This window comes from Hibiscus syriacus, unplaced genomic scaffold (genome assembly GCF_006381635.1).
Source record: "Hibiscus syriacus cultivar Baekdansim isolate YM2019G1 unplaced genomic scaffold, ASM638163v2 tig00111848_pilon, whole genome shotgun sequence".
In the NCBI taxonomy this organism is placed as follows: Eukaryota; Viridiplantae; Streptophyta; class Magnoliopsida; order Malvales; family Malvaceae; genus Hibiscus; species Hibiscus syriacus.
This window is the reverse complement of record NW_024063201.1, coordinates 4088776-4149723: the sequence shown is the minus strand read 5'-3', so window position 1 is coordinate 4149723 and position 60948 is coordinate 4088776. Positions and strand designations below refer to the sequence as shown.

The window sequence follows — 60948 nt, the reverse complement described above, 5'->3', positions numbered from 1 at the left end:
AATAAAAAAAGATAAAAAATTGATATTAATTTCGGTTACCATCGAAAATATTATATGAGTTTCTTGACAATAATTGTTTATAATACAACCATAATAATTATGAAAATTACATGATTTGTTAATGAGAACGTAATATTCTCAATTTCAACTTTAAATGTTATATAATTTACTAAAAAAGCTACACGAATAATAAGTTTTTTAGTTACAATCAATTATGATTTTTTTAATAATGACAATTATATTTCATTAATAATGAAAAGAATCAAAATTACAATGTATCAAAGTATATAAAAACATTTGAAGCCAATAATCACCAAATTAGTCATATAAAAATAAAATATTAAATCAATTACGACCTTTCTTTTAATTTTATTTTAGTTTATTGTATTTTAGACTCCCAAGATAGGCCAAGCATTTTCTACTACTACTCGTTCATGAGATTAAGGTCAATGGTCTTTTGGTTAGCGTTACCCTAGAGATGGATCAAGGCTTTTGCAATCACCATTGGTGAATCATAATTTTATTGATCACTAAATCGAATTTCCTTCCAGGTGATGCTACCGAGTATAGAAGAGTAGTCTAAACCCTACTACTAGCAGATGAAAAAGTAGCAAATAGAAGTTCCAATACTGTTCAGGCAAAAAACAAGCAATCATAATGGGGCTATAGCTTTTAGTCCTATAGAAGCGTTTTTAAGCGTAGTAAGAAACACCCTTAAAACTAACGCCGCAAATATTACCGGCATTTGTAAATAAAAACTGGCGCAATAGGATCGGACATTTAGCGACGTTTTTTACAAACGTCACAATAGGTTCAGACGTTTAGCGGCATTTTTTACAAACGCCACAATAGGTTCGGACATTAGCGGCATTTTAAAGTAAAAATGCTGCTAATCGAGAATGATTTACAAATGTTAACTTCTAATCTTTATTGCCCAAATTTAACGTATCATGTAGTAACAATTTCCAATAACAATTTTGATACGACTTAAATTAAGTAAAAAATACTTAACAACATAAATAAATCGAAGTTTACAAACATTCAAGTACACAGTTCAACATTAAGTGAAATGTAATGTAGTTCAACATTCAAGTAAAAAGAAATATAGTTTAACAACTACAATAAACAGAGCATGAACATAAGAAATCACCTAGGGTGGTGATTTTTGCGGTTGATATTGTTGTATCATATGCTTCATAGCTTCTAGTTGTTTTTGAAGTTCATCATATTTAGATTGATATGATGCTTCTCTCTCTATTTCTCTCACTTCTCGTTCTACTTCTCTCGCTTCAACTTGGGCTTTCATTTGAGCAAATTTTTCATCTACTTTAGTCAATTGCTTTTTTAATCGAATAACTTCTGATTGAGAAGATTGACTCTGTGATAGCATGTACTGAGGTGAACTGGATCCAAAATATTTGGATGGTGTAACGAATAATCCCTGATAGCGAACTCGACCATATATTTCAGGACCAAAAACTTCAGCAATAAATTGATTTTCAATCTCGCCCACATTAATGGACCCATGAGATGAAGCCATCGCTTCATACTCCGTCCTTTTATCACCCAATTTTCTATGAATCAATTAAGAATTTAGAATAAATTCAAATGTTATTTAAAATAAATATGTTATATAGTTATATAAGTATAACATAATTCAAATTTTATGTCCAATAAATATACCATGATTTCTGCAGCTTCAGGAGCCAAAAGAGAGCCATCTTTTTTTGTATGTTTCAGTTTGAAGAGCTTTATTCGTCCAACTCGGTTGTCGGACATAGTTTCCTACAATATAGAACATAAATTAGTACTTACAAAAAAATAATAAATAAAAAAAATGTTCATTACTATGTGAATAATCATAATTAAAAAAAAAAGAATAGCTCTTCGATCCAGTGTGTGAGTAAACTTTTTGTTGTTGTTTGCTAGCAATACCAATGTGCTCTTCGATCCTCATGAGCTACACGAGCAAAGCTCTTCGATCCAGCTGTGTGAGTAAACTTTTGTTTGTTGGAAAAGTAGTCAAGGGAAACTTTCGGTGTGAAAGTGGTGCATTTAATTGCACGAATTCAAGCTATTTTTTGTCGATAATTGCACCGAATTCAAACTATTTTTTGTTGAAAATGGCAAAGGGAAAAATACATTTAATCATTTTATTTTAGGGTATTTACAAGATTAGTCCTTAAGCTTCAACTATAAATACTCTAGCTCATTTAGCTTCAAAAGCATCCCAAATCATTTCTTTCTCCTAATACTAGAGAGCTTTCTTGTGAGAAGTGAGTGTTTTGTAAACACCTGTAAATTTTCTCTCTTAGTAAAAGATATGCAGCAGTCTGGAGACGTAGGCATAATTGACTGAACTCCGTTATCAATTTCGGGTATTATTTTTCCGCTTTTATTTCGCATTCGCACTAATCTGATTATAGGGAAATTACTTGTTTTCATTTTATTTCCCAACATTGTTGCTGTTTGCTAATAATAACAATGTGCTCTTGTTCCTACAATTTGAAATTTCCATGACTTATAAAATATAAATTATAGTGACACAATATTATTTTTTAAAGTTCACATCATACCTCTCCTTTCTTTGAACTCCAAAACTTGATTGCATATTCTCATTGATACTTGAGCATTCCAAGTACGACATTTTGCAGTTTTGTTCTAGGCTTATATCATTCTTAAAATATTTATTTTTCAAGGAACATTTGTGACCTCTCTATTTATCGGTAGAAGATTAGCATTGCGCGCAATCACGCCTAAGTAACTAACCAGAACACCTGCTTCTATCCCAATAGGTGTGTCGACATCATTACTTGTAACTTTGACACGATCTCCAGCATGAAGGTCGTATAATTCCATCATTATCGTACTATCTCTAGTATTGCTTCTTTGACCATTTTCAACTACATAAAAAATAATTTAGTGTAAGTTTTCAAAATCAAGTCAATAAAAAAAATCAACCACTAGTTAAATATAGTATCAAACATTACCTTCAATTTCTACAGTTTCTTCAATTGTATTCAAAATTTTTGAAGATTCACCACCAATCGGTTCTTCATTATTTGTTTCTCCTTCACTTGAGGAGCTCGAACAATCCGCAGATCACTCAATTTCCTCTTAGGCATAATATCTAAGATTTATTGTTTCTTCAAAATGTTAGAAACTATTAAAAACTTAAGAACAAAAAAAAAAAAAAAAATTCAATTATTCAATATAACAATCGTTCGATAAAATCAAAATAAAACTGATATAAAATTTAAAATCTAGGTTTTACTATATTAAATCATCAAAAATCATAAGAGAAGTGATATATTCATTCTATTGATTTATTTTTATTTATTTGTTAAAATCAAAACTTATATTTTTATTTGTACTTGCAAGACTTGTGGATCATAATTCTTTGAACGTCACTCTTTTCGACGGTGCTCCGCCGGACTTTCTTACCGTCCACCGAATTTTCTTATTTTGATAGATCGAGATGCAAATGACCCCTCATATTTAAGAGCTTGATGTAACTCTCTTTCTCAATTTAGAAAAGGTAGTTTTACTAAATAATTTTAAAAAATACAGCCAAGAAAAGATCAAATGGCCTTCAACGAATAATTAATGGGCATGGTCTGGCCTCTAGCTTTTAGCTTACCCAAGTTTGGTACAACCTAAGAAAAGTAATGGGGTTAGGCGGAAATAAGCTTTGTAGAGCTTTAAGAGTGGAAGCTGAAGCCCAAGCTAAATATTAAATCCCAAGTTCACCATCAAATATGAAGATTACTGCTCATGCTGTAACTTTCTAACCTATCCAGTGTCCAATTCAGATAGGATGAGTATGGGGCAGGAATAAAAAATATTAATTTATTACAACGTAGGTATATAAAAGGGATGATTTTTTTCCCAATAATGCAGTCAAAAAAAAGTTTATTTGAATAGGGCATTCTCGAAATTATTTCTTTAAAGTGATTGTTACAGTACACCCCAAAGATACATTACAGTCATGCGACTCTAGTATAAATTTGGGAGAGACGCATTGAGTGAAATGCGTCTCCCATATTTTTTTCATATTTCATTTTTTATTTAAATTTTAATCATTAGATAAAAAAATTGGGGGTGGGGGGAGAGCGACGCATTGTGATCCGGGGGAGGGGGAGTCGCATGGTGTTCCATGCGACCTTGGGGAGACGCAGGGAGCCCAGTGCGACTTCGATGTGTACTGTAGCATTCACTCATTCGAGCAAATAATCTCTCGGTGTCCTATTCGAACAATTTTTTCAACTGCATTATTACAAAAAATCACCCTATATAAAAGTGTAACTTAAAATTAACTTTAAGTATAGATTAAACACTTACTTTTATATTAAGCTAAAATTACAAAAATTAATACAGTTAATTTGAAATTTAAAACTTGCAAAAAGTTTAATTAGAAAAACTAAATTATTAATCTAAATATTACTATTTTTTATGAGAGACAGATCTTTGTGAATTCTAAGTAATGGGGAACAATACATGATCCATTTTCCGTGAGTTGTGGCCATAATTTTGGCTGCCGATTAAATATTAAAAATGAAAAATAATTGAGTAACATGAAAAAGATAAATAATAACATAATTTCAATATTTTTGGTAAATATTTTATATAATATAAATACACATAAATGCATATGTATAGAAAGCGATGCTTTACTCCTTAATGATCCGCGTTGCTTAGATCTAATCAACAACCCTATTTAAGAACTCGCCTAGCATCTGTCGGTATCTCTCTCTCTCCTTTCTTTTCCGTCTCTGTTCTCTATTTCCTTCCATTTCCGTCGCCATAAACTAGCTAGCATCAAACATGAACAACCCTAGTGTAAGATTTAAGACATTGCTTGTTCTTGTTCCCATTTCAGCTCTTGTCTTAGCCTTACTTTTGTCTGTAATAATTCTAAAAACTATCCCTAAAACCACACAAATCCGTCATTTTCACGTCCAAAATCATCTCCAAGCAGCTTACTCAGCATGCGAGGGCACTTTGTATCCCGAGCTTTGCGTCTCCACCATTGCGGTTGTCCCAGATCTCCCATCCAAGTCCCTCCCGGAGCTCATCACTGCAATCTTGCACCAAACAATGTACGAGGTCAGACTCTCCTCTGCAAACATAACCAACATCGGGAAGAATCTCAAAAGTTACAACGCATTGGAAGAGACGGCCATTAATGATTGCCTCGAGCTTTTCGATTACACCGTCGCGGAGCTTAAACTGGTCCTCTTCGATCTTGCACCGAAGAGATTACCGGTGTTCAAGACCAACAAACATGACTTGCAGACGTTTTTAAGCGCGGCAATGACGAACCAGTACACTTGTTTCGACGGGTTCGCCCGTAGCGACGGCCATGTTCGGAGCATCATCAAGAACGGCCTCCACAACATCTCTCATCACGTCAGCAACTCCCTTGCGATTCTCAACAAGGTCCACGGAGTCAACAAATCGAAATCCGAGGCTTTCACTGAACATAAACGCGTGAAAAACGGGTTCCCGACATGGTTATCCTGGAAAGATCGGAAACTGTTGCAAGCTTCGGTTAACGAAACCAAGTTTGATCTCGTCGTTGCCAAGGACGGCACTGGGAACTTCACCAACATCACCGCCGCTGTTGCCACCGCTCCGAACAACAGTGACACGAGATTTGTGATCTATATAAAAGCCGGGGCTTATTTTGAAAATGTGGAAGTAGAAAGGAAGAAGACAATGCTGATGTTCGTGGGAGATGGGATCGGGAAGACAGTGGTGAAGGCCAGCAGAAACGTGGTTGATGGATTCACGACTTTCCGATCTGCCACAGTCGGTGAGTTTTTAAATATATTTTTTAATTAAGTTAATGATTAGTATAGTATTATTATTTTCTTTTACTATAATACTTTGCTCACCAGTGGGATTTAATCTATATTAGATTTGGATGTATTATTATCTATTACAAATCGGACGAGAATTTATTCTAATGTGTCCAATCAGAGGAGGATTCACGTTATTCTAGGGTTTATATAAGATGTCTAATAGTAACTAATGAATTTCTCTATAAATCATATTATGATACATTAATATATAATTTTAGAGTAATATAAATCAATCATAACATATCACTTCATATATTTTCAGGGCCCAAGGACTAAAATTTTAAGTAAGGTCAACGTTTGTTTTAAGATTTTAGGATATGGAGTTGTTTCTCATAATAATATTATTTTTAAAATTTATATTTCTTTTCTTTTCAGTACTATAATGCATATTACTGTAACACTCAACACTTATTAATATATCATGAGTAATATAAAATATTTATAAAACCAAATTAACTCTCATTCATGGCGGAACCAAAAGGACATGCTCAACTAAGGTCTCATTAGTTTAAATAGTAGTTAAACCAAGTCTGGTTGCTCACATTTTCTAGTTTAAGTACTTATTAAGTCCTGTTTGATTTTGAAATTAATTAAATTAGGTTTTAGTTTAATTTTAAATTTAAATACTTTTTATTTTTTATTAATTTCAAAGTTAAATAATTTCCCCCCTAAAATGTTGCCCTATTCTCACTACTCTCGTTATAACTTTAATTAATAAATATACAAATTCTTATACTCCAAACTCTAAATATTAAATTTTAAATCTGCACAACATTCCTTTAATATTAAACCCTGTAATTTTAATGTATAACCCTAGATCCTATAATTATAAACTTTAAAATTTTAAAATTTAAATCTTAAACCTTAAGTTTTAAACACTAATCTTAACTATAAGTCTTTAACACCTAATCTTACTTTAATAAAATGTTATGATTAATTTTATTTAAGAGTTAATCGTAACATACATTCTCAAGTCACAACTCTCATTTTAAATTGACTATTGAATTTTTTTAAACATTTTAATTTCATCACTGAACTATAATTTTTATTTTAAATTAATTCTTAAATTTTTAAATATTTCAATTTTATTTTCAAACTATCACTCTCATCAAACATTTAATCATTTATAATTTATGAGATTAAAATTTATTTTTTCATTCATACTGATATTTCATGAAAATAAAATATATTTTATAATCAATTGTTTATTAATACTTATAGTGAGATAATTAGTCATTGAACTGTGGATACCTTGATTTCGAAAAATAATTACTAAACACATGCTTCTTATCTTCTAGTACATTAATAGGGGCTCGTCAACATATGGTCGTGCTCCAATTTTGATAAATATGTTTGCCTACGATTAGGACACACATCTCGGATAAAACGAAGTGCCTTAACTACTGCCTACTTGATTTGTCATGGACAGTTTTGTCTTCACATCACCATCCTCTTCTTTAAACTCATGTAATAACATAATTCCATGCCAGAATATGAATTTATTAAATTTTAAATATAAAAATATATTATTAACAAAATATATAAAAATATCTAAATTATATGAAATTTAACAGAGAAAATCATCAGTCAACCCCTCCCAATTCATCCTTATTTACATATTAAAGTAAATAACTTGTAACTCCAACAGAACAGTTGCTCACATGCTAAAGTGGGCTGCACATTGCTTCCTTTGCCTCCCTTTTTTTGAATTTGCTTTAATAATCATTGAAAAGCCTGTGTAATTAAAAGTACACCCTCTTTTTCACATGGTGTTTTTTGTTGCCCCAGCTGTGGTGGGAGACGGTTTCATAGCCAAAGGGATTACCATTGAGAACTCAGCAGGCCCTAGCAAACATCAAGCGGTGGCGTTAAGGACTGGCTCCGACCTTTCTGCATTTTATAAGTGCAGCTTCGTCGGCTACCAAGACACTCTCTACGTCCATTCCTTAAGGCAATTCTATCGCGAATGCGACGTATACGGCACCATCGACTTCGTCTTCGGAAACGCGGCTGCGGTTTTCCAAGGTTGCAATCTTTATGCTCGTAAACCGAATCCAAACCAAAAGAACATTTTCACAGCACAAGGAAGAGAAGACCCTAACCAAAACACCGGCATTTCGATTTTGGACAGTAAGATTGCAGCCGCGGCGGATTTGATACCGGTGAAGTCGTCGTTCAAGACGTATTTGGGACGACCTTGGAAAGAGTATTCAAGAACCGTTATTATGCGTTCGTACATCGATGACTCGGTCGATCCTGCGGGATGGTTAGAATGGAATGGGACGTTTGGTTTGAGTACACTCTACTATAGGGAGTATATGAATAGAGGGCCAGGGTCGAATACGAGTGCAAGGGTAACTTGGCCTGGTTATAGGGTCATCAACAATTCAACTGAGGCAAACCTGTTCACTGCCGGGGCGTTTATACAGGGAAATGAATGGCTAAATTTTACTGATATTCCATTCTCTCTCGGTTTGTAGATCATTGGCGGTTCATTTAAAGACCTGCTCTTGTTGTTATAAGCAATATTTTAAATCTAAATTCATTCTAATAGGTCTGATTCTAGTTTTAGTGGTGCATTTAAAGTTCAAACTACTGCTAACAATCATACGACCTTTAGTTAAAAGAACTATTATTAAAACATTACATCTATAAGAGTATAATAAAATATTTATAATTTTACTTTTACATATCCAATTTTAAGATATTAGTTTCAGCCGTCCAAAAATATCAAAAAGAAAGAAAAAGAGAGGTTTATCTACTCTATTAAAAAAAAGAGTGAGGAATACTTATTTGCTTGAAACAATTATTAAGTAATTGTTTTACGCCTTTCGACACACAAATAACCTTTTCATTAAGTTGTTGTAAAAAGTCGATTATTGCGAATAGCGTATCAAAACTATTTCATTTTTCTAGTATGATCATTAGCATCCTTGGTAATACGTACGTGGGAATATATAAGTGTTTATTATTAAATTGTTAAGAGTTTTTTAAATAAATATTACCTTATATTCACTTAAAATTAAGGAACAGAATTCAAACTATCGAAGATAAAGTTTACGGTGGAACCCTGAAAAATTCCGAACACTTCGATTCCGCCGCAGACAAGGACAGCGTAAAATAGGGGTGTTCAAAATCGGTTACTCGAAGTACCGGGTACCCGAGTTGTTCGGGTACTAAAAAATCGGCCTATGATCCAGTCCTTAAAATCAGGGTACCCGCTGGTTCGAATAACAAGGTACCCGGTTTTCTTCTTCTTTCTTTTTTATTTTTATTTTAATTCTGCACTAATTTTTCTTCATTCTACACTAAAAATTCTGCAATAACATATTCTATATTAAAAAAAATAAAATTCGAACAAACTTTGGACACTTAAAATTCTGAATTACATAATTCAAACATAAAAGTTAAAAATTTAAATTATATAATCTAAATATAAAACTTAAATATTAAAAGCCTAAAGATAATGCAACCAAAAAATATATATTTCATTCCTCCGAAATTTAATTCGTCTCCTATTATCGACATGATCTGAAAAAGAAAATTATTATATTAGCACACAAACCAAATAAATAGGATGCTGCCATGACCATTGGGGTCACGATTCATGCATAATTTTGAAGTTAAATTTAGGTGTCAAGCCCATATAACTTTTCTATCTGTAGTAATCGGACTTTTTGTTTCAATTTCATTTTTTTTACTGTTGTAGAGGATGCTATGGAATCCATAACAATTAAAATTCTTCACACTTTGGCAGTCGGATCTATTGGTCAATTTATTGCCTGCCTCTTAGTGTTTTAATTTTCTAATAACTTATACTAAAAGATAAAAAAACTAAGTTAAAAAGATACCGGATACCGGGTCAGCGGGTATCCGGTTAAATCATATGTATCCGGGTCAGCGGGTATCCGGTTAAATCATATTTTGTGACTCAGGTCTAATTTGAAAATTCGAGAAAATTAACAGACCATGTACTTGATTCGAAAATTCGGATATTTCCAATATAATTACATGATAATTTTCGATCGAGTCGATGAGTCGGGTATTTTTGAACACTCCGGCCGCAAAACAAGTTACCACACGCGACCTTGACTTGCAATTACCTTAAGGTTGATGTACTACTTCTATTGGGACTTAATATCAGCTTGTCCTTTAATATTTGTTATATGGTTATCAAATCAATAATTTTTTAAAAATTTTAAAATCAAAACGTAATATTAATGGTAATTTTTAAAACAATATAGTTGAATGATAAAAACGGAAAATGATGGGCAATTAAATACATAGGTTATTAATATAAAATAATTTTATGAGTATATTACATTGGTGGCCTCTTCATTTTAATTTTCTTTTATTTAAAACACTCAACATCCAATAATTATATTATGGTAACTCACGTTATCAGTTTTTGATTTGAAGTGTTCTTAATGATTAATACGTGTGTTCTAATTTTTGATACTATTTCTCATGTTATTTCATAACCAAACAAGCCAAATAAGCCAAGCAAGTAGAGAATACACTTTTGTAAAGATAAATGAATGCAAGGATAGGTAAGTTTCATGTTTATTTCATATGAATGGACTAGTTTCCCTCCAAATAGTATAAACTCAGCTTAGTGGTTGGTGTCGAATTTATTAAAAAGTTGATAAAAAATACTTGGGTTAAATGAAATGTACAAAACTTAGATTATTTAATTGATAGAGTAATTTTGCTGGCACCTGTGTGTGTCAGTTCAGATTCTTATTTCATGGGAAAAACAAAAGAAAGATTGTTAGAGAGATAATTAGAATGAAGTAAGCAATTGGCAAGCAAAGCAAGTACCAGTACCGCCAAACCTAACCAAAACCATGTCTGCCGGTTTGCTGCATGTTGTTTTGGAACATCCATCACTCCAAGCTCCCCAGTTTCTCTGTCGTTGTTTCTTCCATTATTGTTGTTCCTTCCATGGAACCTGTCTCTAGCAGAATCATGATGTGGTTCTCCCTTGTTCGGTTTGACATCCTCAATGGCTTTCATTTCGGATTCTAGATGGCTGAGATTGATTTCTTTCGGTGCAGATGAGATGAAAGTCATTATCTCTGCTGGCCAAATCACCTCCATGTTAGGTTCTGGGGAAGAGCTCCGTGTTCCTTCTGAGCTCTCTTCATCTAACTCAGCTTCATTCTCACCATTTCCATCCTCTTCTACCTCTGTTGAAAATGATGATTGCAAGGTTGAGTCTTCTTCTTCTTCTCCTCCTGCTCCTCCTTCTTCTGTTGAAAATGATGATTCCTCTGATAAATCGTCTTCGTCTTCATCTTCATCTTTTCCATCTTCACCAAGTCGGTCTTCTCCAAAAGAAAAAGTCGGTCTCATTTGTGAATATTCTTCTTCTTCTTCAACTGCTGGTGGTGGTGGAAATGATAATTGCATGCTTGAGTATTCTTCTTCTTCTTCAGCTGCTACTAGTGGTTGAAATGATGATTGCATGATTGAGTATTGTTGTTGTTGTTCTCCTTCTGAAATTGATGATTTCTCTTCTTTGGACGGCGAAGACAGTTGCGGTGTCGGCTGCTCCGCATCCACCTGAGGTGCTTCATCGACTACCATTATTTCGATGAACTCCATCTCTAAAGAGGCGAGTCTCTTCACCGGATTGTTTTCAGTCTCACTCACCGGCGCGGAAAGCTCTTGAATATCTCCATGATTACCAGTAATCTCATTGCTTTCTTCCTCAGGGTCGTGGACGAGCGTCTCTTGCTGAATAATTTCAGAATCCTCCATACATTCGGATTCAATAGTATTTTCCTCCTGAATAAAACATGTTAAGTGATGATACAATGTTTCATAGACATGGTTTGATGGATAAAGAAAAAACATAGAATTAACACAAGCTGCAATATCTTTTTACCAATGTGATCGAACTTTCGGTCGAGACCAATTCGGAAGTTCCGATTTCGGTGACAACAGCATTTGATGTTCCATTATTTGTGCAGCTGCAAACAAATTGCCCTCCAAATAACATTATTCACAGCATCAAACAAGCCCATAGTAATGTTAAGAAATATATACTAACCATGAATCTTGATGCATAGTTGAAGATGGCTTATTTGGGATATACCACATCCCTTCACTTGTATAGTCTTCTTCGGCACAAGACTCGGTAGCTGGCTCCGGCGCCGGCGCAGGTGCTGCTACATTCGTCGTGTCATTGTCCGTGTCCTTATTATTGCTATCTTTCGTGCCACCTTTCTTCATTGAAAATGCAGCTACGATGCTTGCAACAGCCAAGGCACCACCCAACGCAACCACCCTTTCGATACCACCTCCGGCGGCGTTCATGATTATTGGCCTAGCTTTATTTCTACATTGATTACAACTCTCATTACATTTCTCCATAAGTTTATGTTTTGTGTTGTGTTATGACTCAGGGGGTTGAAGGCAGGGAAAGGGAATGATTGTAATAATGAAGAGGAATGTGGGGATTGACCATGGAAAGAGTGAACTATCGAAATCGGAGGTTGAAGCGGACATTCCCTCCTGATTTGGCAACTCGGCATCTTAATTTTGCTTCACATCCGTTCATAATAATAACTATAAGAAGAAAAAAAACACTGCCCATTCATTATTTTCTTTTATCACCTATATTAATTAATTTAACTATTTTTTTTGTGTTTAATCAATCAACTAAATTCTAAACATAAGTTAATTTCATACATATTCGAACAGATATTTGTCATTATAAAATAACATTTTTAATATTAAAATTTAGATTTTAAGGGTCTAAGTAAACTTTCAAATAAAAAAGTTGTTAGTATATTATGTAGGGGGACAGAACCATCTATCACTTTCAAATACTTCTCTAATTATTTAGGGTAAAGTACACTCTAGGTCACCCAATTATGAGTTTAGTAGCAAATAAGGTTTTTTTTCCCTATAATTGAGTGATATATTTATAATTTATTTAAGAAAATAACATTTATTATCAAATACACCAACAGAGGTTGATTCAAGTGGTAACCACCTTGATATCGTTTAAGTAATGTTTTAAGTTCGAGTTCTTGTGTATGCAGAAAATCCTTACTGGAAGACTCACCCACCAAAGTCAGGTGTGCAACGCGGATCGGTCCGGATTAATCAAGACGAAACCTTGGAAAAAAAGTGAAACAATCTTATTGTTTATAGCCATTTGAGTCTGATGTGTAGTAGAAAGGAGCGACCCAGTAAAGCCTAATTTTCTTGTGGTTCAGGACACGGTAAGAATCAAGGACAGCACCTCCAATCCCTCGGTTGACATCCGTTGGAACTTGACAATCCTTTAGTGGAGATTTTTTCAGGAAAGCTTTGCACTGCCTAAGCTGTAACTTATCAGAACGAGTCAAAGTTGCAAAGAAATACCCATTTTTATCAGTTTCACCGCTCAAGAAGGAGAAGGGTGCTGTCTCGTAACCGGACTCATCAACAGCTAAACATGTTATCCTTGCAACAGCTCCTATAAAACCAGTATTATCAGCTACAACAAGTAAAGCAAAAGTAATGTTGATGGAGATATTATTACCTTGAACTGGTAGTGCAGGTGATGAAGTGCCTGATTTACATAGAATGTGGCCTTCAACTCCGATGGGAAGTGGCTTCTCTTTTGCCTTTGGCGTTGGTTTGTTAATGTCTGGGTGTGAGCCTTGACTGTAATCAATGGCGGATACGATGACAAGAGATGAAACCAGCAGCAGAGTGGCTGCATTGAAGAAATGAGTGGAAACCATGTTTTCAATGATGTGAAATTGGCAATTGAGACGTACTTAATTAGCTTGCCCTGACTTTATATTAAAGAAGAAGAATGGAGATCCACTCGGTTGGTAGCACGACTGCAAGCAAGGGAAATGTAGGCCACCTGCTCTGCTGGGCGTAAACTGAACGTGAATGCATGTTTGTTCTTGTACTTATCCACAGTTCGCCAACTACGTGATATGAATTTCCACTGCCAACAAAGGGGAGAACACAAGGGCATTCTCATAGTTTTTTTTTTTTAAATCTTACATTAATATAAAGTAGTATCGATTTAAAGAATTTCAATGTTATATCCCTTTCTATTTACACGTATTCAAATCTTATATCATCAGGGATGGACGTAAGATTTTATGTTAAGGGGACGATCTTAAACTTAAGAGGAGAACTAAAATTCCAAGGGATGAAAATAGATTTTCAATAGAAAATACATGACAATTTTAAATTTTTAAAGGAGGATTGCCCCCACATGCCCCTCGGTCCATCCTTATATACCACTGAACTTTTGAAAATTTATCATTTATATCACTAAATTTTAGACAATATATATCATTTATATCACTAAATTTTTAATTTATCCAATTATAGCACTAAACTCTGGTTTTGACTTCAATTATGTCATTGGGCCTAAAATTCAAACTGTATGATCACATGGACAAAACAATATTTTTTCGGCTTTTTATACCTAAAACACATTGTTTTAGTCACTAAACTTTAGATGTATATTGATTTTGCTACTAAACTTTTAAATAGTTCACTTTTTGACGCTGAACTTTTTTATTTGGCCGCCACCAGTAATCAATCACCGCCCATCACCGATTGTCTTAGGCGAAAAGATTGGTACTAAAACATCTACATTTCACTTTCTCTTTTTCTAAGATTGATTTTCCACGAAAATTCACTTTTGATCGACGAAAATCTATTTAAAGATTCAACGTGTTAATACTCTAATCTCCTTCGATGATCGTTCGATGAGACCAAATTTAAGTTATGTTGTTCGTATTCTCAAAATAATAATCCAAGTCATTTAAATTTTCGAACAAACGCTACAAAACTCCTCAATTCTAAGAAATTTTAAAGTATATATTTTTCTATCGTATTTTTGGAAACAGTTATACTAGAAATTATATAAAATATTATATAGACATTGTAGATTACATTGAGATTATGTAGGTAGTGGTACCCGAATATCTTGACATTGGAATCGTGCACCCAACTTTTCTACATTTGTTTATTTTATTTCCTATATATAATTTGAATCGATACTCGATGGAAAAGTACTTTTGACCAATTTCTCTATATATAGGCAACGGTGTCTAGCCCTGTTCATCGTCCACTTTACACTTAAAACAACAATCACGTTGCAGAGTCAACTAATAGTTCAACTGCCATGGCTCTCTCACATCTCTCCTTGGCGTTCTCCTTACTTTTACTCTCATTTCTGGCAATTGCTTCGGCTGGTGATTATAGTGATGCTTCATCTAAGTATGGTTTCGATGGAATACCGGCTGACAGCCCTCAGGCAAAGCCAGAAGAAGAAAAGAAGCCTCAATATGGAACCAAGCCAGTATACAATGAGAGGCCTGCTTATGGCGATGCTTCATCAAAATATGGTTTCGATGGAATACCGGCTGATATCCCTCAAGCAAAGCCAGAAGAAGAAAAGAAGCCTTCTTATGGCTCAAATCAATACACATACAAGCCAAAACCAGAAGAAATGAAAAATCATATCTCCATTGCTGTTCAAGGGACTGTTTTATGCAAAGAAGGCTCCAAGTACTACCCAATTCAAGGTAAGGTTTAGTTTGACAATTTATAATTTGTATTCATTAATTCTTATGGGGTTTTTCTGATTTCTCACTTTCTTCTTCTCCTTTGGGTTGAGTAGGGGCTTTGGCAACGATAACATGTAAAGGTGTTGATAAGGTTGGGGTTGAGAAAACTATCTCCATTTGCAGCAAACCAACTGATGCCAAAGGTTACTTCTTCGTTCCATTGTCTGATTTAGATGGCGGCAAGTTGAAGCTAAGAGAGTGCAAGGCACATCTTAAAAGCTCTCCATTGGAGGTCTGCAATGTTCCCAGTGATGTCAACAAAGCCATCCAGGGTGCTCTTCTTTCTTCTTTCCGTGTTCTAAACGACAACAAGACCAAATTGTACTCAGTTGGACCTTTCTTCTACACCTCCCAAGCTAAGCCAGCCCCTAAAAATGGTTACTGAATTTGATTTCTTTCTTCTTCTTCACTGAACAGTATAAATTCCTCCCCCATTCCGATCTTCTGTTTTGAAGTTGGAGATGGCTATTTGAGTTGATTCTTTCTGTGTTATTTCCTCCCTTTTATTAGTTGAATATTGCTGTTTGATGATGATTTTAACTTGCTCCTGTAGCAGCCTCTGTCATAATTTTATATCTTGTGATGAACTTTGCACTATCAATAACATTTTGGCTTAATCTCTCTCTATTTTTAGAAGATTTTATTTACAGTTTTGGACTTCGGACTCCATAGATAAATATGAATGGCACAGCTTTAAAATATGTCACATACTTTTAATTTTGTTTGTGGTAAAATATCAATGTTTCAATCAATAGATTCAAGGCCAAGGTTAATTGCCAAAGGGTACTCGTAAATTCTTGGTTACGATTTTTTTGATACATTCAATCTCGTGGTTAAATCTTTCACGTTCAATATTCTTCTTTCATTAGCAACTACTAATCAGTAGCAGGTGCATCAACCAGTCGTTAACAAAGTCTTTCTTAAAGGAGATGTTAATGTGGTTGTGTACGTGGAGCAGTCTAGTGGTCTTGAGCATAAGAAATCTGATGGTACAAGGTTTGTGTGTAAACTTAGAAAACCTTTGTATAGGTTTATTGCAGTTTGTAGGGTTCAAATGCTCTAGAGCAGATTCCTTGCTATTTGTCTTCAAAGAAGAGGCACTAATCACTTATATGATCATATATATTGATGGTATACATGTAACAGGGGAAGTTATGCAGATGGATGGTGGTATTTTCTTAAATCAAAAGAAATACATTGGTTAATAGTCAGTTTGTCACCATTTGTGAATTTTATTTTGTTTCATATTAATAGTGCACAGTATATGGCATTAGTTGTAAATCATCCATAGAGAAAGATATTAATAATGCATAGTTTTAGAAAATGAAGTTGTTGTAATATAAAAAAACGTTCAGTATTGGCTAGCAAGTAATAATCGAATAATAGAGAAAATAAAACGATTTTTTATATTGTGGTAGAAATTATTGTCTTAAAAAATAATTTCGCCTTGATGTAATCCCAAAAATTGTTCAGAACAAACAATCAAGAGGTGGGGACTCAACTCCCTCTAAAGCTAGTTGGTAGACCACAGAGCATTTTCTCAGTGATAAGAGGGAACATGCTGAGTTTTAGGGAGATTGGCGAATGTTTCGTGGTTGATTAATACACAAATAAAATGGATGAGTCAATTAAGGTTGTCAACTCGATTTATATTTTATTTCACTAAAGTATTTAGAATTATATTAACATGGTTGATTCAAGCGAAAAGTTTGATATCGCTTAAGCAAGGTCTCAGGTTCGAGTTCTTGTGTATGCATAAAATTTTCGTTAGGGGACTCATCCACTCAAACTAAGTGTATGACCCGGATCGGTCTAGACTAATCAGGGCAAAATCTTAGAACATGAGAACAACAAAAAAATATTTAGAATTATACTAACAAACAATTTAGTCTGAATTGATATAATCCCGAAAATAGATATTGTCTCCGACGTTAACATAGTCTTCCAAACCTTATACACCAAGGGAGGAAGTGGAACCTTGATTATATTGGTCTCTTCGTTAAATTCTTCCGAAAATGAAAGAATAGAACTAGAAAAAATATATTACATCAAATAAGGGGAGGGACTATCCTTTTATAGAAATGGTAGAAGGGCAAAGTTTTTTCAAATGATAACTACCCACTTCAGTCATTTCTTAAATGGGATAACCTGCCCCTCAAAAATAACTCCATTACTCACACAAAGAGTGCTTGGCATTAGTTGTAAATCATCCATAGAGAAAGATATTAATTCAAAATGTTATTGATAGGGCAAAGTTAATCACAACAAGATACATAATTTTACAAAGGCTGCTACAGGAGCCAGTTAATAAAATCATCATCAAATAACAATATTCAGGTCAAAAAGAGAAAAGAAAAATAACACAGAAAGAATCAACTCAAAATGCCATCTCCCACTTCAAAACAGAAGATCGGAATTGGGGAGGAATTTATTTTGTTCAGTGAAGAAGAAGAAAGAAATCAAATTCAGTAACCATTTTTAGGGGCTGGCTTAGCTTGGGAGGTGTAGAAGAAAGGTCCGACTGAGTACAATTTGGTCTTGTTGTCGTTTAGGACACGGAAAGCAGAAAGAAGAGCACCCTGGATGGCTTTGTTGACATCACTGGGAACATTGCAGGCCTCCAATGGAGAGCTTTTAAGATGAACCTTGCACTCTCTTAGCTTCAACTTGTCGCCACCTAAATCAGGCAATGGAACGAAGAAGTAACCTTTTGCATCAGTTGGTTTGCTGCAAATGGAGATAGTTTTCTCAACACCTTTACATGTTATCATTGCCAAAGCCCCTACTCAACCCAAAGAAGAAGAAAGTGAGAAAGCAGAAGAACCCCATTAGACTTAATCAGTACAAATTACAAATTGTCCAACGAGACCTTACCTTGAATGGGGTAGTACCTGGAACCTTCTTTGCATAAAACAGTCCCTTGAACATAAATGGAGAGACGATTTTTCATTTCTTCTGACTTTGTTCCATAGGAAGACTTTTCGTAACCTTTACCATGCCCAGGCAGTTCATCTGGCTTTGCTTGCTTATAGTAGTCTGGTTTTGGTTTAACAACGAATGAGTTCGTCTTGTAACCATATTTTTTTTATTTTCTTCTGGTTTTGGCTTGTAATTGCCTTGATCTGCCCCAATATTAGGCTTGTCTTCTTCTGATTTTGGTTTGAAAACGTATGGTTTTTCTTTGCCTTCTGGATTTGGCGTGTAGGTGTCTTGTTTTGTGCCATAACCAGGCTTCACCTCTCCTTCTGGCTTTTCTTTTTCCTCAGGCTTCTCATTTTATGCTGGTTTGGGCTTGTAGTAGTCTGGTTTGGTTCCATATTGAGCTTCTTCCGACTTTGCCTGAGGGCTGTCGGCCGGTATTCCATCGAAACCATACTTGGATGAAGCATCAACATGATCGCCAGCCGAAGCAGTTGCTAGCAATGACAGTACAATTAAGGAGAATGCCAAGGAGAGACGGAGAGAGCCATTGCAATGTAATAATCGATGCAAGAACAAAAGAAAGATAAGTGGATGAAGAATAGGGGCTGAGACCGTTGCCTTTATAGGGAAATTGGTCACACATTAACATAAACAACGTAGAAAGGATGAAGTTGGGCGCAAGATGCCAACGTGACTTCTAGACTTGCTTGGGTACCGCTACCTACATCTAATGTACATGAACACCTAGATGAATGCTCCTCCAACCCTATTATAGTTGTAACCAAAATTTTATAATAATAATAATAAAAGAACCACACTAAATTTATGTTAAAAATACCAAATTCAAAACAAACTAGAAATTATGAAAATTATTATAAATCTTATCAAATTTGTTAGAGATTATCAGAATTGCATAAAAAAATTACTGCAATGATGTCTGCAGGTATCCAAAACAATATAGTTAAGCTTCAAAACTTGGGTAACAATCTTGAGTCGGTATAGTAGTTGCCATGTGCATTGAGAAAGTAAAAAGGAACGGCAATAGGCAGCTAAAAACCTGCCAAGGACATTGGTAAAACTAATGCTAGCTGCAAATGATTCATTACAAAATCTAACCGCTCATTTTCAATCCTACCAAATCCAAACTAAGCATTTTGAGACGTGCAAAAATGATAGATTAAATAGAATTGTTCATTCCTAACTTGCAAGCAACACTATTTTTTCCTTTTCTCTCTCTTCAATCTCTTTGGGAAACGTTCTTCGGGCTCTAGAAGGACTTCAGAGAGCATCTCTGACCAAAGCTTTTCATATTGTGAGTAGAAACTTTCTTTAAACCAGTCAATAATTTCTGAATGTAATGCCCTTGGATTTTCCTCCCATGTCTTTCTTAACTGGCCACAACTGTCGATCGACCATATCTTCAACTTGTGTAAAAGATTTCCGACTCGTCTTTGACCGTATGATTCTGGCTTTAAAATGATATCAGGCGAGGCTGACATGAATTGCTTGACAGAGCTTAAGCACGGCAATACCTTACCTTCCATCAAAGCAAATGCAAATACTGCCGCTCGATGTTCGTTGTTACTGATCTGCAAATTATGCATCGGAAGTTGCCATAGGTGAGGACCGAAAGTGGGAACCACCCAACTATATACTTCATCTATTTGAGGGTCGTAATAAGGTTTAGGATCGGTAAGAGGAGCGGAGAAAGTGCAATAAGACTTGGCATATTTAACGAGCCAATCCGATTTCACACTAGTTGCCCCATGCATGTATGGCCGCTTTGTGTGTATTAGTCCACTATACACCCAGAACTCCGGCAGAACTTGAAAGAAATGAAGAAACGATGGAGAAAGACAGTTTCTTTAACCAGACAGGCTTGATATCTGACTGTATTTACTTTCCTATAGCCTTCAGATGATCTTGAAACTCCTCTAACGCGTTTGGCAACCCGATCAGCCCAGCCAGCGCAGATAGCTTGTCCTAAGAGTTCTTCCTCGTTCAGTAAAAGTGGGTTCTTACTGGAAGAGACCCTCCAAGAGTGCTCTACATCTTTCATGGTTCCATGTGTCCATAAGAAATCTTGTCCAGCATCACAATGAACATTTTGATTAAAAACCAACTGAAGAAGCTGCTTTCTTAGCTTGGACATTTCCTCCATGGTTTTCAGATGTAATGTGTTCTCGTTGCAGAACTTTACTTGGTTTTCTGAAAGCTCAAAACACTGTAATGCATAAGCAACTGTCAGAGTATCACTGCTAGGGTTAGAGAATTTAGCTCGGGACATTTTGGCCAATTCTTTTAGTTTTCTTTTCTCTGATTTTTCTTTCTTGTTCAAAGCTTTCTCACTATCTAAGGGATTAGATCCAGTAGCCGGCTTTGATTCATCATTTTGACTGTGGCTTTCTTCATACTGTATGACAAAAGGATTTGTTGAGCTCAAAACTGCAGCGGCTGCAACTGCATATCCAAGAACCAGATTTGCCCTAGCATAGTTTTTCACCCTTCTCATAATCTGGATAACAGTAAGGAGCATCCTTGAGTGGCGAGGACTCATTGGATAATGAGCCATGGCTTTCCCCAGAGATGTCAACTTTCCATTGCTGTCTAGTGCTTCAAGAGCTTTCAGGCAACGCTCTGCTTCAACCAGTGCAGTGGGTCCTGGAGAAGTCGGGAATGGGAAATTTGCAACCTGAAAAAAATACAGAAAACATGACAGAGATATTCATTACTGAACAACTTCGATAACAAGTGAATGTGGGTCAACTAGTCACCAAGTAAAGCTTAGGCAGGACTCAACCACAAATAATCCCTTATCATAAGCTTTCATAGGCTAGAGCTAATGGGAAAAAAAAAAGGTTTTCTAATAGGGTCAAATTTTGACAAAACAATACAAATATCTAAGTTCACACATAAATTATCTCACTTAAGCACCATATGGATCCCAATATGAAACTTTTATAAAGAGAGAAAAACAGCAAAATAGATGCTAAGCTCACCTTATCAATGCCCATGGATTTCATAAGAAGAACAACACCATCAACAGGTATTTTAGATATTTCAGCGCAAGAGAAATCAGGAAGTATGTTAGTAAAAACTGCAGAGGAATACAGACGATAACAATGGCCAGGACCGGTTCTTCCAGCTCTTCCTGCTCGTTGAGCAGCAGATGCTTTACTTATCCACTGTATCTCATATGTTTCCATACCATTGGTAGAATTGTAATTCTTGACCTTTTCTCTCCCGGTATCAACCACATACTTTATTCCAGGGATGGTTAAAGAGGTTTCAGCCACATTGGTAGCAACGACAACAAGCCGCTCTCCATCCTTCACCTCTTCAAATACACGAAGTTGTGCTGCTGCAGGTAGCATTGCATAAAGAGGTAGAACTCGTAGTGACCCAGTATTGAGGCCTTTATTACCTTCACTAATTTTTTCAATGGGAGCAGAAGGTTGTTCTAAGCTGTTCTCTGGATTGATAGAGAGATCCTCTTGTCCCTTGGGATTAGAATTTAAACCATCTTTCTCAGACAAAGCTTCAAAAGCAGCCTTCAGGGAAGCAAGGCTTCCATCCCCTCCCAACACATCAACCAAATTATCACCATCTTCCATGGATTTCTGATCCAATGTCTGACCATCCTCATAAAAAATTTCTAGTTCACTATCTGTCTCTGAATCATCCTCATCATAATCATAGTGATCTTCATCATAAGAGCTGAACCTGTCAGTCTTCTGGTGAGTTGACTCTCCATTTATCTCAAATGCTTCACTAATATCCTTCATATTAATGTCCTCATCCAACTTTATTTGAGAGTAAGGAGTGGCCTCAGTAACGTTGCCCCCTTTAGAAATTTTGGTGATTATGTCCTTGGAAGCCTTGCGTAACCTTCGGCACAAGTATTCTACTTCTCTCTGTCCAGTGACAAAAACAAGTATGCCACCTGGTGGAAGCCTCTTATGTATAGACATGACTTTTTTAAAGGCATCAGAACAAGGTTTAATGGAAATATCATGCTTTCAGGGCTTATACTTTGTCCTGAAAGCACCATCTGCTGTTGCTTCTCATACAAATCCTGCCATAAACCACAAAATAGTTCAGCAAAGATAAAGCTGAATATAAAAGAGAAGAAAATATGTTTATTGACCCAAGTTCAAGCATCTTTCAAGTTTCACCTGACGAAGTCGAATTACACGAGAAAGCATTCCAATAAGTATGTCTGTGTTCAAGCTTCTCTCATGAGCCTCATCCAGAACAAGGACAGAGTAACGCTTTAATAGAGCATCATTCTGCACCACCAAGCGTGAAGGTATAATTAAAAAAAAAAAAAAAAAAGTGCTACAGGAAGAATGCAAGATATTTATTTTTCATGCAAAGTCATCAGGACTATCACACAGATCATAACAATAATTTGAATTAGGATGAAAATAAAACCTGAACTTCTCGAAGTAAAATCCCATCAGTCATAAACTTGATAGAGCATTTGTCTCCAATCTTCTTGTCATGCCTAACTTGAAACCCAACTTCTTTACCAAGATGAAGGCCAAGTTCAAAGGCAACTCGCTTGGCAGTAGCAAGGACAGCAACACGGCGGGGTTGAGTAACACCAATGATGCCACTTCTAATGGTAGACTGGCTTGAACCAAACCCAGCTTCATAAAGAAACTGAAATAATGGAAAACAAATAGGGTAAAAATAGAACTATCTAAAAGGGAACAAGTTTTAGATCCCACCAAGTAGACATAATCATGCATCATACAACCATACCTGTGGAACTTGTGTGGTTTTACCACATCCAGTCTCTCCACAAATAATTACAGTAGAATTCTCATTTATAGCCTCCATTATTTCCTGCTCCATCATGACTATTGGAAGATCATTCCTTTTGTTCTCAATCTCATCTGGCCTTGTGACATGCACTACAGTAGGGGCAGAAAGAGGTCCCTACAAAGAACAAAGTTTATTTTAACAAGTCCAGTTGAAATCAAATTTTAGGTCTCTCAATGAACCCTACCTCATGTCAAAACACCTCGAACAAGACAATGACATAAAAACAAAGACAAACATGCAAGAAAAATGTGAGGAAATTAAGCCCAAAATTTTAATTCAAGCAACTTTTCTAAGTCCAACCTGTCTAGCATACGCTTTCAACTTTTTCATCATATATAAATATTTAGCCGCTTCTAACTTCAGACTTCCATTTACATAAAGCTCAGTAAATATTAAATCTCAAAAGTATGACACCTAACCAAAATATCACGTCTATACAATTTCCCTTTAGATGCAATTCTTCCTTCAAATGATATGTTAGACGTTTGAAATCCAACTCACCTTTGACATGGAGCTTTTTCTCCCATCATTGACAGGCAGCTTGGGAATACAGGTCTCCATGCCTTCTTCTAAAGCTGCATCATCGTTCTTAAAGGAAACCTCCATGGTTGGTAAATTATCAACATCACTGCAGCTTGGAGATAGGCCCTTACAAAATGTCAGCTTTTGAGAAGATGACAAAGAGTCATGGGCCTGTTTTGCAACTTCCTTTTCTATTACCATGGTAGGTTCAATGTGATTTTGACCAGTATCCTTCCTTAAGTTTAATTGCTCCAACTCAGTTTCAGGTTCATAAGAAGAAGTATTACCATGATCCCACCCCTTAGAAGATTTGACACTATGAGGAACTTCTAAACCTACTTTAGAAAATAGAATAGCTGTCCTCCGTTTTTCCCGCATTGTTTTAGCCTGTTAAAGCATATTCATGTTAACCATGATAATTATATCCTACTATAAAAAATTTGTAGACTCAATGATACAAACCTGACCAATAGTTTTTGAGGACTGCAGCAAAGAATATACATCTTCTGGAATCTTGTATTTCCTGAACAAGTCAAGTGTTACAGTATTTTTCAAACATTCAATAACATTTCCCAACAAAAGACAAAGAAAATAGGATATATTATTTAAAGAAGGAAAGGAAATGTACTCCAATGTCTCAATGCTTGTCAATAGCAAAAGTGCTTTCTCTTTCTCTTCCTGTGCCAACAAATAAGAAGTCATCCGCCTAACACAACAAATGAAGCAAAGCAATTTGGTATCGATAATCAACATAGGGCAAGAACCTCAATCTTCTTCAACTTTCTTATCTGAGATTTACTCAATTTGGGGTTTTGCTTCTCTTTAACCCGTTGAAGCTCCTGTGGACAGAAGTATTTAACCACAACTTCTTACTTTATATGATCAAAAGAAAAATCATGGGCGAGATTAAAGCATCAGTATCATTGGAATCCAAACTACAGTACTAACAAGGGTAAGATAACCCTTTCAGCCATTGCTATCACTAGCACTATTTATACCTGATCCTTCCCTCTCCTTTTCTTGCTTCTTTTCGTAGGCAAGATTAAAGCATTGCTGTCACTAGCTTCCAAACTACATATGTATGCAAACAGGATTCCGTTATGTTTACACTCTTCAACAACACTAAGAAATCAAAATGAAACACGCTTTTTTTAATAATTTGGCAGAAAATAGACAGAGAAAGTTAAAAAGTTCATATACCCTAATGTATCTTGTCCGATCATCAACTCTATAGGTGGGCAAGAGTTCTCCATATTTCCACCTTAATATAAGTTCAGATAAACCTGTAAAAGAAAGTAAGCTACTTTCAGCTTTGGTAGTTATTATCCATCCCTTTTATATTCTATAGTTTATATATACTGCTAAAAAAATCTTAATATAACAGAAACAGGGTAAACAAAACAGAGTCAATATAGGCAATATAGGCAAAAGGGTTTAAGTTGTCAACATTGTCGCTGCTGCTAATGCACAGTAGCAGTTACATCGGCGGCCGCTTAGGACCTCAATAGCGGTGTGAAAAAAATCACATCAATAGCAGCAAAATTTCTCAGAGACAGTATAGATGCGACAGAGGAATAGGACCGAAAACAGAATTAAATATAGCAGATTGATGCAGAGACGGATACCAACAAAAATCTCATGACTCAAATAGAAATCAATCTCCAAGTTAAGTTTAGGGTTTCAAAAATTACCTGTCGCAAACTCGAAGGCAAAGGACAGGAGGGGGAGCAGAGGCTTAGGCGGCGGCGATGTGGGAATAAAGTTAATAGTGCGTCGGGAATTATTTTATTTAATAACTTGGATAAACACACATATCTTCCTTCTCGTATTTATTTTAGGCACGGTCGGACAAAGTTTATTGACTCGTGTCTTGATCGCACGGAAGAAAAGGAAACCGGAGGGTGTGACTTAGACGGTAAGAACGTTTGGACGGCAAGCGGCAGCTAGGCAGTAAAACTAACGGTGCTTAGGGTTAGAAGAGAAGAAAGCAAGCGGCAGTTGGGCAGTTAGAAGAGAAGAAAGCAAGGAGTTTGATGTTTTATTTTTGGGTAAACTACGTCAAATAACACTGAACTTTTTCAGACGACTTTTTTAGACCACTAAACTTTTAATTTTGCCAATTATAGCACTAAATTTTACTTTTACATTCAATTATGTCATTTCGCCATTAAGTCACTAACATGACGATGACATGGCTAGCAATTGTTGACATGGCATGCCACACCAAATAGCGTCATTTTGGTGTAACTGTTCTCATACTTAAAAGATATCGTATTAAACACTAAATTTTTAGGGAGTATCAATTTTGGCACTGAACTTTCAAATAATTTTCTTTTTTACCACTACACTTTTCGGTAGTTGTCGGCAGCCAAGCGCCTTCGTTCATCGGTCATATATTGTGGTAAGATTAGTATAAAAACGTTCATATTTTACCCCTCTTTCTTCTCCTAGGATTGGTTTTTCAAGAAATCAATTCAAAATCGATGAAAATCTATTTAAAAGTTCAATGTATTAATACTCCGATCACTTTCAATGACCGACCAATAAAATTGATTTTGAGATATGTTGTTCGTCTTCTCGAAATAATGTTTTTCACTATTCATATTTTTTTAACAAACACACCAAATCCCGTAAATCTAATAAAATCTCCAAACATAAAAAAATGATATATTTTTTGTGTTTAATTTCATCGATTTTGAGTGAGTTTCACAAAAACTAATCATATACGAAGAATAAGAGTCAAATGCGAACATTTTGATACAAATTTTGTTGTGAAAGATGATACATGATAAGCTAATTAATTGTCAACAGAAAGCAGAAAATGTAATGGTAAAAGAGAAAAATGTTTAAAAGTTCAGTGGCATAATCGATACACCACTAAAGTTTAATGTCTAAAACGACATCATTTCATGCATCATAACAACCATACCAAAACGACATCGTTTTGGTGTGATATGTCACATCAATAATCGTCAGTCATGTCATCATCTCGTTAGTGATTTAAATGTAAAGTGATAAAATTTAATGTAAAATTAAAGTTCACCGATATAATTGGAAAAATTAAAAGTTCAGTTGTATAAACAAGTATGTAGACAAAGTTCAGAGGTATCTGGTGTAGATTATCCTTTAATTTTTAATTAATATAAAAAAGAATTTGATTTAAATATATTTACTGTGAGCTATACGTTTAATACCTAAACTATCTGTTTTGATTCATTGTAGTACTTAAACTTTCATTTTTTTCAAAATCATATCTAATGTTTAGTTTTTGTTCTATTTTAGTACCTCCCCATTAAAAACTTAACGCATTTAATACCTAAACTATCAGTTTTGGTCACTAGACAAAGTTAAGAGGTATCTAGTGTAGATTATCCTTTATTTTTTAATTAATATAAAAAGAATTTGATTTAAATATAATTTAGTGTGAACTACGCGTTTAGTACCTAAACTATATGTTTTGATCCATTGTAGAATCTAAACTTTCATTTTTTTCAAAATCAAACCTAATATTTAGTTTTCGTTCCATTTTAGTAGATCCCCATTAAAAACTTAACGTGTTTAGTACCTAAACTATCAATTTTGACACATTTTAATACCTAAACTTTCAAAAACAAAAACTTAATATTAAGTTACTAAAATGAAACAAAAACTAAACATTATATATGATTTTTTTTTTAAAAAAATAAAAGTGCAGATACTAAAACAAGCCAAAACTAATAGTTAAATACTAAACGCGTACTTTACCCAATAATTTATATCAATAACAATTTAAGTGAGTTTTACTTTCTTCATATGTTACCATTTATTAAATAAGATAGTGTAATTATGTTACGTAATTTTTTTTATTTTGACAAAAAATATTGGATTAGATCCTACCATAATCGAAATTTTAATTACAATTTTAAGACGAATTTGGATTAAAAAAATGCTAAAATCAAATCATGTTCTATTGTCAAGAGAATTGGTATGCATCAAAGTTTAGTGATCCCATTCTCTTTTATTTGGCATTCAACGTTCCTTCAATCAGTCTCCTCAACAAAAATATGGGAGGCTTTCCCCTTATTAGTGAATCCATGGCTAACAATTCCATGCCAATGGGAAAGCCTATGTTCCATGTCCAGAATGAAGATACTATTTTTTTATCCATTTTATTATCATTATTATTAATATTATTATTATCATTATTAATATTATTATCATTATTATTTTTATTATTTTTATTATTATTATTATTATTATTATTATTATTATTTTTATTATTATTATTATTATTATTAAATATATTAAATACAAACCAATTACAATTAAACCGGCTCAGTTACAAACCAACTGAAACCGGTCCAAATCCAACCGGAAACCCTAAATATTTGGGTTTCCAGTTAGGGTTTCCTAACCCTAATCATCCTCAGCCGCCTCATCACAGCCGTTGGATCTGGCACGATCCAACGGTCCACATGGCTCCAGAGAGGAACCCTAGGGTTTGATACCCTAGGGCCACGCGGCGCCGCTCCAGCTTCCACGCGGCTGCCGACAGCCCTCGCCGCCTCCGCCGCTGTCACGTCCCAGCCGAAGACTCCAGAAGCTAGAACACCGGCCGTCCACGCCAAGGCTACGGGGTGAGTCACCACTGGTAGTCCGGTGACTCACCGAAGCCCCCTCTTCGGACCGGTCCAAGACGAACACCGGTGGTGGCTATAAAAGCCACCACCCACCTGAAAAAAAAAAAAAGGAGAGACAGCAAGAAGAGAAAAAAACAGAAAAAATACAGAGGAAAAAAAATAACAACAACAACTACCAACGATCCCAGTCCACAGCAACAGCAAAAATAGAAGGAAAAAGAGAGAAGAGAAGCTTACCAGGGAAGCTTTGACCACCACCGGAATCATTAAACATCGCCGGAGAACCGAAAATACCGAAGGTATTTTCATAGATTTACTCCGATTTGGAGTCTTTTTGGGAAAACAAAAGTTGGATTCGGGCTCAGGGTGTCTAGATCTATGTTTTAGGTGAATTTGGGGAACTTCCGACCACCGGCGGCGGTGGTCGGCGGCAGAACTCACGGCGGCAGACGGCCGCCGGATTCCCTCCGGTGAGGGAATCTAGAGAGAGGCCAGAGAGAATTCTGGCTCTCTCTCTCTCTCTCGGTTTAAGAAGAAGAAAAAAAAAAAAAAATGAAATCGCTGGCCCGAAGGGCCAGCCGGTTTGGGACTCTTATAGTCCTTCCCGAACGACGTCGTTTCGGGAAGGACTATATGCGTAATTACAAAATAGTTAAATCCCTTCCGCAGTCCTTCATATTTGTAAACTTTACATTTTGGTCATTAAACTGAATTTATAAGAATTTTAATTCGGTCTTTGAATTTTAATTTTATTCATTTTAGTCTTTTTAATTAAAATAATTTAGGATAAATGACAGATTTAATCCCTTAATTTTAATAAATAATTTTTTAGTCCCTAGTTCATACTTTTAATCTATTTTATTATAAAATTTGAATTTTAGATAAGTTTATTTTGGTCATTAAATTATTAAATAAAAAAAATATATTTAAACCCTATAATTTCAATTAATTAATAATTAGTAATTAGTTTTATTTTATAAATTAGTTATTAATTTTATATGTCTTTATTATTTTTTATTGTTTTAATATATTGTTTAATAGAATTATTATTTTATTATTGTTAAATATTTTGATATATATTCATAAATATATATAATAAATATTAACTCTTAAATATTTATTTTTAATATCGAAGAAAAGGACAGTCTTAATACAACTGGATGTCCTATTCTGATGTTTTAAAATTAAACAATATTATTTAAATTAATATTTATCAATATCAAAGAAAAGAGCTGTCTTAAGGCACCTAGAAGTTCTTTTCGGATATTTTTAAATAAATATTTTTTTTACAATTTTGAAATTATAAGATTATAAATTAAATATATTTTTGAATTTTTAAGAGACAATTTAATTAAAAAGTACCAATTTTGGGCGTTGTAGGGGTGCTAATCCTTCCCTAAACGTAACCGACCACGAATCCCTTTTTATTATTAAAAAGAATAAATTTTTGGTTATAAAACGCAGATCAGTTCAATTTTTTATTGATGTTTTCTTAAAACTCTTTAAAAAATAATTTTTAGGTATTCGACCTACCTGATCCAAAAAGGCCGATGGCGACTCACAAATTATTTTCAAAATTATTTATTATTAATTTCCCCGCCAAATTTTAATATTTCGTGCCCGGACGAAAACCGGTTACGACAGCTTGGCGACTCTGCTGGGGACTGGTCAAACTTTTAAAAATTAATTATAAATTGTCTCTATTAAAAATTAAAAAAATTTATATATTTAATTTTTAATTCTTTCTTTTCAAATTTTTTTTTTATATTTATTATTTTTATAATATTTATATGTTTTATTTGCAAGTATTTTATTTCAGTATTTATTTTTATGTCAAAAGTTTAACATTTCTCCTCACACACAACACTTGCATTGCATAACATAAAGCTCTATAATTGAGTTGTCCCTTTTAAGTGAAAGTGAAAGCAACGTCTTCGTGAGAATTTATTCTCCGTGTCAGACCTAGCAAGTAACTTTCGGGGTTCATATGCTCTCTGTCTTCGTGAGAATTTATTCTCCGTGTCAGGCATAGAGAAATGTATCCCCTCGAATTGAACTCGATTCACTTAAGTCTATAATGGACTATGATCGAGGGTTTGATAGCCCAAGGGGGCATCAACAAGGACAGTTCGAGTACCTATACTCCTAGAACTGAAAACCTGCATATAATAAACCCTAGAAATTCTTCCAATCAGAAGTCATGCCGAAATTTTGTCCAAAATAGGTGTACACACAGGAGAAATGAATTATGTCTTTCCTGTTAATTTATTTTACATGTTTATTTAAATTATTTAGAAAAGCATGTTTAAATTAAATAAATGTTATTATCCTTTAAACTAACTTATTTTCTTTTTGTGTGTTCTTTATTTTTCTGTTTGCATAGCATCATATGCCGAAATTTTGTCCAAATAGGTGTACACACAGGAGAAATGAATTATGTCTTTCCTGTTAATTTATTTTACATGTTTATTTAAATTATTTAGAAAAGCATGTTTAAATTAAATAAATGTTATTATCCTTTAAACTAACTTATTTTCTTTTGTGTGTTCTTTATTTTTCTGTTTGCATAGCATCATACAGGATAAAAGACATTGATCCTTGTGTTAATAGTCTCATTGGAAAACCTTCATCCATGGATAAAAAGGGTTCAGTCAAGTAATTCTAAACTCAGAAGTAAGACAGTGGCTGAAGATTTACAAAGACAAGAAGGAGATAGTCTGCCAGATGATTATGTTACTTGGCCATTATGCTTCAGTTTCACTAAAAAGAAATGATCTGCAAGATTTGCGAGGTATTTGGGAAAGTTGGGATTCAACAAAAAATTGCAGTTTTATCAGACTTACGGAGACATCCCATATTTGCTCTATGTAAGTTGATGATGAATTACTCAGAGCCCTAGTTCAATTCTGGAATCCAGGGTACAATTGCTTCACTTTCAATAAGGAGGACTTGGTCCCTACTATTGAAGAATATACAACTTTGTTACATCTTGAAGGTGCTTTGGAGAGCGATATTCAAAGTCAATAAAACTCAGCCCTTCGAGTTAAATTAGCAAAGATTGCTGGGGTACAGAGAATGGGTAGCATCCCGTACAAAACAAAAGGCGAAAGCGAAGGCATTGCTTGGACCAATCAAGAGAGCTTATTCAGAGTCATCCAGACGCTAAAGTACGATTCGATCTATTTGCTCTGGTATATATGTATGGTCATCTTCCCAAAGCATTGGGATATATTGAAGCTGCAGTAGTAGACTTGTTTGAACAACTGCCAAAGAATTAACCCTGTTTCTGCCATCCTAGCAGCGACCTTCAGATCGTTAAATGCTTGCAGAAGGCTAGAGGTGGACGATTCTCAGGGTGTACCCAGTTGTTATATTTTGGATCCGTAGTCATTTCTGGAGGACGGAAAAGGTTTCATACCGACGCTTCAATACGGATTACTCACCATTAAAAGAATTTCTAGAGCAGGAATGGCCAAAGAAATTAAGAAGGATATGTGATTAATGCCTTTAGAAATCTGCAAAGCAATGACTTTGTTTGGCGCCCCATGGCAAATCCAAAGGGAATTCTTTTACAGGTGTGGTAATTACAACTGGATAATGCTGCTCGGATTATGGGGAGAATTGGATATGCATGCTGGACTACAGTCATCTGAGTTGCATTCCACAGCAAAAATTATAAAAGAAACATCATGGAAGCCGTTACAGCTTGGAAAACAACTTTTTGTATCCGAGCTAAAGCAGCAAAAGAAATGCTAACTCCTGATTATGAGAATGGAGATTTGTCAGGAAAAATGAAAATATTCCTCTACCAGATCAAATGAGGATATTTCTATGGATGATCGCATCAAGGTCCATCAAGATGAAATCCTGAAAGCTGAGTTTTGAAGCAGAAGAGATGGCTGGTCGAAAGAATTAGAGCAAATGAGACAAGATAAAGCTATGTTGGGGGTTGACATTGACTTTCATTCGTCACAATGTGCAATGTTGAGAAAAGATAAAGAAAAAGGTGAGATGAGTACAGCCTTACAGAAAGATTACCAGGAGTTATATAAATCCCGAAAAGCATCAGGACCCACCAATCGACGATACATGACCAGAGATTGAATATTGAGAAAAGACGATTTGAAGATTGAAAGAAAGAATAGTTTCTACTCAAAAACCTGGAAAAAGGAAAGCAAAAAATGGAAGATTTCGAGGTTGACAGAGAAAGCGAATTATAAAACACAAGGCTGAACACCGTGAGATCATGAATGAAATGCAAGAGAAAGAGATCGAGCCAACGATTTAGAAGAGATGAAGAATGACATCTTTGTTAAATTTGAAGGCGAGAAAAATAGCATGTTCAAGGATTTGATCTGAGATGAACCAGTTGATTGCTGAACTTGAAGTCAGAGGCCAAAGATGGAAGAATCCAATGTTGAAAAAGAAAAATGGGAGCTGAAAGGAAAAATTTCAATACCAGACTTGAGGTAGAACAGATGGCTAGCAATGGATGCAAAAATGCAGAAACAAAGATGTTCAGATCCAGAAGCTTAATCAAAGAACGCAAGAAGCACGAACAAAACTTGAGAGGATTTGGATCAGCTAGAAACAAAAACTCAGAGTTTAATGCTTACATTTTGCAACTGGAAGAATCATTGTTTCAAGAAAAGGTTCGTCTAGGACCTAATGATCTCAAAGAAAGTAATGAGGAAAATGCTTCACTGCGAAGACGCATTAGAGATCTTGAAAAAAATTCTGCACAATTGTCAAGTCAGAATCACTGAGTTAGAGCAAATTCTTGAAGGAACAACTGAACGATGGCAAAAATCAACTGAGTTCTATGTCGAAAGAAGTGAAGAAAGAAGCAATATGGTGTTCGAGGCCATGGTGCAAATGAGCGAGGTTGCCAGATATGTTGGGGAACTAGCTGTTGAAGCCGAAATAATTGAGCATCACGTTGATCCAGTTTCTAAGTATGGAAAGAAGTCATGGTTAGTGAAGGAAATTATAGAGCTTAATAGGAAAGCTATGCCTTATCTGTAGTTCTGAAATATTATAAAGAACTTTGTATGAAATATTTATAAAGAACTTTTGTATGCCGATGAAGTTGTTCTATGACAGTTAACTTTTGGGATCAATGTTTTTTACATACATGCATTTTGCATACATTCATCATTCATTTCATAATTTTCGCTATGAATCATTTTATTTATAAGTTAAAATTCATTAATTAAAATTTGAAAAATAATATTAAAAGATTTTCAATCGCAGTTACTCTGGCCAAAAGAGAAATACTACATCACTACGGTACTAGACAAGCTACTAAAAGAATTATGGAGGATAAATACAGCGTATTGAGGAACAGCATCATAAGAACAAGAAGAAATGAGAATGAAGTTGGAAAAAATTGAAGCCAGCATTGCAAATTCACAAGACAGTATGATGAAGAAGATAGGACGTTTAAAAGGCAGGCTACCAGTGGAAAAATGCATGAAAATCCTGTGTCTTTCGACCAAGAACCCATATATCCTCTAGGTTTTTCACCAGAACCAATTTATCACTCTGGTATTACCCCTATCAAATCAATGCTCGTACTCTGCACAAGAAGCTAAACCACATGAAGATCAACAAGTGGATCCAGCATCTTCAAGCAAAAATCCGCTTATACAGATATGAAAGTAGGGGATCTTAATACTGATCAGTTAATCCCAGATTTAAATGAGCTGAATGAGAAACAAAAGTAATGAAGAGCTGACCAGACAATCAAGAGCTTAGAAGAACGAATGAAATCCGTGGAAATAACTGAATCATTCTAGGGATTTGATGCTAGTGAGTTAAGTTTGGTTCCAGACCTAATCCTCCCTATCAAGTTCAAAGCTCCCGAATTTGATAAATATAACGGTAACTACATGCCCTTCATCCCACATTACTATGTTTTGTCGAAGAATGGCAGGATATGTGAAGGAGAAATTGTTAATTCATGCTTCCAGGAGTTTGACAGGACGGCTTTAAAATGGTATACTCAATTGACCAAAGCTAACATTAGATCCTGGAAGATTTGGCTAAAGCATTTTTAGAGCAGTATCGCCATGTGACAGACATGGTCCCTGATAGATGGACTCTCCAAACTTGGAGAAAAAGAATATGAAACATTCAGACAGTATGCCCAGAGATGCGTGACACTGCGGCTCAAGTTCAACCACCTTTGTCAGAAAAAGAGGCCACAGTTATGTTTGTCCATACTTGAAGGCCCTTATTTAAATCATCTAATGGGGAATGCAACCAGAATTTTGCAGATTTGGTCATTTCTGAGAATTAATTGAAAATGTCTTGAAAAGTGGCAAGATTGAATCGAATGATGGGTCTAGTTCCAAAGACCTACATACCGGAAAAAGGAGAATGAGGTCAACAATGCCAATTCTTATAGCAAAGATTCATCGAAAGTGTTACAAACCCAACCAAGGGTTAAGAAAGAGGAAACAAACACTAATCGAGCAGAGTCCAGAGGATCTCGAAAAGAAAATGAAAGGTTATCTTTTACACCTTTACCAGTATCATATGCAGAGATCTTGATTCGCTGTTAAAAGCAGACGTTATACGGCCCTACCCTTTGGTTCCCATGCAACCACCATTCCCTCCTTGGTATGATACAAAGGCACCTGTGTTTACCATGAAGGAATTACAGGACATTCTATTGAAACTGTCTAGCATTCAAAAGGGTGGTTCAAAATTTAATCAACATGGGAAGTTGGAATTCAATACACATCCGCATCAAGTCATCCATTGCCAAATCATGGAGATAAAAACGTGATGCAATTCAGGAAGAGAACAGAAAGAAGCAAGACTGATATTTCTGAAATTTCTTTGAAGAAGAAACCGGGAAAAAAGAAGATGATGTTTGCTCATCAGAGGATTCTAAACCAAATCAAAGAATAAATGATCCTGTGATCATAATGTGAAATCATCCACGGTGATTCCGGCACCAATAAGGCCAAAAGTAGTCATTACCACTCCTCTACCATTTCCATACAAAGATACCCGCAGGGTACCTTGGAATTATACTACCCATGTTTCAATGGTAGGAGGATCTGATTCTCTAACAGAAGAGAAAAAAACAGAGTTTGAGTACAACACGTATCTGAAGCAGTGAGCGAAGTCGGTTTCTTTACGAGAAGTGGGAGATGTTACTCTCCCGAAACATCTAATGCTTCGAACAAGTGAAAGCAAAAGGAAAAGCCATGGCAATACCTCAGAAGGTATTTGAGGATGAATCCCTTCCAGCATTCATAAACCTGTGACAGAAAAGAAAGCTCAAGAATTTTTGAAATTCCTGAAACATAGTGAGTATAGTGTGGTGAACAACTACACAAACAACAGGCGAGAATTCTATTCTTGATCTTTTGATGAATTCAGAAGCGCATAGGAATGCTTTGATGAAATCCTCAATCAGACATTTATCCCCGAAGATAATCCCTCAATAAACTTGACAGAATTGTGGGACATATAGCCGCCGACAATTATAACCTTCACAGATGATGATGAAATACCAGAAGGCGGAATGGGGTCAGTAAAAGCTTTAAACATCACGACACATGTCATGGTCATGTGTTGCCAGGAGTATTGATTGACAATGGGTCTACCCTCAATTTGATGCCTCTAGTTACACTTCAAAGAATGCCTCTGGATCAATCACACATGAAGAGTTATCAGAATGTGGTACGAGCCTTTGATGGTACCCAAAAGAAGTGCTTGGGAAATGGAAATACCTTTGTTAATTGGCCCAGTAGTGTACAATATGACTTTGTGGTGATGGATATCCACCCCACATATAATGTCATTAGGGAGGCCATGGATTCATTCAGCAGGAGCCGTTCCTTCTTCATTACATCAGAAATTGAAATTTGTTGTGGATGGACAACTAATATGTGTCAGTGCTGAAGAAGAAGAAATCATTGCGTCTATAACAAGCAATGTTCCATATATCGACACCAATGATGAAGCTTGAATGCTCTTTTCGAGCTCTTGAATTTGTAAATACAACTTTGTTGCAGAAGGAAGGAAAATTCCATATCCCAGATTGTCTGATTGCACCAGATGACGGTACAACAAACTTTAGGCATCGGAGCTAAAACGGGGAGAGGTATAGGAAAGAATCTTCAAGGGATTTCAGTTCTATCAGTATAAAGATGAAAAAAGACCGTTTTGGGCTGGGGTTTAGCCCAATCTTCAGCAAAAGAACAAAGAGATGAAAAGAAGATGTGTAGACAGAAAGGCAAAATTGAAAGGGGAGAAATCCTTTGGAAACACATGTCTTTCCCACAGTTGAGGACAACATTCAGATCAGGGGGAACAATTAATGTGGAACAGCAACTTGTTGAAGCCTTTAAAGAAGAAAAGTTGATGAAAGACCAAGACATAGTTGAAGAAGCTATGAATGGATTATTTATCAACATGATCGCGAATAACAACAAGACTGGCAAGTACTTGGATATGATTCGACCATGCCTTCCTGGAGAAACACTCACCAATTGGACCACTGAAGATCTTCTATAGTTTTATATTAATGCAGAGTAATATTCAGAACTAATCTTTATGTTTAGCTCAAAATATGAAAACTTTTGTAAAAGAAATTATGTTAAATATAAGGAACTTTCTTTAAAATTTTCAGATGGCAATCATTCTTTGCATTTTATTACATTTTTACATTTCATAAATTTACTATATTCTTTCGTAAATATGTTCGATTTAAATTGCAGGTGTCACAGTGTTAATAGCATGTGTATTCCTAAATTTAATCCAGTGATAATTTAGAGCAGCCTATATGTCTGGAAGAAATCAATGGTTGTGAAGATGAACTGGAATGTGATTTTCCTACTGAACTATTAAGATTGGTAGAAAAAGAAGACAAACAAATTCTACCCCACAAAGAAAAGGTTGAGACTGTGAATTTGGGAACAGATGAAGACAGAAAAGAGGTGAAAAATTGGTACCACTCTGACATTCCAGATAAAAAAGAATTGATAAATCTCCTTCAAGAGTTCAAAGATATCTTTGCATGGTCTTATCAAGATATGCCTGGTTTGAGCACATATAGTGATACACAAGCTTCCAATCAATCCAGAATATAAACCAATCCAACAAAAGCTTAGAAGAATGAGGCCAGAAATGTTGTTGCAAATCAAAGAAGAAAGTAATGAAACAGATCAATGCAGGTTCCTACAGGCATCTAAATACCCAGAATGGGTAGCCAACATTGTTCCCGTACCCAAAGAAAAATGGGAAAGTTCGAATGTGTGGATTACAGAGATCTCAACAAAGCTAGTCCGAAAGACAGTTTCCCTTACCCCACATAGACACATTGGTGGACAATACTGCAGAACACGCATGGTTTTCATTTATGGATGGTTTTTCAGGATATAATCAGAAAAAATGAATCCTGAAGACATGGAGAAAACAACATTTATAACCATGTGGGGCACATTCTGCTATAAAGTGATGCCATTTGGATTGAAAATGCAGGGGCAACATATCAAAGAGCCATGGTAACTTTGTTCATGACATGATGCACAAAGAGATTGAAGTATATGTAGATGACATGATTGCCAAATCCAGAACGGAAGAAGAACATATTCAAAATCTGAGGAAGCTTTTCCAGAGATTGAGGAAGTATCAATTAAAGCTCAACCCCGCAAAATGCACTTTTGGGGTAACTTCGGGAAGCTTTTGGGATTGTAGTCAGCAAAAAAGGAACGAGATTGATCCAGATAAAGTAAAAGCAATTCAAGATCTTCCACCACCCAACACAAAAAAGAAGTTCGAGGCTTTTGGGGAGATTAAATTATATATCTCGGTTCATTTCTCAATTGACTGACAAATGTGATCCAGTGTTCAAATTACTTCGAAAGAATAATCCTGAAGTCTGGAATGAAGAATGTCAGGAAACTTAGATATTATTAAGAAATATTTATCCAATGCCCCATTTTAGTATCACGATGCCTGATAGACCATTAATTCTCTATTTGACGGTCTTCAAAAATTCGATGGGATGTGTACTAGGACAGCATGATGAATCAGGAAGGAAAGAAAAGCTATTTATTATCTGAGCAAGAAATTTACTGATTGTGAAGTTCGATATCCACCAATACAAAAATTATGTTGTGCTTTGGTGTGGACTACTCGAAGACTCAGACAATATATGTTATACCATACTACTGGTTGATATCAAAACTTGATCCTTTAAAGTTCTTAATGGAATCACCAGCTTTGCAGGCAGAATGGCTAGATGGCAGATGTTATTATCTGAGTTTGATATTATCTATGTCAACCAAAAAGCGATAAAAGGAAGTGTAATAGCTGATTTTGGCCAGTCGTGTATCAAATGATTATCAGCCTTTGAACTTCAATTTTCCCGATTAAGATTTGTTATGCTATCCATGAATGAAGAAGTCAGAACAAATGATGAGTTTGCAACTTGGAAGCTTTACTTTGGAGCATCTAATGCTTTGGGACGAGGAATCGGGGCAGTGTTAATTTCTCCTGAAAATGTTTATTATCCCTTTACAAGCAGACTGGAGTTCTTTTGTACCAATAATATGGCGGAATATGAAGCTTGTGTCATGGGATTGAAAGCAGCTATAGAAAGAAAATCAAATGTCTCAAGATATATGGAGATTCATCTTTGGTGGTGTATCAATTGCGAGGAGAATGGGAAACAAAAGATCCCAAATTATTGGAATATCGAAATTTTACCCTCGAACTAGTGAAAGAATTTGAGAGAGTTACATTCAATTATCTCCCTCGAGAAGAAAATCAAATGGCAGATGCTTTGGCTACATTAGCTGCTATGTTTCAGGCAACTCAGAAGGTTGATATGATGCCAATCAAAATGCAAGTATATGAAATTCCTGCACATTGTTATAGTGTGGAAGAAGAGGTAGATGGTAAACCATGGTATCATGATATCCTGCAATATATCAAAAATCAAAGTTATCCACCAAATGCATCAGAAATTGATAAAAGAACCTTGAGAAGAATGGCTGCTGGATATTTTCTTGATGGAGAGATTATGTATAGAAGAAGCAGTGATCAAATGCTGTTGAGATGTTTAAATACCAGTGAAGCTCGAAATGTCATGAAGAAGTACACAGTGGAATATGTGGAACACATGCAAATGGTCTTTCTATGGCCAGAAAAATAATGAGATATGGATACTATTGGGCTACCATGTACACAGATTGCATTGATTACGCAAGGAAATGTCATAAATGCCAGATATTGCAGACAAGATTCATGTACCCCCATCTCCTTTACATGTAATGACGGCGCCTTGGCCATTTCTATGTGGGGAATAGATGTCATTGGGGCAATCACACCAAAAGCATCAAATGGACATTGCTTCATCCTTGTGGCAATTGATTATTTTACCAAATGGGTTGAAGCCGCTTCATATACCAATATTAAGAGATCCACAGTCTGCAAGTTCATAAAGAAAGAGATATTTTGCCGGTATGGCCTACCAGAAAGGATCATTACAGATAATGCTCTGAACCTGAACAACAAAATGATGACCGAACTTTGTGCACAGTTCAAGATCAAACATGCAAATTCAGTGGCATATCGTCCCAAAGATGAATGGGGCAGTTGAAGCAGCAAATAGAACATCAAGAGAATCATTACAAAGACTACGGAAACCTATAAAGATTGGCACGAGAAATTACCTTTTGCTCTATATGCATACCGAACTACTGTTCGAACATCTACTGGGGCAACACCGTTTTCTTTAGTCTACGGGATGGAAGCAGTCTTACCAATTGAAGTTGAGATTCCATCGCTCCGAATATTAAGAGAAATAAAACTGGATGAATTGAATGGATCCAAGCTAGAGTTGATCAATTGAACCTTATTGAGGAGAAAAGATTGAAAGCTATTTGCCATGGACAGATGTATCAAAAACGGATGATGAAGTCTCATGATAAGAAAGTACATCCAAGAGAATTCCAAGAGGGTGATCTAGTACTAAAAAAGATCTTGCTATACATAAAGATTTCCGTGGGAAATGGATGCCTATTGGGAAGGGCCATACGTTGTGAAAAAGGCCTTTCCGGAGGAGCATTGATCTTGGCAGAAATGGATGGAAAAATTCTGAAAAATCCAATAAACTCAGATTCTGTCAAGAAATATTATGCTTGAAGAAGAAAAAAAGAGAAAAAAGAGAAAAAGAAAAAAAAAAAAAGGAAAAAAAGAAAAAAGAGGGGTCAAGGTGAAAACCCACAAAGGGAATCTTGTAACCAAAGGAAGGATTTGAGTTGAAAACCTGAAAAGGCGGCTCAAATGTAGGTTGATATTAGGCATCTGGCAATTGAATTCTCTTAAGATTTTGATGGTTTGGAAGAAGCTTCACATCTACAAGCATTTTGACAACGATTGAGATCTTCCAGACAAAGGCTTACATCATTACTCTAAGTTGTGTCAATTTGATTAATTTAGAAATACTTATGCTTATAATTTGTTGAGACATTTGAATTTTTATTCTTATGCTTGTCATAACTTTGAATACAATTTTATCTATTTCAAGTGCAATTTATTTGAGATTCAATTCATTTTTGAAATTCAATTTATTCTTTTCTATTGAATTAACATAATTTTGAAATAATTTAAAGACTTCTGAATATCACTTTTTGTTAATACTTTTAAAATACATGGAATACAAAGTAGGCAAATCATCACTAGCTTAAAGCCATGAACATCAAGATTGTTACAAGTGGTGCTACCGACAACGAGGTCGAATCCGCCAAATCTACTCATCAATTGCTCCAACCGATCACCATTCAGTTCTTGCACATCTGTTTTCAAAACAGTAGAAGATGATCTTTGCATTACTGATTCCAGCAAAAAAAGAAACAAGACATTGATATCATTAGGAAACATTCTATACAGATCCTTGTATATGATTTTTAAGGAAACCTAGAAGCATTTCCACCTCATCAGGTTCAAGTGAAGTAACTTATTCTTTCCAACCCATACTAGATTCCATTTTCAGCACTCATCAAGAACATACTTCTGGACACTCGAAGGTGGCTTGTCATAAGCTTCAAAAGCCTTACAGATCCTTTCTGTCAATTCGGCACTTCCTGAACATGTTTATAAACAATTCAACCTTTTATATGTGCTCAATAGCATCTTCTGGAAGTGTTCTTTGAGTTATCTGATCTGGTTAGACAGAACATAGCATCTTCTGGAAGTGTTCTTTGAGGTATCTGATCTGGTTAGAAGAACATAGCATTTTCTGGAAGTGTTCTTTGAGTTATCTGATCTGATTGGACATAATCAAGCATTGAATTTAGAAAATAAATTTGCCAATAGCATCTTCTGGAAGTGTTCTTTGAGTTATCTGATCTGGTTGGACAGAACATAGCATCTTCTGGAAGTGTTCTTTGAGTTATCTGATCTGGTTAGAAGAACATAGCATTTTCTGGAAGTGTTCTTTGAGTTATCTGATTTGATTGGACATAATCAAGCATTGAATTTAGAAAATAAATTTGCCAATAGCATCTTCTGGAAGTGTTCTTTGAGTTATTTGATCCGAAGAAGTGCATCAGCAGCTTTAGTCATTTGAGCAGACGTATAAAATTTATCAATTTTATAATTGATGAATCTGGACCACATTTCTACATGGATATGAAGTTTCAGCACTCGAGAATCCCATTCTTGTCAAGTATAACAGTTTATTTTCTTCATCAGAATTCAAGATTCTTGGTATTAAAAGAAATATCGATATCTGTGAAGTCATCTTTGAAATGCCACTTCATAATCAGATGAGCTGTTATCAGAATCAACATGTTGCCTGAATGCAAGCTTTTCAAGAGCTTATACAATTGAGTTTTATCTCAAGAAATTTTTGTGACATTATATCTACCTCTACATTTGTCAAAGAGGATAGATTCTCTGATTTGAAGAAGAAAGATTTATTGGGTTTCTACAACTGAAGAAATATTCAGTTCACCAATCTGAAATCAAATAACTTAACATTCATGCATCATATTTTAGGTGTTTACAAAAATAGGTGCATTTTCATTCATTTTTATTGTTGAATTTTTAACAGGAATTTCAAAGATTTTAGCAAAGATTCAAATTCATCAATTTGATGGATCATTCTTTTCCAGAGAAGAGTTCATAATGAGAAGAACTCATCATCTGAAGAAGGAAGAAGAAGTTCATAATGAGAAGAATTTGTTCAACCTTTTGCTTGAATTCATCACTTGATGGATCATTCTTTTCCAGAGGAAGAGTTCATAATGAGAAGAACTCGTCATCTGAAGAAGGAAGAAGAAGTTCATAATGAGAAGAACTTGTTCAACCTTTGCTTGAATTCATCAAATTGATGGATCATCATTTCCAGAGGAAGAGTTCATAATGAGAAGAACTCGTCATCTGAAGAAGGAAGAAGAAGTTCATAATGAGAAGAATTTGTTCAACCTTTTGCTTGAATTCATCAGTTGATGGATCAACATTACCAGGTAAAGTTCATAATGAGAAGAACTCATCTGAAGAAGGAAGAAAAAGTTCATAATGAGAAGAACTCATCAAGAGCTTATTCAACCTTTTGAATGACTCTATCACAAAAAGGAGGTCATCATCATCCCCAGCAGAAAGTTCATAATAAGAAGAGCTTATTTGGAGAAAAAGAAGAATTTATTCAATATTTCCATAATGATCAAAGTAAAGTCAAATGGATAAAAAAAATTTATTATCTTTTCATCTTTGCCCTATTCTTGTTAACACAAGAATAAGCAAAGAGGGGCAGCTGAAGATACTATTTTTTAATCCATTTTATTATCATTATTAATATTTTATTATCATTATTAATATTATTATCATTATTATTTTTATTATTTTTATTATTTATTATTATTATTATTATTATTTTTATTATTAAATATATTAAATACAAACCAATTACAATTAAACCGGCTCAGTTACAAACCAACTGAAACCGGTCCAAATCCAACCGGAACCCTAAATATTTGGGTTTCCAGTTAGGGTTTCCTAACCCTAATCATCCTCAGCCTCATCACAGCCGTTGGATCTGGCACGATCCAACGGTCCACATGGCTCCAGAGAGGAACCCTAGGGTTTGATACCTAGGGCCACGCGGCGCCGCTCCAGCTTCCACGCGGCTGCCGACAGCCCTCGCCGCCTCCACCGCTGCCACGTCCCAGCCGAAGACTCCAGAAGCTAGAACACCGGCCGTCCACGCCAAGGCTACGGGGTGAGTCACCACTGGTAGTCGGTGACTCACCGAAGCCCCCTCTTCGGACCGGTCCAAGACGAACACGGTGGTGGCTATAAAAGCCACCACCACTGAAAAAAAAAAGAGAGAGACAGCAAGAAGAGAAAGAAACAGAAAAAATACAGAGGAAAAAAATAACAACACAACAACTACCAACGATCCCAGTCCACAGCAACAGAGCAAAATAGAAGGAAAAAGAGAGAAGAGGAGCTTACCAGGGAAGCTTTGACCACCACCGGAATCATTAAACATCGCCGGAGAACCAAAATACCGAAGGTATTTTCATAGATTTACTCCGATTTGGAGTTTTTGGGAAAACAAAAGTTGGATTCGGGCTCAGGGTGTCTAGATCTATGTTTTAGGTAAATTTGGGGAACTTCCGACCACCGGCGGCGGTGGTCGGCGGCAGAACTCACGGCGGCAGACGGCCGCCGGATTCCCTCCGGTGAGGGAATCTAGAGAGAGGCCAGAGAGAATTCTGGCTCTCTCTCTCTCTCTCGGTTTAAGAAAGAAGAAAAAAAAAAGAAAATGAAATGGCTGGCCCGAAGGGCCAGCCGGTTTGGGACTCTTATAGTCCTTCCGAACGACGTCGTTTCGGGAAGGACTATATGCGTAATTACAAATAGTTAAATCCCTTCCGCAGTCCTTCATATTGTAAACTTTACATTTTGGTCATTAAACTGAATTTATAAGAATTTTAATTCGGTCTTTGAATTTTAATTTTATTCATTTTAGTCTTTTTAATTAAAATAATATATTTAGGATAAATGACAGATTTAATCCCTTAATTTTAATAAATAATTTTTTTAGTCCCTAGTCATACTTTAATCTATTTTATTATAAAATTTGAATTTTAGATAAGTTTATTTTGGTCATTAAATTATTAAATAAAAAAAAAATATTTAAACCCTATAATTTCAATTAATTAATAATTAGTAATTAGTTTTATTTTTATAAATTAGTTATTAATTTTATATGTCTTTATTTATTTTATTGTTTTAAATATTGTTTAATAGAATTATTATTATTTATTGTAAATATTTTGATATATATTCATAAATATATATAATAAATATTAACTTAAATATTTATTTTTAATATCAAAGAAAAGGACAGTCTTAATACAACTGGATGTCCTATTCTGATGTTTAAAATTAAACAATATTATTTAAATTAATATTATCAATATCAAAGAAAAGAGCTGTCTTAAGGCACCTAGAAGTTCTTTTCGGATATTTTTAAATAAATATTTTTTACAATTTTGAAATTATAAGATATAAATTAAAATATTTTTGAATTTTTAAAGAGACAATTTATAATTAAAAAGTACCAATTTTGGGCGTTGTAGGGGTGCTAATCCTTCCCTAAACGTAACCGACCACGAATCCCTTTTTATTATTAAAAAGAATAAATTTTTGGTTATAAAATGCAGATCAGTTCAATTTTTAATTGATGTTTTCTTAAAACTCTTTAAAAAAAATAATAATTTTTAGGTATTCGACCTACCTGATCCAAAAAGGTCGATGGCGACTCACAAATTATTTTCAAAATTATTTATTAATATTAATTTCCCCGCCAAATTTTAATATTTCGTGCCCGGACGAAAACCGGTTACGACAGATGACATGCAAACTATGATTGTTGGGTAGTGGAAAAAGAAAGCTAGTAATAAAATTCACGCTGTGAGTTATGCCTGATTTAAGAAGTAAAGAGAAATTGATCCATCTCCACGTGAATGAAGGGCTTTGCACGGCTTCAATAGCACTATTCACAGACCTGGAAATAGTGATCGGCATGATCTCAAACGGCACACTGTTGGTTTTCTACATGGTGGCCAATGCCACCATCTACCGGAGATACGTTAAAAAACCCCAACACCCACCTTTTAAAACACTCTTTTTCATCTTCCTCCTCACGTCAACCGCCGTAGGCTTCTCCATATCATGGAAACTAAACCAGCAATGGTGGGGTTTGCCTCTATTCGGCGGGCTCATGGTCACCATGACCGCCTTGTTCCAGTACAGTGTCCCTTGCGTAGGTGAGTCGGGTGAGTGGTCGGTGCCGTTCATGCCTTGGCCGGCGGCGGTTTCAATTTTCCTGAATGTCTTCCTTATGACAACACTTAAGAAGCTGTCGTTCCAAAGGTTTGCTGTGTGGGCATGTTTGATAACCATGTTCTATGTGCTGTACGGAGTTCACTCAACTTTTGAAGCCGAAGAGATGGAGGAGTTGGGTGTTAATGAAGGGCAAAGCCCACCACCATCCATACAATTAACTAAGCAAGATGTTTGAAAATTCAAGTTCAAATGAAAACAAGAATACTCAGGCTCCCTGTAATTGGATCCCTTTGTATATATAATCACTTTAACCAAGTTCAAATGAACTTGAGCACGCAACAGATGGGCAAAAGCGATTGAATAATGCAATGGAAAAATAAAATTTTTCACATAGTGCAGTCGAATAATTATTTGCTTAAACAGGGTGATTGCTACAGAGATCATCGTAGGTCACTAGGAGCACACAACGATCTCTATAGGTCTCCAGGAGTACACGGCAACCTATGGAGCACTTGGAGACCTATGAAGCTGTAACAGTGAGAGAAGAGAGAAGAGTTACTGCAATAGAGTAGGCTTTGTCGCAATGAACACTTGGCGACCTATGGAGCACTTGGCGACCATTGAGGTTACTGTAACAAACACCCCAGTTAAAGAAATAATTTAATTAGAACCCTATATGGGGAAAAAAATTGAATGCCCTACATGGGCAAGGAAGCCCAACAGATGGGGTCGAACCTATGACTTCCTGCCCATGTAACAGATGCTCTATCCACTTAGCATTATAAACCTAAACCTAAACTACTCAAATCAAATAAAATATTTTCAAATAACATTTGAATTATAAAATCAAATTCATCAACTTGAATAATTAAAAAAATTATTTAACTCGACTTAACTTAATCAGACTCACCTTTAATAATTAGTGTCTTTCAAATAAACAATTGTTAGATATAGAAGCTTGTTCTGAAAATCTAAATAATGGACGGCCTGTGATATATTCATATAACAACCATCAACCCATATATAAAAAACTAATGAATTTTCGAAGATAATTAAGAAAAGTATTCGTATAAAACATTGTTGTAAGGTGTTGATAATATTTAAGAGGGTGATTATTGAGTTGGACAGATCTTACATTAGTGGGATCTGATGTAAATTTTCAGGTACCTTTTTACATAAATTATATGTTTAATTTTATTTTCCTTCCTTATTTTACTTATTATAATTTTAATTTTTTTCAATTTACACACTAAATTTTAGATATTAAATATTTTTTGTCACCATTTACTCAGAAATAGTCAGATGATGTCATTTTTTTATTAATATATTTTATATTATTAATATTAATATATAATGTATAATATTTAAATAAATAAAAAATCTTAATCTCCCCCACCCTCTTCTCCCACTCCCATCCACCTCCACATCCTCCTCCTTCGACCATCATCTTAATTGTCCTTTTAGAACCATCATCGTCCCAGTCAAGTTGTGCTAAACTCCCTAAATTGCATCATCACCATCACTATCTCAATTTTAACATAATTTTTTTCAACTTTAACATCTCTATCAACATCAAAAACACAACAAGCTACATCTGTTGTTTAGCCTCCGTGATGGTCGACGACGATTTGAAATGGTGATGGTAAAAAGTAAAAAAATAAGGCAAATAAAAAATAATAGAAGAGAGAAGAGCAAAAGAAAGCAAAAAAAATTGAGACCTTTACCTTTGTTTTTTTTTACTGCTACATCTCCGGTCGTCGGACGATCATTCCACACAGTGAGGAGAAACGTAACTGTGTAGGGAGGAGAGAAATGGGAATCGAGATTGAGGGTGGTTCATGTTGAAGAAAGAAAATGGAGGAGAAAAACGTGGTTAATGGCGTGATTCAGGATTTTGAGAGAGACGAGGGAGGAGATGGAAGAAAAAGTGATAAAATAAAATAAAAGAAATTTGACAGTGTCACCTAGATTGATGCCGTTTTCCGTTCAAGGTCAATAGGAATTTATAGAAGGAATTGTGTTTCCTAATTTGCTAGTATCATTGTTCTATCAACTTAGCATTAATAATAGTTTATTCCAACTTTAGAAAAACGCAAGGTTGATCTGTTCCCAAAAACATTTGGCCAACAAAGAGATGATACAAATGAAACTATATGTTATCTCAACATTTAGGTGACACTAGTCTTATCATACAATTCTTCTATTCCAACAATGCCTTGGCAAAGATATCAATGATCTTTTCTTGCGACTCAAGTAGCATCTCATTATGCTTCATTTCCATCTCCATTCTCGTCTTTTCAATCTCCTTCATCATCTCTATCTTCATCTTCTCCATCATCACAAACCCTTCAGCAAACACTTAATCGAGGAAGCTGTCTTCCACTGGATCGATGCCCCTGTCGATTCCATCACTTCCCTTCTTCACTCCAATCCCTGGCCTTGAACCAGCAGCAAATCCATTCAAATACCTATGGCCAACACCATGGTCAAAGCTCCTATCAACTCTATCATGTTTGCTCTGATGAAAACATAAGCTCCTATCAACACTGTCATCGCCTTGGCTAAAACTATGATCAAAATCAAGCATAGAACCATAAATCATGGTCAATTCTACCATTACTCTTAAATCTTTTAATTTCTTGGGTCACAAAATCTCCATTACCCTGCAATTCAACCCCATTGCTATCTCCAAATTTGTGATCAAAATCAAAATTTGGACCACACCCACCACTAAAATCATGCTCAAAAGCTAGATTAGATCCATAATTCCCATGTATCTTTTCATAATTCTTCACTTTCCAGTGAAACCCACAACCTTATTATAAAAATAAGATCCGGATCAACAGATCCGTCGACTGACGACGAAGCGAAATTCATAGAATCAAGCAGAGGGAACAAGTCCCACGAGGAAGAGAACTTGCCTGGGTTTCTAAGGCACCGTTGCTTTTCCGCACGGTACCGTTGCCTCAGCTTCTCGATCTTATGACGGCATTGAAAGGACGATTTCGAGGTCTCAGGATCAGAGGCTGAGGATACAACGGCAGACACTGCGCCCAGTCGGAAGCCTTGAGGTTCCTACGTCGAAGAGCAAACCATTTGTCCTTGTAAGCTTGAATCAACGCCAGGGTCTCTTCCTTGCTCCAGCAGGGCGGAGAGAAGCGCCGCGTGACGGGGCGGAGGAGGACGGCGGAGTTGCCATAAGTTGTAGAGGTTGGTGATGGGTGTAGGATAAGGGAAAGAGAAGTGAATGGGAAAGAAGAAGCATTTGTTTGCTTTTTCTCGAGGGGCTAACCAAAATGGGGGCCTAGAAGGCAGGCAGGGAAGAGGGCAAGTGGGGCGGTAAGATGGGTGGGTGCGTCTAAACTTTAACGTGTGCGTGTGCGTCTGCGTCTGCTAGAGCTGGTAGTGCCATACCAATCTGAAAGTGAATTTGGTCCTGTTTGTTGGGCACTGCCGCACTGATTCTAGTTTCTAGGCTTTATCGCACGGGTAGGGATGAGTCAATTTCCAGTATGAAGAGAAAATTTTAGAAGATATTAGGTTCGTGAAAAAAAATTCAAAATTATATTATCGGTTCAAAATAATATTAACAAGAAATAATTTTGTCAACAGTATTATTTTTTGTTAAATTATTGAGAATATTTTTTTGTTGTTTTTTTTTTATTTTCAAGATTTCGTCTTTATTAATACGGATCGATCAGGTATTGCACGTCTGATTGTAATATGAGTATTCCAGTGGAGATTTTTTGCATACAAAAAGACTCGAACTCGAGACTTACTTAAATGATATTATATTATTTACCACTTAAATAACTCTTGTCGGAAATTCTCCAAATTTACAAGTCACCATTTTAAATAAAATATTCCTAAAATAATTAATTCTTTTTATACTGATTCATTTCAATTATTAATTTTTGTGTTTTCTCAAAATTATAAATATATAATATATAAAGAGTACATTAAAAGATTTATATTTAAAAAAATTAAATTATGAAATTACAAAACATAATTTTAATATGATCGATACTTCTAATCGAATAAGTAAAAAAATACATGGATAAAATTAGAAAATATATTTCTAATCATAACTAAATCGTCAATGTTTTATAGGATAATTGAAATAAAATAATAAACAAAAATTAGAGACATTTGCATCTTGTTTTATTTATTGAACAAAAGTAACCATATATATATATATATTGTTTGTTTGTTGTTTTTTTGATCAATTTTATGGTCGAATTGTTGTCTCCTTGTTCTGGTGCTTAGTTTTAATGCATGTACTCCTTTGCCTCAATAGGTTAGAGGTTTTTTAATAAGACATGTATCAAAGTGTTATCGACTTAATTAATAAATTCTTGGATGATCAAAAACTAGAAAAAAAAATGTTCTATTCTAATCTCACTCTTCTAGAAGGATAATCTACAAAGTGAATTATTTTGAATGCATTCAAACATAAAAGATAACAAAGATGTATGGGCCGAATTTTTATTCCTTTTCGTTCATGTCTTATTTATTTTTATTTGATTTACTTTTTTTTTTTGAAATTATCCATCTTCTATAAAGGATTCGAATGAAACCAAAATCTTATGTTCGATTTTGAATTATAACACTAAAAATAATGAATCAATGTCAACTATAGCCCTTAGCCTTCCAAGCTAATGATGTGGGTTCAATTCCCCTACCCGCTCGATATTCGAATTCTATCTATTTGAATATTATTATTCAATTCAACAATCAAATATGAATATATTTAAGTAGTTGGGATTGTTTTATATTTTAAATAATTAATATAATTATATGTAATTTACGAGGTGAAAATGATATTATTAAAAAAATTTAATTACTTAAAATAATATTTAACTTTGAGTATTAAAAATAATACCTTTGTCCACTCGAGACCATAATAATATTTTTTCATATTATATTTATATATAATAAATATGATATTTGTGAAATTATTTTAAAAAAAGTTTAATATACTAATTATATTAATTATATATTAAATTTTTTTCTCAAAAGTTATATAGTGTAACAATTAAAATATTTTTATGATTTTTATTTAAATATTTATAATTAATATTAAATTTTAACTTGTTGAAAAATATCACAAGGATAATTTAGTAAAAATACATCCAAATAATATATATTCCTCTAACAAACATTGTAATCTTACATGATGAACCATATGGTGAGCCTGGAGAAGAAGTGTGCAGACTTTGCACAAGTTCAAGTGTCAAAGATGTTAAGTTTAGGTTAAGAGTCGAGAAAACAAAGGGTCGCCAACTTAAGATGCCAGATGTGTTGCAAGATTACCCGAGGGGAGCCAAGTCATCCAAGGTGATGGATGAGCCCATGATCGAGTTATCCAGAGAAGAGGATGAACCCAAGATCGAAGAGGCATTGAGACTTGACTCAATAAGGTTCGCTTCTACCAAGGCAAGTGGGAGACAAGTGTATAAGGGTTGTCCACGTTCTAGGTGCTTGCCGAGAATGTTCAAGTGAAGAACAGTCATTCAAAGACTAGCAGACAAAAGTTGAAGGGGCCAAGATGTTGAAGGACAAGGGAACCACGGAGAAACTACCCATGTGCAAGATAGAACGTGAGCTCCAACCTTTGTGTTAAAGGGAGGAGGCAAAAAGGGGCATCACACCTTGCCGTGAGAAAGTACCGATGCATGGTGACGCAAAGAACTCCAATGACAAGGGTTCGATGCGAGGGGTGTCAGATTTTAGGGAGTAAGAAGGGCTGGCGCAATTTTGAGTAAATGCCACAAAATCAGAGGGGAATGTACATCTCAACCCAATTCTAGTGTTCTTTTGAGTTTGATTTACTATCTTTGTGAGCGTAGGTCGAGTAAGACCTAGTATTTTGCGCAGAGGGAAACAAAGTTTGGAGGGGATCCAAGACTTGTCGTAGGCCAGGAGGTCCAAGATGACACAAATCAAGATTTGTAGGAAAGGGTTCATTGGTAGAGATGTGCTTGTGGCATGTTAGCCTATTTCATCACTTGAAAACAAGAACTGAAGCAAGCACAACCTTTGTGGGAGTCGAGTCCTTATGGGAGAGGACGTGAGCAAGTGGAGGTGTCGAAAGGTAACCAGTTGATGTAAAGTATGGCATGAGGGATCATGAAGTTACATGCGGCAGAAGCCAAGGCAAATAGTTCATATGAGAGGACCGCAACAAACCAAGGCATTGGGAATTATCCAAGGTGATGTTGTACGGATTTCGAGTGCAGCGACGAGGGCGTCGCTAGTTTCGGTGAAGGAGAATGTCACGGGCTGTGATATTTGGTATTCGGTACATTGGTGTAAGAGTCCGAAAAGCGGTTCAAGATAGAATATCGGGCTTGCCAAGATCACAAAACTTGGCCCATCACTTGGTTATGCTATGGAGCCCGTTCACATTGGCCGTGCAAAAAGAAAAGTGACATTAAATTCGAAGATGATCGTAAGAGCTCGGTAAATATGGCAAGATACAACAAATCAAGAAGATATTGTGGAGGAATCTTACCATATCTGGTGTGAACACATATCAAAGGAAAGAATCCTAATAATTAATGTAATTGGGTTGGGTTTCCTTGATTTAGGGGATTTTGTATCATCTTTCTTCATCCATCCCATTCATTCTCTTTGGAGAGTAATAAAAGCTCTAAGGCATTTACTCTACTTTCAGTGTTCTTTTTTCCCAAGTTTCTTTGTGTTGTTGGCTATCTTGGTGGCCAGGAGTAGTCACACTTTTGTTTACACTTCCGTACGATAGTCCAACTTTGGTGGCTTGGAGTAGCCACGTTGGTGTTAAAGCTTCCGTAATCCTAGAAGCCTTGAGGGTTGGTTCTAACCTTGGTGAGTTTTGCATTCTCACTAGGCTTGGGTAAGGCTTACATAGTCGCATAGAAGACCCAAAAGTGTCTAAGGTTACATGACCATCAGACCTTAACTCTGATATTCTGACAGTTTGGTCTTGAAGGTTCTGAGGGCGTGACAATGGTATCAGAACGAGTCATTGTGGGAAGAAAACGATCATTTCATCTATGTTTTGTAGAAGGTGAAAAATCGGTTAAGTTTGATTTACTTACCTTATTGTCAATTTACTTTTATAATTGAGTTGGAAAGGATTTATGATCGAGCTACTCGAGGGTGAATTAAACTAGTTATTGGCAAAGTTAATTGAGATAGAACACAAGATAAAAGGAGTTTCCACACGCAAAGGCAAAGAGTGTCTTGGTGGGAAACGGGAAGAGAGTCTGATGGGCTCGAGAGCATCGTCGGTGTCCAAACATGGGGATACCACGATAGGTTCGTAAGAAATACTTGAGGCAGTGAAAGCACACCAAAGGGAGCTAGATCTCGAGGTAGAGGCTCAAGTGTGAAGCTCAATGCATGTTCGAGTGAGATAGTATATTCACTCATGAAGAGGATGAGAGTCTTGATGAGGAACTGACAATAGACGAGAAAGAGCTTATTTGATGGAAGGCATTACTTTTCACATGAAGAGGCTCATTAAGTTAGAGTGGATCTTAACTTCATAGGAAAAGAGGGTCAAGAGACTTGAAAAAATAGAGGAAGAGGCCAAGGAGACCCAGTGTGTTATGGAGTCTCGCCTTGATAAATTGGTGTCCATAGAGGATAAGTTCAAGGACGGGACGCACTGAGTTCTCAAGGAGTTGGAGATGGTTCAAGGGAATAATGCCCATGAAGTCAAGGTGATGGCTTTAAGAGGCAATATGGATTAGCTCAAGAAGGAGCTGCTTATATGGAAGGGACCAATGAGTGAATAGGGGACGCTCAAGACCTTCCTGGAAGGACTTAGACCAGGGGCAATGCTCAAGGGAGAGCAAGGTGATGCCCAAAGAATTTCAGAGGCTATAAATGTAGCCGAAAAATTAACCGAGCTTGCGGGAAACAAGCTAACTAGTGTTGTGTCATCTAGGCCCATGCCTAGGGATAGCGACAATAGTGGGAGATACCGGGAAAGGGTGAAGTTGGGAGATGGTAGAGAAAACTCTTTGAATGGCCAAGGTAATCCATCGACTATTCATAACCAAAGAAAGCCATCCAGAAAGAATGGTAAGGCTATATCCGGTGTGACGAAGAAGGCAAGCAAGGAAAAGATGAAGTGTTACTTCTTTAATGGTCATCATTTGATTAGAGGATGTCCCGAGAAGCGTCGTCTTGCAACCATCTTGAAGAGGATGGGAGAAGGAGAAGTAGCGGGAATTGGCACGGTTGCAAGTGTTAAAGACACCAAGCCATATAAAATACTTAGTCCAATTGAGGGTGTCAATGCAGTCAAACAAGGATTAAGACGAGATGCGACTATTGATGTAACACCCATCTCCCGTATACATTTCCGTGTACGAGATATGACTGTTACCTCACTTTTAAAACAATTCATCTTTTGAAAACCCTTAAAAGTTTATTTTAAAATTTAATTAAAACATTTCAGTACAGTCATAAAATGTTCATCGAAATATCTACCAAAATTTTTCACTTTATACATTTCAGAGCATTTTTTTAAAATTTGATTACATGTCACCAATGGTTCAAAATAAACATGATTGCCCTACCGTTATTATGAGAGTCAACCTTAACAGATGATACTCGTTGCTACTGCTGCAGTCCTTAATTTATCTCTGGTTTTACCTATGCTTGGAAACAACACCCGTTATGTATTTACTTAGTGAGACATAAAATTATAAAGTAACCTTTGTGTATACATAATTATGTCCTTTTTATTTGGTTCGTACTAAATTGAGTATTCTTTAAGGATTTTATGAGCCTCCTCATTTAAACCGTATTTTATTTACAATTATCTTAAGTATTTAGTATGCCTAGCATACCTATCTTCCTTTATTTTTCTTCTTCATTTATCTTTTTAGTCATTATTCTTTATTTTCATGATAGCATCCCTTCATGCTTATAATGCACCATTATGCCATTTCCATTTTTGCATCCTTTCATGCCTTTTATACACTATTATACATTTCATTTATGACATTCATTCATGCCTTTTATACATTATTATACATTGTTATACATCTATTCTTTTACTCAAATGTATTTAACGTTTCATCTAACTGGCATAATTGACATCTTTCTGTCAAAAGCACAGGTAGGCCTTTAATCTTTTACTTTAGAATAGTTTATACTTTAATAATTGTTTTAATATCAATGAACTCTCTCTTAACTCATTATAACTCTATAGTTTATTAGTATTGCTAATATCATCATTTTTACCCTTACTATAATTTACGTGAGTTGCATACCCACTACCATACGGAAATTCACCTACTTATTATGAACTTCTTATATGTACATATATTTCCCATAAGGAAATTCCTACACTTAGTATGAATCTCTTAGTTCATACACCTAGTGCTCATATGGTCATTCCTAACATTTATGAATTTCGTGTTATGCACATATAGTGCTTGTACGGTTATTCATCAACTTATGATGAATCCGCAGATTTGCACACACTGTGCATGTACGGTTGATCATCAACATATTATGAACTTCGTGATCTGCATACAAAGTTCCCAATACATAAATTCATACACTTAGAATGAATTTTTTAACATTTTAGCACACAAAGTGCCCAATACGAAAATTCATACACTTAGTATGAATTTCTTAACATTTTAGCACACGAAGTGCCCTATACGAAAATTCATACACTTAGTATGAATTTTTTAATATTTTAGCACACGAAGTGCCCTATACGGAAATTCATACACTTAGTATGATTTTTTTAACATTTTAGCACACAAAGTGCCCTATACGAAAATTCATACACTTTGTATGAATTTCTTAACATTTTAGTACACGAAGTGCCCTATATGGAAATTCATACACTTAGTATGAATTTCTTAAAATTTTAGCACACAAAGTGACCTATATGGAAATTCATACACTTAGTATGAATTTCTTAACATTTTAGCACAGTTAGTGCCATTTGGTAATCAGCATACATACATCAATAATTCATATCACTATGATTATTATAGCATATACATACATAATTAAATGCACTCACCTGAATTTCCTCGTTATGTATCTAAATGTAACCCGGATTACTCCAGTACTTTGCCTTTGCCCTTAGTTTTGCTTGTTTCAGGATCTTGGTTTCGATCTACACAAGCATCCATTAAAACATGTACCATTCCCAATGTTAGAATATTTCCTAATCATTATACTTAAACAATACTCCAAAGAACATATCATTAACTATCTATACCAATATCAACCTATTTTTAACATTTTTGGCTCCATAGTATCAATATTTCTACTCTGGTACCGATACTTCTATACTATGGTACTGATACCCCCTTCCAGTATCGATACCAAATTTACGTTCGATGTTTCCTAGTATCGATACCCTTACCATGGTATCGATACTACAATACTATGGTACTGATACCCCATTTCGGTATCGATACCAAATTTAGATTCGATGTTGCATGGTATCAATACCCTTACGATGGTATTGATACTACTCAGCTAATTCATCCCATTTTAGACTATAGTATCGGTACTGTTCTATCAGTAATGATACCCTTACCCAGACTTTCCAGTTTTTAGCTCGATTTTCACCCAAATGGGGTTATATTAACACCTTAGACATACTATGAACTCTTCTTCAAACTATCCATACTAATTTTCCTTCATTTATTTCTTACAACATCTAACATCTTCCAGGAACTTTAAATTCTAATAATCACACCACTTTTCCTAATGTGTTTTTAAACTTATACAATACTTTTAATCTCTCATTTACCTCTATGACAAGTCAAATTTACCATAAAACATCCATAAACCCTCTTATTTCAACATATCACTCAAAACCCATTTAATCATTTATCATTCTTATTAATACTCAGCTTCAATAACCAACCAAAAACTCAAAGAATAAACTAGCCATTGAAATCTCACCTTTGGCTATGGAGGAGAGCATGGGAAGAAGAAGGGAAATATTAGGGTATTTTCACTATCCACTTTTTCCTTATCTTTAATACCCTTATTAAACTAAATTTAAATTTTATTTTCCTCTAAAGGACTAGAATGCTTTTTTCATTCTTCCATTCTTACTAATTAGTTTTAAACAAAATTTCTAAATCATTTTCTTATACTTTACCATTTATTCTATTTAATCCTTAAATTTTTAAATCTTTTCAATATAGTTAGTAACTCGATATTTGGGGTATTACAGTTGATGTTAAGGCAGCCGAACCTAGAGGTAAATCCAATGTGATTGTGAGTGTCCAAGCAATCAAGTCAGGTGAAGGACTTGGTGAGGCTACATGTTCCAAAGTAGCCGAATCAAGGAGGAAGCATGGTACGACTACAAGTGCCAAAGTAGTCAACCTAGGATCGAGACATGACGAGATTGCAAGTGTCAAAGTAGTCAAGCACAGGAAAAGACCCAGTGCGATAGTGAGAGATAAAGCCGTCAAGCTGAGGGTGCAAAGTGAGCAAGTTCGTTCATAATGCCAGGATGAAGGCGTGGTCCAAGTTGAGGCGTCTTAGGAATAAAGGGACAGTTAAGAAGTATGTGAGCTAATTCAGAAAACTCATGCTCAAAGTCTCGAGTTTGACTGAATAAGATGGGTTCTTCACCTTCATGTTTGGATTGAAGCCATGGGCAAAAAAAGTGTTGGAGCAAAGAGAAGTTAAGGAGTTGTCTAAAGCCTTGACAACCGTCAAGTCTATTAAAGAATTTAGAGTCAAGACGAGAAAGACTTCCAAAGAAAATCCAAAAGCCGAGGGTAGTGCCTAGGGAATCTATAATAAAGGCAAGTAAAAGGTTGTGTAATTTTGTTCCTCGAGTGGAAGAGAAAGTCCACTCAATGATGAACCAGATGGTAAGTCTAGAGAAGAAGTATGCAGACTTAGAAGAAGTGTGCAAACTTGGAACAAGTTCAAGTGTCAAAGATGCTAAGCCAAGGTTAAGAGTCGAGCAAATGAAGGGTCACCAACTTAAGATGCCAGAAGTGTTGCAAGATTACTCGAGGGGAGCCGAGTCATCCAAGGTGATGGATGAGCCCAGGATCGATTTGTCTAGAGAAGAAGACGAACCCAAGATTGAAGACTCATTGAGGCTTAGCTCAATAAGGTTTGATTCTATCAAGGCGAGTGTGAGCCAAGTGCAGGAAGTGTTTTCCACTTCCGAGGTGTTTGCCGAGAATGTTTAAGTGAATAACAATCCTTCAGAGACTAGCAAACAAAATTTGAAGGGGGAAAAGACGTTGAGGGACAAGGAAACCATGGAGAAACTACCCATTTACAAGATGGGAAGTGAGCTCCAACCTTTATGTTAGAAGGGAATAGGCAATAAGGGGCATCGGACTTTGCCGTGAGAATGTGTCGATACATGGTGACACAAAGAACTCCAATGACAAGGGTTTGAAGCGAGGGGTGTCAGAGTTCAGAGAGTAAAAAGGACTGGCATAATTTTGAGTAAATGCCACGAAATCAGAGGGGAAGGTACATCTCAACATAATTCTAGTGTTCTTTTGTGTTTGATTTACTATCTTTAGTGAGCGTAGGTCGAGTAAGACCTAACATTTTGTGCGAAGGGAAACAAAGTTTGGAGGGGATCCAAGACTTTTCCACAGGGCCAGGATGGTCCAAGACGACACAAATCAAGACTTATAAGAAAGGGTTTCTATGGTAGAGATGTACTTGTGAGTGTGTTATCCCATTTCATCACTTGGCGGCAAGAACCGAAGCAAGCACAACCAAGTTGATGTATAGTATGGCGCGAGGGATCATGAAGTTTCATACGACAGAAGCCAGGGTAAGCAATTCGTATGGGAAGACTGCAACAAGCCAAGGCATTGATAATTATCCAAGGTGATGTTGCCCAGGATTGTCGAGTGCAGCGACAAGGGAATCGCTAGGTTCAGTGGGGAGAATGCCACGGGCCGTGATATTTGGGTACAGGACATTGGTACAAGCGTTCGACAAAGAGGTTCAAGATGGAATATCGGGCTTGCCAAGATCACCAGACTTGACCCATCACTTTGAGAATGTTGTGGAGCCTGTTCACATTGCCATACAGAAAAGAAAAATGGTATCAAATTCGATGATGATCACAAGAGTTCAATAAATATGGCAAGAGATAACAAAATTAAGAAGATATTATGGGGGAATTTACCATATCCGGTGTGAACACCTATCCAAGGAAAAAATCTTGATAATTGATGTAATTGGGTTGGGTTTCCTTGATTTAGGGGATTTGTATTAATTTGGTAGACCTTAGCTGTGATGTAAAACGATCTAGGCCGTTGATTGAAAGAGAGCTCAAATATAAATAGAGAGCCTCTCATCATCATTTGTATCATTCATTCTTTCGTCCATTTCATTCATTCTCTTTGTAGAGTTATAAAATCTTTGAGGCATTTACTCTACTTTTAGTGTTCTTTATTCCCAAGTTTCTTTATGTTGTTGTCTATCTTGGTAGCCAGGAGTAGCCACACTTGTCTTTGCACTTCCGCACGATAGTCCAACATTAGTGGCTTGGAGTATCCACGTTTATGTTAAAGCTTTCGCAATCCTAGAAGCCTTGAGGGCTTGGTTCCAACCTTGGTGAGTTTGCATGCTCACTAGGCTTGAGTAAAGCTTACTCAGTCACAGAGAAGACCTAGAAGCGTCAAGAAGCGTCTAAGGTCGCACGACTCATCATATCTTAACTTTGATATTCTGATAGTTTGGGCTTGAAGGTTCTGAGGGCGTGACATGTTATTTTTAATGAACTACTTTTCACCAATAAGATGATGATCTCGTTTTAGTGTGGTAGTCACATCAGAAACTGTTAACTATGACATCGTCTTATTATTAATTTAACAACAAAGTAACATAATTGTATGTATAACCAAAGTTCGATGTTATATTTAACAAAATTAAAAGTTCAATGGTATAAATGATTTATGAGATAAGATCTAGTAGTATCTGATATAGTTTACCCTAAATATTATATAATATGAAAACACAAATGTACGTTAGTTTTCACCATGGTTTTACATTTGTGTTAAGATATCCAATACCCCTCTTATTTGGATCCTAATTTATGAATATTCTCGTTAGAGGTTTTAATGTCTGCAATAATCAAATGAGAAATGACGAAAAAAACCCTTAAGGTTTATAAAGGAAACATACTAACTCTGATATTGGTTTCGAATTTAAATAAAGTACTTGAACTTGTTGAGGCCTATAAGAATCATAATATGATCCAGATTAATAATTAATGTTCAATTGTGTGAGTTAAAGAAGTGTAACAGATTCTAGGAGGATTTTAAAATGGGCACGATTTAGTCCTGGAAGTTTCATAGAGCAATTGCAAGCTTATAAACAACTACCCAAGTGGATTGGAGAGCAAAGTGCCTTGCCTAAGCTCGGGCAAGACGAGTCATCTTCCAAGTTATGCATCAATGAACCAAACTAAAAAAAATTCTGGAATCATTCTTACTAAAAAATTATAGGTGGGCACATAGATAAGTGCTAAGTCTCACACCTCATTAATATGATCAAAATAGGATTAAAGAGAAGTGTTTGTGCACTTGGTAAAAGTGTAAATCTCAAGTTGGTTCTATTTTGTCTGAAAGAAATAATTATACCTTTATGTGGCACTAGAGGTACGCAAGTGTCATCTACCCAAAAAATCTTATTATTTTTTTCGATTCTCATGAATGAGAACTCTATATTTGCAAAATGACTAAGTCATTCTTTACTATCGCTTGAATTAAGATTTATTCATGATGGTCTAAAAAAGCCTTTGGCGATAAAAACTCTTATGTTAACCTAAAGGATTGTGATATTGAGTTCAGTGTCGAAGATTAGGTACTGTCTAAATATCTTCCTAGAGGAAAGTATTGGGAATGGGTATAAGAAACAAGTTGAGTCATGGATTCTTTGAACTATTTTAAATAGTTAAAAGGATCAGATCAGTCACATTGAGATGTTACCATTCTAACTTTCGATTAGGGACATTTAAGTGAAGTTTGATTAATTCTTCTTGTAGAAGTCTATTCAAATTCTGAGTTTATGATAAAGAATAATTATAATGAGTAAACACATCCTGATGAATAAAGTTAAGTAAGTTAAAGAAGCCCTCACTACCTCTGTTAGATTCATGTAAATTTCGATGACGAATTAAGGGGAGGGTTGTCACATCCTAATTTAGGGGTTAAATTTTTCAGGGACTAGATGGAAACTTTTTTTAAATTTTGAATCAAATTCATAAAGTGAAGAAAATCAAGGACT

At 35.4% G+C, this 60948-nt stretch overlaps 4 protein-coding genes and 1 pseudogene across 4 annotated transcripts; 2 read left to right on the top strand and 3 right to left on the bottom strand.

The window, feature by feature from the left end:
* The first annotated feature begins 4758 nt into the window (after window positions 1–4758).
* Window positions 4759–8381, top strand: LOC120172356 (pectinesterase-like). Its single transcript, XM_039179832.1, has 2 exons — window positions 4759–5815; window positions 7653–8381. The coding sequence occupies exons 1-2, from the start codon at window positions 4825–4827 to the stop codon at window positions 8342–8344; spliced, it is 1683 nt and encodes a 560-aa protein (XP_039035763.1). The 5' UTR covers window positions 4759–4824; the 3' UTR covers window positions 8345–8381.
* A 4634-nt stretch (window positions 8382–13015) lies between these two features.
* Window positions 13016–13606, bottom strand: LOC120172298 (proline-rich protein 3-like). Its single transcript, XM_039179787.1, has 2 exons — window positions 13402–13606; window positions 13016–13335 (listed from the first exon to the last, which is right to left on the bottom strand). Exons 1-2 carry the CDS (start codon window positions 13604–13606, stop codon window positions 13016–13018), a joined length of 525 nt encoding a protein of 174 aa, XP_039035718.1.
* Window positions 13607–15018: 1412 nt separating this feature from the next.
* Window positions 15019–15958, top strand: LOC120172297 (proline-rich protein 3-like). The gene is made up of 2 exons (XM_039179786.1): window positions 15019–15421; window positions 15517–15958. The coding sequence occupies exons 1-2, from the start codon at window positions 15019–15021 to the stop codon at window positions 15846–15848; spliced, it is 735 nt and encodes a 244-aa protein (XP_039035717.1). The 3' UTR covers window positions 15849–15958.
* A 1867-nt stretch (window positions 15959–17825) lies between these two features.
* Window positions 17826–19455, bottom strand: LOC120172296 (annotated as a pseudogene).
* Window positions 19456–19527: 72 nt separating this feature from the next.
* Window positions 19528–25563, bottom strand: LOC120172337 (ATP-dependent RNA helicase DEAH13-like). Its single transcript, XM_039179818.1, is given in 14 exon segments — window positions 19528–20228; window positions 20231–21077; window positions 21385–22370; window positions 22373–22460; window positions 22561–22674; window positions 22820–23050; window positions 23153–23329; window positions 23717–24124; window positions 24200–24260; window positions 24366–24415; window positions 24502–24576; window positions 24736–24808; window positions 24938–25020; window positions 25429–25563. Coding segments are annotated over 13 exon segments (3792 nt in total). The 5' UTR covers window positions 24991–25020; window positions 25429–25563; the 3' UTR covers window positions 19528–19599.
* Window positions 25564–60948: the final 35385 nt, after the last annotated feature.

What these genes read in the sequence shown, in the direction of transcription:
- LOC120172297 (XM_039179786.1), top strand. Translation starts at nt 15,019, where the DNA reads ATGGCTCTCTCACATCTCTCCTTGGCGTTCTCCTTACTTTTACTCTCA. An exon ending in CAAGTACTACCCAATTCAAG is followed by an intron (nt 15,422 to 15,516) that starts GTAAGGTTTAGT and finishes TGGGTTGAGTAG; the next exon opens with GGGCTTTGGCAACGATAACA.
- LOC120172298 (XM_039179787.1), bottom strand. Translation starts at nt 13,606, where the DNA reads ATGGTTTCCACTCATTTCTTCAATGCAGCCACTCTGCTGCTGGTTTCA. An exon ending in ACCTGCACTACCAGTTCAAG is followed by an intron (nt 13,336 to 13,401) that starts GTAATAATATCT and finishes CTGGTTTTATAG; the next exon opens with GAGCTGTTGCAAGGATAACA.
- LOC120172356 (XM_039179832.1), top strand. Translation starts at nt 4,825, where the DNA reads ATGAACAACCCTAGTGTAAGATTTAAGACATTGCTTGTTCTTGTTCCC. An exon ending in TTTCCGATCTGCCACAGTCG is followed by an intron (nt 5,816 to 7,652) that starts GTGAGTTTTTAA and finishes TTGTTGCCCCAG; the next exon opens with CTGTGGTGGGAGACGGTTTC.